Source organism: Haliotis cracherodii, unplaced genomic scaffold (assembly GCF_022045235.1).
Source record: "Haliotis cracherodii isolate W230 unplaced genomic scaffold, xgHalCrac1.p SCAF_11, whole genome shotgun sequence".
NCBI lineage: Eukaryota > Metazoa > Mollusca > Gastropoda > Lepetellida > Haliotidae > Haliotis > Haliotis cracherodii.
In genome coordinates this window covers 4,512,681-4,584,769 of record NW_027266266.1, presented here as the reverse complement: position 1 = coordinate 4,584,769, position 72,089 = coordinate 4,512,681, and the positions used below count along the sequence as shown (strand labels likewise).

The 72,089-nt window shown below is 39.7% G+C and overlaps 2 protein-coding genes and 1 pseudogene across 2 annotated transcripts; all 3 read right to left on the bottom strand.

Moving 5' to 3' along the window:
• Positions 1-6,047: 6,047 nt before the first annotated feature.
• Positions 6,048-13,328, bottom strand: LOC139455262 (sulfotransferase 1B1-like). Its single transcript, XM_071236816.1, has 6 exons — positions 13,315-13,328; positions 11,579-11,757; positions 10,727-11,050; positions 8,130-8,233; positions 6,766-6,952; positions 6,048-6,157 (listed from the first exon to the last, which is right to left on the bottom strand). Exons 1-6 carry the CDS (start codon positions 13,326-13,328, stop codon positions 6,048-6,050), a joined length of 918 nt encoding a protein of 305 aa, XP_071092917.1.
• A 16,174-nt stretch (positions 13,329-29,502) lies between these two features.
• Positions 29,503-35,508, bottom strand: LOC139455261 (uncharacterized). Its single transcript, XM_071236815.1, has 6 exons — positions 35,421-35,508; positions 34,529-34,695; positions 34,137-34,386; positions 32,495-32,670; positions 31,248-32,352; positions 29,503-31,043 (listed from the first exon to the last, which is right to left on the bottom strand). The coding sequence occupies exons 1-6, from the start codon at positions 35,470-35,472 to the stop codon at positions 30,835-30,837; spliced, it is 1,959 nt and encodes a 652-aa protein (XP_071092916.1). The 5' UTR covers positions 35,473-35,508; the 3' UTR covers positions 29,503-30,834.
• Positions 35,509-40,242: 4,734 nt separating this feature from the next.
• On the bottom strand, positions 40,243-46,533 carry LOC139456032 (uncharacterized; annotated as a pseudogene).
• Between the last annotated feature and the right edge of the window lie 25,556 nt (positions 46,534-72,089).

The window sequence follows — 72,089 nt, the reverse complement described above, 5'->3', positions numbered from 1 at the left end:
ACCCGTGATTAAATCTTACAGCCTAATGCAAAAGAAGTGGAACACTCAAGTGGGTATAAATAAATTACGTGAAATGAAACCAACTATTGGCTACACCTACTTGGGTTGTCAAGTAGGGTCATGGGAAAGTTGTAGTTCAACATTGTCTCCATTGATAACACGGATTTGCAGCAACAATTTGACAAGAACAGATAGCACGGTACGTTGGCATCCTATAAATAATAACAACCTAACCCTGTTTCACTACACAGATAAGTTTTCTGGTATGTACATCTACATTTTAGTTAATATCAACGGTGATCAAGGTAAATGATATCATGGTCGAAGTCTCTGACATAAAGAACGGAATGTAAAATCACATTTCTCAGCTTTTATCACCATAACATAATGATGGGACAAAATAAGAAAATTTATAATAATTGTCCTTATACATTGCATATAGGGACGAGGATATCAGCACAAATATTTTCAATAATTCTCACTGAGCATTGCAATACAGTTTCGCTTCTTGCTGATAAGTTCATGCCAACGCTTAATTGTTTACATTGTTTGTGAGGGAGGTGTGAGGGAGTGAGTAATTTTTACTTAATGCTGCATCTGTAATCTTGCAGCTATTCGCGGCCAGAAAATGTCTAATCGAATCATTTGTTAATAAACAAATGACTCAAACTTGGGTTACCATGGCCGTTACCATGACGCGTTTGGGCGATCGGTTTTATTGTCATCTGCTTGTTTTTTTTTATCATCAAATTTTATTTTTCCAGACAAGGTAATGTTACATTTTAGACACTTTGACAAACATTACCCAGATATTTAAATGACAACTTTTCATGCAATGTAACTTTGCGTGACGTTTCTTTTTCGGTTCAGTATATATGGCCAATGCGACACCGCTGTAATACAACTTCATCATGTTGATATAGAACAGAATGGGTGTGACCTCCAATCAGTGGCTTTATGGCATGGAGCTTATTCAAAACCTTTTTATTCCAGCTTTCTGGTCAGGGAACATTCACATATTCTCTGATGGAAGGTTTAAGATCGGAATACGGTAAGTTTGAATTTGACTAAATTAAGAACGGCTTTTGACGAAGCATCTTTTCGACAGTTGCCACTGATGCCAACATGACTGGGCAGCCAAGATATTTAACGTGATTAGGTATTAAAGGTAATACCGAAAACCTTGGTTTTTCTTATCGGAATATTATATTTAAAGACAATTCTAAGTCTTTATGTAGTTTCCGTTTGTTGCAAAAATGAACAAAACAGGTTTTAATTTTGGAAAACCTAAAACCGTTTTCTAAGGATCTTTATTGTATTTTGATGAGACAACGCTGTAACTGTCTCTCAATGGTATCCATATTTGCACCACGGCATGAAACATTTAAATCAGCAACAAAAAACGAACCATCAATATTTTCATTTAAAACTTAAACAAGACTGTTTTTTTTAAACTAAAAAGTGTCACTGATAAACTACTACACTGAGGGACCCCTATTTCCTGATCATATATCGCAGACAATGTGGAGCCTACTCGAACTTTAAGTGTTGTAGAAAGCGAGTGATAAAATCAGGCATACCTATATCGTGGAGATCATCAATAGTAATGTATTAATCTGCCTTGTTAAGCTTAGTAATGGATGGGTCCTTACAAGAAACGATAGATTCAATTACGGTCGGGAAATGATCACTCCCACAAAGGTCATCATGTTCTGACCATTAGAAATCATTGAAACATTGTTTCATAGGGGTTTTCGTGTTGGTAGAGATTGTGTTTCACCAATTTGGCTCCCCACACACCATGGGGTATCAACAAGGACGATGTTATGCACCCGTGGGCCTCCGACAGGCAACGCCAAGGTTATGAAGATGGTACACTCACGCAGAAGCATCAAGAAAATGTTCCACCGGATTGGCCCATGAGCCACCGCCTTCTGGGCATTATAACTCTAGGCAAACATAGCAATGTTCTAGTATTTCTTGATTTTATAATTTCAAATGATAGAAGTTTAAATTAAATATCTACACAAACAAGACGGTAATATGAGAGTGTTCTAATAGTCAAATAACACCTGAATTCAAATTGACCAGTAAAATAACATGAAATATAGCTCATGACTAGCAACATTGTGCAAATGAAATTAAATGCACAGGGCCTGACATGACCAACCGAATAATAGGACCGGGCCCATCCCACCACCCTACCACATTTGTCTACATTTTACACTGGACAAAAGGCAACTGGATACATATCACCTACTTGCAACTCGTAATTACGGAGGATCATCTATTCCTCATCTGTTCCTCTGTGATGAAAAAGTTGATACAGAATGTGGACTGGGACTGGGGTTTGATAGCCCATGATGTAAATTCTACTACTTGTGGCTGCCAAGACTCTTCATATTGCTACAAACCTTCGTAAGTTTTTTCAAATATTGACCAAAATATTACGAGCAGGTTCTTGAACTTTAAAACAATTATCGATTCTTTCAAAGCATATGCCAAAAACAAAATGAGCCATATGAGAAGTTGAACATGTTGAATGTCTTTCAGAGTCGTTTAAGTCAGTTCGTGATGTTGTAATTAGTAGAATGCACTAACTGAAGCGAGGAAGGGTATCCTACTGTTTAAAACGTTCGCTCATCACGTGAAGGCGAGGGTTTGATTCCCACATGTGCGCAATGTGTGAAGCCTATTCCTGTGCCCTGCCGTGATATTGCTGGAATATTGCTAAACGTGGCGTAAAAACACTCTTACTCACTCACAAACAGAGCAAAGGATAAACAGAATTGGAATCAACCCATTCTGCCCAAGCCAGCTGTTATCTGACTGCCCCTAAAAAACGTTTGTGGTTGTTCCATTTGACAAGTCCTCTGGTAACAACCATTATATGTAGGGATCACTACATTAATTAGTATACTGACTCTGAGCCAACCTTGTTTAACCTCCCCAATGCCCAGCGCCAGACAGCGTTACAATAAATACTATCTTTCAACGTCTTGTGGTATTACGCTTCCAGGAATGGAACCCCCAGCCTCCTACTCCCCGGGCGAAGGCTCTACCACTAGACCCCAGAGTCTTTTTATATCAGACATGAGGCGAGAATGATATATTCATTAAACGATGCCCAATAAAAAAGGCAAAGAAAATATTAAAGATTCAGAAAGAAATAAACCAGATAGGTAAGAAAAAACAAAGTGAAGAAAATCTTGACAAATATATGAACTATAATAAACATGATAAGAGCTTATCATTTCAATCAATTCACAGTTTATGATGCAGACTAGCTTCTCTATATTCTGAGATTAGAATTCTGCGTACTCTGATAAAAAGACCTTGCTACTTTGTCCTGAGATTCCTTGGGGTTGAAAAGGCAATCCAGTCAAAGAAAATATGCTTTTTATAAAAACGGAATCATTTCGGAGGTTCATCCTCGTCAGATATTCCTGAGTGAACCCAGTCTGGCCAATATAACATCGTACAAATAACTAATCATGTCTTACCTGATTAGTGATTCATAAAAAAATGAGAATGCTTTTTTCCCCATTGGTGTGAGCTTTGCGTGTGATTGAAAGTGGTTTAAGTATGCAGTTAGGCATGTTCAAGGAATTGATAAATGTATGTTTCAAAAGAGAGAACATTATCTTTGAACAGAACTGTACACAACGGCGCGCTGAACTTTTTTAGAATACATGAAGTTACATTCAGACTGCAAATCGCTGTGAACACGTCGGTTGGAGTCCACAATGCGGGCAGCTGTCTTTGGTTCTTCATTGATGATATCGATTCTTGTGGCTACTGACGCAGCAGGAACAAAGGTACATGATAAAGTTAAGCACACTGGCAGCCCTTTCGGTGGCAATGTCACTGTTGTACATCAAAAGCAGGCGGTTTCTTATCTCAAGTGGAGAACAGAGGACAGACAGTCTCCATTATGTAAGACACTGGGATGAACAGGTCTAATTCGTCCTGTAACTTGTACCACCTCTTCAGTCTCAATGAAGATGGCAATCCAGAGACAGTTAGCCATGTGTCTGATGCCAGATACGTAATGACGGAAGATACGTGGGGCTACATTTTCTTACAGACACATCCAGGTGATAATAAAGAGTATCCAAACTTGCAGTGACCGCATGAATAAGGTTAAGAAAATATCCTTTCCGCATTTGAGATACCATTGATAAAACATAATTAGGAAACAGCTTTAACAGTATGTTTATCAGGGATTAAAAGTTACAACTAAACAGTATGCACGAACATTCTGATTCTGTCAGTGATAAATTAATTTAAAGTCATGAGATATAACCACACCATGTTTGCTATATAATCAGGCACAAAAATTCAAATGTAACAGTCAGATATTATAAGTTGTGTTATATGACAGCTGTATCGTGGCAAACTGTAATATGTTAAATCAATCATTTTTTCGCTGCATTGGTGAGTGTTGATGTTGTTTGACAGACACTTGAAATGCAATATCAGCATTCACATCAACATACATTTTCAAATGATTTCCCTCGAGCTTAGGAATTTAATGTGATTGTGATGCAACGATAGTATTCTGCTTGCTGTCTGCTGTTATTTCAGACAACACTGTTCTTAACCTTGTTTTCTCACATTTGATAGTAACCTGTTATCACCACGTGTTATCATTGATAGTGATTCACAAACACTTGCACATGGTATAATCGAAATCGTACACTGGACTTTGCGTTAAGCAGAGATGTCTTATGATTATGGACATAATGTGGGTGCTTTACTATATTTTATAGCATGACGAAATAAAACCAATGTCACAACATTAATCACAGTCTTCGTAACTCAAGATTTCGTTCGTCATGATCGATGGATGTCAACTTATTTATTAGTTTCCTTAGAGGTACATGCATGCCATCGTCGATTTGATTGATCTAAATGTTTTGTTTGTTTGTTATTTAAAGACACACTCAGCAATATTCCAGCTATATGACAGCGGTCTGTAAATAATCGAGTTTGGACCAGACGATGACATGCATCAACCAAGTCAGCGAGCCTGACCACCCGATCCCGTTAGTCGCCTCTTACGACAAGCATAGTGTAATATTGCGTTAAAGCGTTTGGTTTATTACATTAGTAGCAGATGAGGTTCAAACTTCAAAGGGAGTCACGAGTGGCCCAGTGGAGGTTGTAGGAGTTGCGTCCTTTAGGCGTGGCAGTACTTACGATCGCCCTAAATGTTTCTGGGTTTGTCCTTACTCTGCTTGTGTGTTTCGCTGGTGTGGTTAACTTCTAAGACTGGCATCAGTTCATGCTTTCCTCCACCATCAAGCTTCCACAGTGTCATATAACTGAAAAAGCTTTTAAAGCGGCGTACAACCAAACTCACTCACACAGTAACCATATCACCCTGCAAGAAAAGACGCGTAAAACAATAAATAATCTTTTTTATTTCTCGCCTACATATGATCAACAATAACAATATAAGGAATAGGCAATTCTGAATACACTCAGTATAATACTACATAGTTCAGTCGTGGTCTGTCTTGGGATATTGGTCGCCCATTCGCCACAGGCGCCGCATTTCGCTGTGCAGAGTTTAGTAGTAACAGAATCGTGGGTTCGAATCCCAGATTTGTTGTGATTATGTTCCCTGCTTTGTGGGTACTATGCCTATACCCGAGAGTTTCAACAAACTGGTGCGTCATTTGAGCTTTTCTCAATAATTTGACACTCAGTGATACAACTTAAATACTTTTCATTACGGCGTAAAACACAATTCACTCACACATACACATCAATTTCATAATAGGATATGTTGTTTCCGCCACGCTTCGTTTTCTTTGTCAGTAATACAAATCTCATCAGTTATAACTGTTGATTGACATGGACACACACCATGGAGATTAGTATCCATAGATATGTTCTTCATTAATACTGATATTTGGATTTAGTTTCCTCGATAACATATACACATGAACAAGGGACATAGTTCTATTACATACAACTTATTACAATGGATGAAAGACATATTGCCGACCGTTTTGGTCACAACTTTAAAAATCGGTTAGCTATTCATACGTGAATGCAATGCCTGTTGCCTTAAACGTTCGGTCTATGACGTCATCAAATCTTTCGTTTTGAGCAACTGTTATCCAGTTCTTCCAATCCCCGACTTCACCTGAAACAACAGCACATGGCTGTAAGTCCGTAAGTCCTTAGGACAGTAGTTCATGAGTAAATTATGAAGTACGTAATACAAGATGGAGTCAATTAAGTAAGTAATACATGAATAAGTCCCAAAGTTAGTAGTAAGTAAGTCCTAAAAGTATAAGTACATGATTACTTCCACAAGTAAGTTAAACCGTGAGTAAGTTCTTCAGTTAAGTTATGGATGAATAAGTCTTTAAGTACGCAATACCTGATACAATTCTTAAATAGTAAGACATCAGCAAGTGCGTCATACAAAGGTATATACGTGAATATGTCAAAATAGGCCACTAGTGAGATCGGATGGTCAGACTCGGTGACTTGGTTGAAGCATGTCATCGTATCCCAACTGCATAGATCAGAGTCATTACACAATTTGAGACATATTGTAGCATGTGTGTGTGTGTGTGTCCTCACCACAAGCAATATAATACTTGGGACCTACTCTAACCTGTGTGTGTCCTTACAACAATCAATAAAATACTTGGGACCTATTCTAACCCGCGTGTGTCCCCACAACAAGCAATATAATACTTGGGACCTACTCTAACTTGGGTCTTCATATGAATTACGGTTCACCTTTACGGAACATTCCTGTGTGGCCTTCCTTCCAGGTTTCGGACCGTTCAGCATAATCCTCCTTCACCTCCGCGTCTGCAACCTTCATCTTCTTAAAGCTGCATGCCTCTGCTATTTCCTGACAGAGTTCATCAGTGACTGACTGGCCGATGAAGTCGGCAACAGCTTTGATGTTTTTAACAGGATCCTAAAATAAAAACCACCAGCGTTATACCCTCCTGCCAAATGTCGTGGCTAGCCCCTACCGTTAAAATATGCGGTACCATGTCAGGTGAAATCTTCCACATTACAAACATGCAGAAATATAGAATCATTACTATGACGCAGCATCCTTCTTGGTCTATCCAAAAGCAGGTCCAGAAAGGGGCAGCAGAAGCAACCCCTCCCCACTCCCCCCTCCCCCACCCAAACCCCCAACACAACACACACACACACACACACACACACACACACACACACACACACACACACACACACACACACACACACACACACACACACACACACACACACAAAAAAACCAAAAAAAAAACCAACAACAAACAAACAAACAAAAAAAACACACACACAAACACACACACACACAAACACACACACACAAACACACACTGGAAACAAAATGTGATCCGGTGTATTGATCACTGGACTGACATTAGTTGAGTGCGGGCGCAACATATATTGTAATCATTTTAATTATTAAAATTACACTCAAACCTACACACGCACGCACGCACTTACATACTCACGCATACACACACACACACACACACACCTTCACACTCACACATACACACACTCACACACACACACACACACACACACACACACACACACACACAAACACAAACACAAACACACACACACAAACACACACTGGAAACAAAATGTGATCCGGTGTATTGAAACTTATTCAAATAGCTCAATTGATGATACGTCTTGCAAAGATTACATTATTTCAAAAACCCAAACGTTTCCTCTTTTCCACAAACCTCTATCCGCCCTCCATCTAAACCGTCTGGCAAAGGAAAGTAAACGAGGATGTGGCTACACTTAAACAATATATGGCAATTTGATGATAATGTATTTCATACGGGTATTATAGGCCACTTCATATACTTCAAATCAATGGTTATCTCACTACTGACTTACGTGACGTCTCAAGGAACATGGGGTGAGTGAGTGAGTTTTTAAGTGTATACCTTATTCTGACCGGTAGTCTATATAGATGTATCAAGCTCAACCGTGTCAATAATTAAGATGGACTACATTTGTTTACAGACAAATCTTCTAACCCTGTAACAAGCAGACCATTACATCTTGTGGACACGGGTCATCTTGGTCTTAAACTACAAAGAAATACAAACCTCTTTCAAGTTTTCATAAAACAATGTTAAGAAAGGCAAGTCCGGGTTGTCCTGTTTCACTTGCTGCCAATCCTTCAGGTAGTCGACATAACCACCACCGGGAACTGAAATATTGGAAGTAACTGTAAACACCATAAACATATATTTATATGTAAGCATATGTCTACAGGAAGGCCAGCACCTACTGAAGTAGCGATAAAACAGAGCAATACAGAGCGTGCAAATCCCAACTCAGCATGTAAGAGAATATGAAAACAAATTTCAGGCTGCAGCACGTCAGCGAATATAAATCCACAACCAGGGAGCAGCACGTCGGAGCGTTTAAACCCACATCCAAGCAGCACGTCAGTACGTCAAATGAAGCACCGCAAGTCTGAGCGTTTAAACCCACATTCAGGGAGCAGCAGGTCAGAGAGTTTAAACCCACATTCAGGGAGCGAGGTTAGAGAGTTTAAACCCACATTCAGGTAGCAGCAGGTCAGAGAGTTTAAACCCACATTCAGGTAGCAGCAGGTCAGAGAGTTTAAACCCACATTCAGGGAGCAGCAGGTCAGAGAGTTTAAACCCACATTCAGGCAGCAACAGGTCAGAGAGTTTAAACCCACATTCAGGGAGCAGCAGGTCAGAGAGTTTAAACCCACATTCAGGGAGCAGCAGGTCAGAGAGTTTAAACCCACATTCAGGCAGCAACAGGTCAGAGAGTTTAAACCCACATTCAGGGAGCAGCAGGTCAGAGAGTTTAAACCCACATTCAGGGAGCAGCAGGTCAGAGAGTTTAAACCCACATTCAGGCAGCAACAGGTCAGAGAGTTTAAACCCACATTCAGGGAGCAGCAGGTCAGAGAGTTTAAACCCACATTCAGACAGCGCTGCAGGTCAGAGAGTTTAAACCCACATTCAGACAGCGCAGAATGTCAGAGCGTTTAAACCCACATTCAGACAGCGCAGCAGGTCAGAGAGTTGAAACCCACATTTAGGCACAGCGCATTCATACCCACATACTGACAGCGCACCATGTCAGACGATTTAAACCCACGTTTAAGCAGCGGCACGTCAAAGCGTTCACATGCATATTCAGGCTGCTCGTAAGGGCACCTTTAAATAGAATTGACATGAACACGTTATATCAACTATGATTTAATTACAGTAGAACCATTGCCATACAACTGAAAGAAAGGGGCATCAATGATACAGTTTCTCCAGTGGAGAAAAAATGAAAGTCGAAACGTAGAATCTGGATCTGATACAGCTGATTCAGTGTAGGTGGTCGTAATGGCGTTCCGTATTCATTATTTTCTTTACTGTTTTTTTCAAACCATTGGGTAGGTTTTCGAGATCATATCTGTGTACCTTATATGTCGTTGATCGACCTGGACAATAGCAACTAAAAACACCTTCTCTCAGAAAAATTGCACTTTGGCAATCCGCTACACCAGAACCCTATCTGTCAAATTATCCCGTACCTGCTTTTATTTCTCTTCTTTCCTCAAAAGATGATGTCAAATTAATACTGGCTATATATGTTAAAAATGCAATTTCCCAGGAGTACAAAACATAAGTACAAATATGTACAACTACTTATTTGTAACTCTCTTGTATATGGGCCGGAGGCCTTACATGCAATAAATATCTTTGATTTTGATACACTGCATTGATGCACCCATTGTGCACCCATTTTCCGAGGCTCGACTTAAGTTAGTCTGTCTCACAGACCTGAACCATGTTATTTTCTCTTCCATCCAGCACTTACTGTACTGCTATAGCCCTGAGTGACGCAAGTCTAGATTTTCCACAGGTTTTTTTCATTACTGAAATGTGTTGTGAACATGTGTGAGTGAGTGAGTTAATGCCGCTTTTAACATTATTCCACGGCGTGTCAGCTTAATGTGGGAGGAAAGCCCGAGGTGATGCCACTTCGGTGAAACCTACGAGCACGGGTATGGTGCTGACAAACCTAGAAACATAACTGGGTCGAACCGGGATTCGAACCCACAATCATAGGTTTCTGGCGTGCCCAAGGGACGCAACTCTGCACAGCGAATCGCGGCGCCTTAGACGACTGGGCCACCCGTGCCCCCTGTGAACATGGGGGTGCGCAGGACCGTGACACGACAATGAAAGTCTTGGCGTGAACAGTGTGGGTGAGTGAGGGAGTGAGTTGGGTTTTAACACCGCTTTGAACAGCATTCCAGTTATAACGTGTCACCTCAGTTTGGGAGGAAAGCCCAAAGAGATTCAAGTCTAACACTTTTGCCGTCTTGGTGAAACCCGCGAGCACGGGTATGGTTCTGACAAACGTTGAAACATAATCGGGTCAACCGGGACTCGAACCCACGATCATATATTTCTGGCGTACCCAAGGGACGCAACTCTGCACAGCGAATTGGCTTGTCTTGGCGACTGGACCACTGGGAACTATATTGGGCTTAATTGCTAAAGTAAACACAATATATCAGTTGTTGACTCTTTACAAATGATATGAACGAAGTTAGATTATTATAAGCAGATACATGTATTGTAAAACCCATATTAAACTATCAGCCTTTCTTTTTATCATGAGGCTTGATGTTACGTGATAGCATCTACGTATCACTTACCTTTTCCTTCTAGAAACAGATCCAGAAATTCTGAATACGTTCTGTCAAACGTTGTAAACTTTTTTGAACCCTTGACATGGTTATATAGAGATACGCTGACATCTTTGGGATTTCGCATGATGAAGATTGTTTTAATTCGCTTCTCCGCCATTTCCTCCGGCAGATGACGGAAATAAAGATGCGAATTTAGAACCCGCGGGGAGGGCAGCTTATCAGCCCGCTCGGACTTCGGCAGCTCCAACATGGCGAACCCCTTCGCCTTCTTGTTGTACTCAGAGTTACCGGCCCTGATCATATTGACGATTTCCCACAACCAATGGGTACCTGGAGAGATACGGATAAAGATAATACACAGCATTGTGTGAGTGAGTTGGGTTTAACGCCTCTTTGAAAGGTATTTCTGTGTCAGCCAGCATGATGTGGTGACACGTGGCCCTTTGAACTGAGGTCATAAATTGGGTGAGATGAAGCAACGTTGGTTGCGGAGAGTAGATGGATGAGTGACCATGTTCGTCAGGTTGACGGGAGAGATTATAGGTGGTTTAGGTGGTTTGCTCTATACTGAACCACTTGCTTAATGCGGATTCAACAACATTTACTCACACGCTAGAAATCACATTTTTCATTACGGGGGCGGTGAGGCAGCCTTGTGGTTAAAGCGTTGGCTCGTCACGCCAAAGACCCGGGTTCGATTCCCAAGATGGGCACAATGTGTGAAGCTCATTTTCCTGTGTCTCCCGCCGTGATATTACTGGAATATTGCTTAAAGCGGCGTACAACTGTACCCACTCACTCACCCAGTATTCATTCTGAAATCATTTATTGAGTAAATCTTCTATCTCGAGTTCTTACCACATTTGGGATATGCCGCTATCATGACGTCATCGTCCCTCAGCTCGAGCTTCTGAACTTTTCGGATCATTTCCTTATCATCCTCAGGGTTGGTGAGAACTGCCCGGAGGATGCCGTCATGTTTGTAGAAGGACCACCCGTGACCATTTTCATTCCGGTAGTCTAGAATCTCGGGAGTTCTATGAAGAATGAATTAGTGAGTGAGTTTGAACACTCTATGAGTTATATCACGGTTTTATTAAATAACGGACACTTACTTGCGGCGCCATGGACAACTGAGTGCCAGGGCTACCAACTCTAATAAGTTTGTGTTTCAAAACAGTGTAATGTGTGTCCATTATATAACACCAAGAATAATAAATAGACCTTTGAAATGACATCGCGTCAGCAACAAATGACTGTTCCCTTTAACACGTATCACGTACTTGCTTGAACTGACAGTGATACAGTGAAGATGACTGTAACTGTATTTTTCCATGCTTGTACTTTCACTCGACAACTTATCCACAACAGAACTTCTGATATACCGCGATATACTGACGATAGTGTCTACAATACGCAATCTGTGGATATTCCCAGTACGTCCACAGTCGCAAAAAATCCAATGGGGATCGGGTGGTCATACTTAGTCGATTGTCATTCGTCCCCCCTCGTCTTTTTCCGGAACATGCAAGAATACTCACCTCCCCGTCGATCAGTGTTCTGTGCAATATATATAATATACAATATGTATATATATTGAGAGGTTAAGGGGTAGGGGTCGCCAACTTTTATCGCAACTGTAAGGAGGTGGGAGGATTGATTAACAAATTACACAGTTCTTTTTTATTAAAGAAACTGTTATGCATTTGAACATTATTTATTGAATGGTCATTTATTATAGGGTAGGAGGTGGATGGAGTGTGGTTATTGATAAATGTTGCATGTACATTTGTATTGGGGGGAAGGGGCATGAGAAAATGTTACAAAAAATGGGAGAAGTCAGAATCTAATACATTCCTTTGACCATCCTCACCACACAAACACACCTCTATAATAAGTGACCAGTCCCTTATTTCAAGACTCGTGAAGATCCGGGGTAGAACAGGTCTTCAGCAACCCATGCTTGCCGTAAAAGGCGACTATGCTTGTCGTAAGAGGTGACAAATGGGATCGGGTGGTCAGGCTCGGTGACTTGGTTGACGCATGTCATCGTATCCTAATCGCGTGGATCCATTTTCATGATGTCAATCACTGGATTGTCTGGTCCAGACTCGATTATTTACAGACCGGCGTCATATAGCTGGAATATTGCTGAGTGCGGCGTTAACTAACAAACAATCAATGAATCAATTTCAAAATATATCGAGTTTTACGCAATACACACGATTATCCTTATGAACTCATATTGCCAGGAGAAGGTTGACCGATCACTCTGTTTTCCAGCGTCTTAAATTATTCAAAGAGTAGTTGTGGTGGTAATTCGACTGATGGCGTACTTGGCCATGAGGAGATCTATCAGCGCCCATAGTGAGCGAGTGTTAATGTAATGATTACCTCCGTTTGCCGATTAACACGTGCACCCAAATCCCGTACCTATATTGTATTTGACGGATTATACCGAGAGGAGCCGAATGCATGCTATCAGTATGTAGGGGCGTCGTCAACCGACCATCTCTTCAACATATTTATCCCGTGATTTTAACTGTTAAAATCACTGAATTAACGCTGAAACTTATTTGAGAACATATACTTACTGTTGACTTTCCATGTTAATCAGTACGCTCGAAAAATGACTACCTTGTTTACACAACTTCCTTCAGCGCGTGACTTTGCATATATCCTTGTTTTTTTCCCTAGCCCTGCGTTACTTCGCTATTACATAAGGCACGTGACTAGACAATGCAGATAACGGTATGCTTCCAGAGTAAACACGTATGCCAAAATCACTTCAGTCTACAACAGCGATAACAAAGTTAATAGTGCAGTGGGCACCTAATCTCCTGCCTGTTATCCCGGAGTTGACTGGCCCTACAACAGACACAAGAGTCAGAAGAGGATTATATTAACAACACTGATATCTTGAATTTAACTCAGTTATAATGCGTATATTTTCTATGAGCAAACAGCCGCGCAATGAGTAAATATATAATTTAAAATTTAAAATCATTTACAAACTCGATAAATATGACATTAATTTTCCCCAAATAATCATCTAAGTAAACGTTTTTTAGAAAATTTAGAAAGGAATTGTAATAGTATTACGGGATCACGATGCATGTTGAGTTTACCGCTGTTTTCATGATTCTGTCCGTTTAATCCAATTGACGATGTAGGGATATAGACTGTTTTTGTTTATACATGTAATTTATGAAATAGAAATTTTCTAATATTTAGAAATTAAGAACTTGCGTATCCTTTCATCGACGAACAAATAATGGTGATCAAGTGAAAACATGACAACAGTATAGAGAAAATATCGAACCGCATGCCTTAAATCCACGATGGTCGTTACGGGTTGTCATGTGCCTAGATATTGGACCCATACCATTTCAACTTGCTGTATTGTTAAGTTGAGGTTCAAAAACTACTTAACATTTTGAAATTTTTCCAAAGCTGAGTATTTATGCATATCATACATAATATCTAAACACTTATTGCGAGTTTTCTTTACGGGTGTCATTCTGCTATTCGTCTCACGAATGGATTCGACAGCAACAGATCTAGAACGGCTAGCGGCACACTCTGTCGAATGGATTCGACAGCGGCAGAACGGCTAGCGGCACACTCTGTCGAATGGATTCGACAGCAGCAGAACGGCTAGCGGCACACTCTGTCGAATGGATTCGACAGCGGCAGAACGGCTAGCGGCACACTCTGTCGAATGGATTCGACAGCAGCAGAACGGCTAGCGGCACACTCTGTCGAATGGATTCGACAGCAGCAGAACGGCTAGCGGCACACTCTGTCGAATGGGTTTGGCAGCAACATTCTGCCTGAGCAATTTCGGCTGATTTGCCCTTCTATTGAGTAGGATATTTTGGGCTGCCCTGTTTAGACACGTTCGAAACTGACCATCTTTCAGAAATATTTGGTTTGGGCTTCGCTAGTGCGTCTCATGGCTTAAGGAGATCTACGACAGATAGCAGGTCTAACAAAAATTCTTGTTTTAAGAGCGGCAAGTGTTGTTGTTGCTCTATGCCGGAGTCACTTATCCACCGATACAGGGAAAGATTAGTTTACTTTGCCCGAAAAGGCCGAAAATCATCAAAATTTAGCGATACCCGATGAGACGCCGGACGATCATCTGTGAGCATTGGCCATGTTTTTGACATCGGGAAGACCTCGGAGTTATTTTCTTGCGGCAACCGGTGGTCCACACCCCCATCGGTAATCTGCGTGATCCTGGCAGCGCTGGTACAAGAACGCGGTTACAAAAACGGCGAACACGAACTATGATCGGCCGGGCATTGAGCGGTCTCCTTTTATAGCGAGCATGAAACGGACGGTGTTCACGATTTGGTTTACATCGGACGGGCACCGTCCTGGCATCGGGAGATTACCGGCCGATTCCCGCCAGATGACTTGGTAAACACTGGACGGTATAAGCCTACCATTTCTTCCAAAATGCTTCGGGTATCTACCGACCATCTTTGGTTTCATGACTACTTCATCGATGTGCCACAGATGTGGGCAAAAGTCTGTGGCATGACGATGACCCCACATCGCCCGGCGACCGTTGTGTATGTGACTGAGGCATTAAGTGTTTAAGAAGCCGCCACCTGACGTAGCAATTTTGGCTGACCAGTCCCTCTTTGGGACTCATGTGTATGAGGATGGTATACATATCTATACTCAGTTTAAGTATTGATAAGGTTTCTGGTTTTTTTTGTACTGATAAAAGGTCTTTTTTCATATTGATATGATTTCATTTTGGAATTAATAGAATTTCTTTGGTCACTCTGTTGATATACGTTCGAGTAGCTGACCATCTTCAGAAATAGAGTTAGTTTGGCCTTCGCTATTGCATCTCTTGGCTTTATGAAATCTACGACAGATTTCGGATTTAACTTCAATACTTGATTAAATCGAGCCCGGGCTGGGGCATGGTCTTGACATTCCAGTAAAATGTGATCAATCCATTCAGTCTGATTGCAAGATGGGCATACCTTGTCATAGTGCATTTTGTGACCCAGTTTGAGGCAATTTCAACTCTCTTTTCTTTTAAGTATGAGTATGTTTTTTTCTCCAGATTTTGGGTTGAAATTAGTATAGTCCTCGACCGACCTTACTCGCGTCTTATTGGGCTTGCCATTTGTGGGCCATGGAGGCTCTGACTTTGCTTTTTATCTCTCGTTTGCTGAAGGGAATAGGTTGTGTATCCGCGTTGTCAAGAGCTACATGTATGCTTATTTCACTGCATACATTCAAACTCAATATACAAGCCCTTCCTGCGGAGTCAGACTTCGACAATCATCCTCCTTATCCATTCAGTAATAGAACTGTTATATCATTTACAACGTATAAACTTCATTATCCGACCTGACTTTCACTGATATGATATTCGATGTAGTTTGGCCAAGTCGTTTAACTAAAGCTTCGGGTATATAGATGGTTTGATTTCGTTCAATAACCTTGAAATAGCCAATTTCCGTACACTGATTGACCCACCTGAACTTAATTAGGAAACCAGAGAGACTGCCTTGTCTGTTTCATATTTAGATCTATGCATAAAGATTCAGAGTGATAACAAACGAGCCACTAAACTGTATGACAAGAGGGGTGACTTCAACTTTCCAATGGTCAACTTTCCCTTTTTGTCGAGCAATATTCCAGCAGTTCCAGCCTTTGGTGTCTGTATTTCACATTTCAGGTACAATCGAGCATTCTCCTTCTACAAAGAATTCTGAGAATATCAAACAACTCAAATGTTGTGTGAACAAGTTTGCAACATTTAAGGCCTCAGTAAAGCTTTCAAAATGTTCAATGACGAAAATGTTGCTCGATGCAATTCACTATTATTGACTTGTACAATATGGTACCTAGTTTTTTCAACATTTGACTTGCCTTTGTATGTGTTTGTGACTGGTGCCGCCGGTGGGGCAGGATACACTGACCTTTTCGCGAACACCTTATGTGATCACGATTTGATCATGATTTATAAACGCATGCTAATGAAACTGTCGGAATCGCACAACGGACTCGGCTTTAGCAGCGATTTGTAATGGAAAGGGCTTGTCACTTTAAAACAAATGCGATTCACTCCATTGCGCGATCATTACTGTGAAGATATTTCTTAGAATGTTTGAATTGCAAATGATACACGAAAACTATGTTAACCGAAATATGAACGTGAAGGAATTTAGAAATATTTCCTTTGGAATCGTCATATGATACTAACAAGTCTTTTAAAAACGTTATAGCAATGATTCTTATATCATAGTTTAATTGTATATTTGAACTCGCGTGGTTCTATTTATATTGATATTTCTATAGCTATTTTTCAATAGGTAATGTATTTATTTACTATTCTATTAAATAGTCACACCCGAGGTTAATCATCACTGCTATTGAACAAATATGCACTTATTTAAAATTGATGTTATAAAGCCAAACATATAAACATGCATTTATGTTATTTTCATTCATCTCAATAACTTTTGTCCCATCCTATTATATTTCTGTTACGATAAGATTCAGATCTCAATGTCAGTGTCGAATTTGTTTATGGTTCTGTACTGCTGGACGATACAGAAATGTGTGTCAACCAAGCGAAGTGCCATATCAAATCGGCCCAGACTGTTTTCCTCGTCGGCTGGCCTGAAAAGTGAAACATAAAGCTTTCTGTTTGCTGCTCGGGATCAGTCACTTCCCACTCGAAACCGTCAATGTGTGATTTTGCATCAAAATGTAAATATGACATTATATTATGTAATGGATTTAATGAGACTGTCCAACACATTGTCAGTGGATGTCCAGCTTTGGCACAGACAAAGTATCTTAAGCGACATGATGGTGTGGCTCGATCATTTTATTATCATCTTCGCCATGCTTGTGGTTTTGACAGAGGTCCATGGAAACTTATAAATACACAATCCTTTGGAATAGCCCTATATACAGCTTCAGACGTATCCAAGCCAACACAAATTATCTTGTCCTTTTTTATATATCCAACGAAATCATTTATGTCATTGAATTATTTTCTGTCCCTTTTGACACTGATGTGATTGACAAGATACAGGAAAAACATTGCAAATATGCGGACCTCCCTTTCGAAATGTCACGTTTGCATCCCAAGTACCAAGTTGTTCGACAATCTAATGTTCTCGGTGCCTTAGGTTTGGTACCTCCCAATCTGTTGACTGACATTGGGAGAGTACCCGGATTTGTTGTCAGGAATACAGCCTTCTGGGTAATTCAGACAGCTGCAGTGTAAGGGTGTCTTCACATTGTCCGAAAAGGTCCCAAACCGTCTTGGCTGCATTTTTATTATTCTGTAAAAAATAATAATGATATATTCACTTATATAGCCTATATTTCAGACAGTTAAATATGCTCTGCGCGCTTGTTGGTCTAGTCGGAGTCAAGTAACAGTCTCAGGGAAAGCATATATCTAAAAAAGAATGTTTTTAATATTAAAAGATGATAAGTTTGGGGATTGTTTTATTTCCAGTGGTAGATCATTTAACAATGTAGCTGCTGCCTGTTTAAAGGATCTTTTTACATAAGTCATTACCGTTTGTGTTGTTGAGATGACATTTTGTCTTTGGATCCGTCTTCTACAAATTTTCAATCGATTTTATGACTTTAAGTTTAAATTTGATTTTCTATTCTGTGCAGGTTTATGTTGTCTCTGCCACTGATTATTAATATCAAATATTAAGATTTTGCGAAGATAAAACCACAGATATGACGCCGAAATAATAAACCTATAACTCAACTTGCAAAAACGGTTCTCTTAAATACCCCAGTTAAGGAAGATTATAGAGTATTAAGAATAAAAACATTTCTGGTAGCAATAAAACATCTTTCTAGGTGACTTATTTTGAAATAACACTTTTGTCCTTTTGAACTTCCTGCCACGAAAACAGGCTTGGTCAGAGCAGTGGGAACTAACACGTGTCATGAGCAGGGACGCACTGACAGCACTGACGTGATTTGACTGCACAACAATAGGGCTGTGTTGTTCCTCGTTCTCACTCCACTTTCCTCCCCGGAGCTATTAGTGAGAAGTTTTGACTGGAGTTCCATCTGTCACACTGTGTGTGTCTATAACCTACCACCCACCCACACACCAACCCAACCACCTACCAACCTACCTACCTACCGTAAATCATAAATGCGAGCATGACATTTATGCGAAAGATCGGAGTATCTGGACATATTTATGGTGGCTGTTTTCTGCCTTTTCGCATCTTCGAATCATCGCATGACTCATACGAGGGCTACAGTACGAAGACACGAAGCGGTGATGCGATGATGCGATTGTCTTCCATTGCTAAATAATTATTCGAAATACACGTGTGGTAATATTCTGCTATTCACATTTTGATGCAAAATCACACATTGACGGTTTCGAGTTGGAAGTGACTGGTCCTAGTCTGCAGTTTGCAGATCTGTGTTTCTAGTTGAATATATTGGTGCATAGTTTCACTCTTACGCAATACTCGTAATGTTAACTTGGTCTTGACTTATTGTTTTCTATTGCCAAACATGAAACAATGTAAGGATAAGACATATGGATGAACAACTTCTTTATTACTCTTGTATTATAATGAGGAGCTACGCTTCTGCGCAGGTTGGTGGTGATCACAGCGGGTGCATATTGTTGACGGGGAGATTTCTTGGTTTTCTCGGTGATGCTCTGTATTGTCTGTAGTCATAGCTGTTCTGGGTAGTGGTTGTACTGTGTGAAGACTTGTTAAAGATGGTTCAGTGGTAAGATGCTGCTTGGTAGAAACTATGTTGTGAGATCGTCTTGCTGGGGTTGAGATGATTCCTTTCTTGACTTGAGATGCATGGATGGAGGTATAGTAAAGCTATTGATCTGTTTGGTTTGATTTGCGATAAACAGTGGTCAGGAGTTATTGTCTCTCTGTACAAGTACGTCAAGGAAGGGTAGTTGACTATTAGATTCTTCTCCTCAATTGTAAACAGCATGCATGGGCTTTGGGAGTTCAGGTGGTCCAGAAGGTTTTGGGGTCATTGTTGCGATGTAGGATGAGTGAGTGAGTGAGTATGGTTTTACGCCGCTTTTAGCAATATTCCAGCAATATCACGGCGGGGGACACCAGAAATGGGCTCCACACATTGTACCCATGTCGGGTATCGAACCCGGGTCTTTGGCGTGACGAGCGAACGCTTTAACCACTAGGCTACCCGACCGCCCCACGATGTAGGATGACAAAGGTGTCATCTACTTTGCGGAACCAGCAGAGAGGGGTCATGGTGGACGTTTCTAGGGCACTTTCCAGGTGGTACATAAAGATCCCGACGATTAAGGGTGCTAGTTGGGATACTTTGGGTGAGCCGGGGGTTTGCTAAACGATGTTGTACTGATGCAGGAGTGTATAAACTTGATTTATTACCCATATGGGCTCAAATATGCAGTGTAATAACTTTTTGATATTTGCACAGTGTGCAATTAGTGATTCTCGAAGCTGATTGGTCAGTGGAACAAAGATCAATTTTCATTGGACAACGGAACTATTTTTTTCTCATTCCATTCAGTCACAAATCCCCGCTTTCCCTTCAGATGTTTTACGTGCTACAATCTCACTGAATCGAGATTTTTAAGACAAGACACATAGTTTCATATTAACAACATGATTTCACATTATCATTTTTAAAATTTATTTCACATGATTTTCATTTTACAGTAAAAACCAAAACTACGTCCCCGTTTGTAAACAAACATGGCTGGCCATTTGAGACCTGTCAAAGTAAATGACCTCGTTAAAGCGGACGGAGATCTGACTGACATGAAAAGTTATTCGTATAATTCAACCTCTGAACACATTTAATGTCTTTGTTGTCAAAACTGCATATGGCCAGACTGAAGTTCCAAGATTCAGATTGTGATGTTGCCAGAAACTGTCTCTAGGGCGCCAAGATCATCACCACCAAGTCCTGGTTTGCGTCTGTGTTAGAGGGCTTGCTGTGTGATGAATTTTTCGACCACCCGAATCCAAAAACCGGACTTTGTATAGACAGGTTTGCCTTTGTGAACGATCATGACATCGATAACTGCCAATCAAATGCAAATGAAAACACAATGAAAAAGTCTAAACTTGACAAGTTGACATGAACTTAGTTCACAAATGTATAAAGGTAAGAAAAGCACGAAAAATATGACTTCTCACACTTTCAACAATGGCCTGAGAATAAAAACAAATTCATTTTGCAACGACATTTAGACTCTCCGAAAGACATACACTATTTCGTACAATTTTGTAACGTTGTGTGAAGAAATGAGGACGTGACACTTTTTTATACAATGTATACGTTTTTCGTAACCGCGACGTCTGCAAAGTACGGCGCTTAGCGGTATGCAGGCTGACTGACGTCCGCTGACCATAATTATGACTATGAGGGTTAATGACACAGGAAAGGTGCAACATTATTATTTGCAAATTTATCATTTCGGCATGCACATCAGACAGTTCAAAAATTCGAACTGTCTACTTTGAAGGAGATCAAGGGTAGCATAGAGTGTTACCTTAGCGACATGATTACCAGCATCTGGTTGCGAAATCGATGCACTTTGCTGAACTCGGAGAGATTTTGTAATCAAAACAAAAATAATTTAAAATACAAGGAAAAGAAAACTTAACCCTTATCCCGTGTCCGATATTGAACTAAATAAACTCCGTGAATGCGGACAGTTTAGCACCCAGTCTCCAGATACCGTGTTTGTCTATCAACAGGTATTCGACCAGTATGAATCACATAAAAATATGAACAAACTCCCGTCAACTGACTGTCCACTCCGCGTTTGACAAATCCTCCTCAAATCCCACATGCACATGTTTCCCATCAGTGACACTTGTCTCAAATCACACACGATATTCATTAAACTTGTTGTCCGGATTAAACTGTAACGCTGGTTCTCTTGTCATTCCTGGTTTCGGCTGTCTCATATCTGGGTCAAGTCGGGTCATTCATTCCGACACTGTGACAGCAATCGTACTTTTCAAAGTTTACTTTCTTTTCGTCACTTTTCTCTAACAAACAAGACTTCTGTACATTCCGTCTATATTGTTGTTTTAGGTTTTGGCATTTTTGTCAAATGACACATAAAAAAATTGACAGGTTTTCCGTGATTCCTCTTCTCAATCTGAAATGCATGTTTCTGCCGATGCACGGCGGGGGCTGTCTGTCAGTAACGAGATCTTGTCAAAACAAGCTTTGATTAAAAACCCTGATGAACCTTTTTGGAAACCTGTCTTCCTAACAATGCTAGATAGTGTACGCTGTGTAAATCGGACAGAAATATAACTGCAATAATGTGATCTTTACAGTTTTTTTAACAAGACTATTTTATTTTCACACGTAACAACACGTTAATTGAGTAATGCGGTTGGAGTGAGTGGACGGTGTTTTTTTCACAAGCGGATTGATACAAAACAGCTAATTCTTGATTGGCGACAGTTGATTGTTTTTTTTCTTGAAACATGTCTTTAATATGAATATGGGTAATAAATAGAATAACCCACTCGGTACGAGTGATTACGGAAAATATGTCACTCGTGAAATTAATGTTTTAAGTTCCTCGCTAAAGCTCGGAACTTAAAACATTAATTTCACTCGTGACATATTTTCCGTAATCACTCGTACCTCGTGGGTTATTCTATAAATATATATCCGTGGCATCGTCCCGGACTACATTGGTGAACAGGTCGACGCCTATCATAGCTGACAAAGGTGCCTGGTTGGGGGATCTTCTTGCAGAATTCAGACTATTCTGCAACAAGAGACTTGGCAGTCTTTCCAAGTGGTGCGAAGAGGCGGGCTGGGTACTTGACCGCATTGTAATGGACAGTGTCTCTGGAGCAGACTATGTGACGGGCTTTGACAGGGTCTTATACGGCTATTGACTTCCCGCGACGCCAGATTGTCAGCATCCTGAACAAAGCCACATCCCAGAAATCCAACCTCACGCATCATGAAAGGAAATCCTGAATAACTTAAAATGCGACAACACTATCATCATCACCCCAGCAGACCAAGACAAGGCATCTGTCATTATGGATACCATTCACCTCAAAGCCTTAACCGGCACCATCCTTACAAACAGTCAAACAATGTTAGCAGTTGCGTTCCTTATCCGAACAAGGGTCCTATAGCTACTCAATTCGCCAGGAACGTTACACGCGAGGTCACCTGTTCAATTAAAGGAACAACATAACAAAACAAAAGTTAACATCACATTGAAACCAGCAATAAAGCAATTGGAAAAAGGTAAAGAAGTCATCATTTAAGAAGTTACGTGTAAGTTTTATGTTTTAATTGGTTGTATTATCATTGTATCGTGTGTAACATCGACAGAAACTTTAGATAGGTACCACATTTGGAAGCAGCCTAGACACAATTTCTTCACAACATGGCGTCGATTCACGTTTAAATGTCGTGGACACACTTTTGAAATCTCCTTTTGTGACAAATATGAAACGGTTGGTGTTATTCATTCACACTCTCAGTTGACTTGATCAATCACACGTGGCTCTCAGTTAATTCATATGGAAAAAGGCAACAGTTATTTGTCGGAACGGGCATTACAACAACTTTGGTAGACAAGAAATCGCGGCATAGCCATGATGCAAAGATGCTCTGTCAATCATTTCGATCTTAAACTTACTGCCGCTAAAGGTAATTTCTACCACATAAATATTAACAATCATTGCTGTCTTTTCACATCTTAGATTTGAATATTTTCTGTCAAGCATCATCATAAATATAGAGTGAGCGAGTGATTATGGTTTTACGTTTTTCAGCACTATTCCAGCAATATAACGTCGGGGGACACCAGAAATGGGCTTCACACATTGTACCCATGTCGGGAATCGAACCCGGGTCTTCGGCCTGACGAGCGAACGCTTTAACCACTGGGCTACCCCACCGCTCGTAATACACAAGAAACAGGAAAAGCATATTTTCATTTTTGGGTAGGTGGCCATGATGCCATGATGCCTTACACAGCTGTTGTGTAACAGATACCATCTCACTGATTGTATATTTATCCTGCAATTGGAATTATTATGGGAAAGACTACCGTGTACTTGTACCACAAAGAAACATCTTTTTCAGTTATTCACCGCTTAATAAGTCGCCTAATCATAATATGCACAGTCTCTCTTTGGTATTCCACATAATACACTCCTCACAAAATGTAAGCACAAACTCCATTTTCAAAGCAAATTCCAACTCTTAAATAATGCAACAACAAACTGACATATTGAAAGTCTACCCATAAGCTGAAGTACATGTTTACCTTTCAAAGAGTGTGTGAGTGAGTGAGTTGGGTTTAACGCCCCTTTTAACAGTATCCCTGGAGTTCATAATAACGAAGGGGGCACGGGTGGCCCAGTCATCTAAGGCGCTGCGATTCGCTGTGCAGAGTTGCGTCCCTTGGTCACGCCAGGAACCTGTCATTGTGGGTTCGAATCCCGGTTCGCCCCGGCTATGTTTCTAGGTTTGTCAGCACCATACCCGTGCTCGTGGGTTTCACTGAAGTGGTAAACGTCTGAGACCTGGATCACATTTCCTCCCACATTAAGCTGACACGCCGTGATATAACTGAAATAATGTTAAAAGCGGCGTTAAACCCAACTCACTCACTCACTCATAATAATGAATTGATAATATTGGTTCCTGGAGTTCATTATGATGTATGTTTGGCTAACATATAACTATTTTGATGAATTTAAGCTCCTTATTCATTTCCTTTAATGATATACTTTAAGTGATTATACTGTATCCCTGCAGCTGGGATGGACACCTCGCGCTTCACGCTTCTGTGGACTTTGCTGGACCTGGCTCGGCATCCTGACATCCAGGACAAGCTTCACACGGAGGTTGACCGTGCCCTGGGTAAGTTCATACCCTGATGTTACAATACGGTATGGTGACGACAAATGATATGTTCATACCCTGATACTGTAATACGGTGGTATTATGATATGGTGTATTCTACCACGACATTGGTGAATGCTTGATTCTGATTGCTTAAAGGGAGGTTTCCCTTTTGCTACGGAAACCCCTTTCTAATATATTAAGCATTGTCACAAAAATATGCATATGAATACATCGATAGCCTTTATATCGATTCATAAAAATGGCTGTCGATCGATCACCCCCTTATGAACTGTAAAACATATCGATATTTCCTCTATTACACGCTTGGTCTCTAATACAAGCCAGGTTTCTGATGCATGCCACGCCAATGGCTTTCGCGAAATTAACTGACGGCCTAGCGTTTAATAGAGAAAATACGGTAGTTCGATATCGGATGTTTTTGGCGACGATATGTTGTTCTAGGCCGTACTCCTGAATGTTTCGGTGATGAGATTACAAGGCTTTACGAAGGCACATCTTTTGCATACAAATGAAAGTTTGGATCGTCATTGAAACATTGACAATGAAAGTAAAATATAAGTGATGCAGGTCTCAGATGTTTACCACTTTGATGCAACCCACGAGCACGGGTATGGTGCTGACAAGCTAAAATCATAATCGTGGTGAACCGGGATTCGAACCCACATGCATAGGTTCCTGGCGTGCCCAAGGGACGCAACTCTGCATTGCGAATTGCGGGACCTCAGACGACTGGGCCATCCGTGCTCTTGTTAAGGCCGCATGATGGTCGGGAGAGTACATAAAAAAAATTAAGTTCTGTCACTTACACGAACCACTTGGACGTAAAAAGGTCATCGTCGACGTAGTTGTGGTGATGCGAAGGCATCTCATACGTTCTCCCTGTCTGACCACGTCGGCCACGTTTTGTACCTATATGTACGAAAGATCTAGTGACGTGTTACGTATTCATGGTTACAACTGGGGATTAAGCAAGGGTCCTGTCCGGGGGATGTCGTTTAAAGCACGAGCAAGTCTTGGCTTGAGTATATATTTAGTTTATTCTCACGAGTAACATAGAATTATGAATGTCCAGGCTCCAGTCATTACCCCAGTGTATCAGACAGGAGTAGTCTCCCTTACACTGACGCTATCTTCACGAGAGCATGAGGTTACACACCGTGGTACCAACCGTTCCCCACAAAACACCGTGTGACACGAAAGTCGGTAAGTCACGTATGTCCACTGGTCGATAGGCTGAGTAGGTATTTTTAGAATCTAGATGATTATTTTCTAACTCTTCAATTGAACAAAGAAGGACATTGACAATTTATTAACATTTTTAATTAACATTAAAAGTATTATTAATAGTGTTTGACATGTTACAATAGTTTACCACATGCGGATAAGACATTAATCTATAAAAAATACCCATTAACGTTGTGTTTGTTAGTTTGCTATTGTTTTAGCAATGGATGAACGACTGGCTTTATATATTCCCGCTATATCTAACATGCAGCGACATGCCACACGAGTGAGAATATAGTGACGTCATAGTTTAAAAAAAACGATATGGCGCCGCTCTCATTCACGTTTTACCGCGAGCCATACGCGACGTGTCATTAACTTGGAATTATTTCACTTTTCGTTTTGCTATATTACATTATACATATTATTATATTTGACAGTTGGATTTTTAATTAGTTCATGAATCACGACAGTTCGAGTTGCACAGTAAAAACAAAATCATACCAACAGACATCTTAAAGAGATCCCGTCAACAACAGACAACTGTCTGATCGTGTAATATTCTATGCTTGGGAGGGGGTGGTGTTGGTGGGTGGGGGGATAGTAGTGGGTGAGTGTAAATTAAAATAGTCATTATTGCCATTTTTTTAAGACAGGACAAGTTATAAATTACTAATGTGAAATTGTCGGTTATCAGTGCATATGAACGTATTCCAGACATGACCTTTTCAGGTGGTTATGACGTTCCCAGAGGAACCACCGTCCTTATCCCGCATGTGTACAATCCAGACCGGTACCTTGACCATGATGGCAAGATGGCTGCCAAACCAGAGAGCTGGCTTCCGTTCTCGGGCTGGAAGGAGGGTGTGTCTCGGAGAGAGCGTGGCCAAGCTGGAAATGCATCTTCTGCTGGCTGGAATCATGAGGCATTTCAAAGTGTCCCTCCCACCTGGAGCCAAGCTGAACCTTGGGCCACGTGGAGGATCTTTCTCAAACGTACCGCAAGATTATGAACTCAGTTTTGAATCGAGACTTTAGCTCAGATTTTGTACTGGTATAAAAAAAGAAGAAGAATCTATTGTACATATGATTAGCAAATAGTTTGTTTCTGGGGTGGTATGGCTGTTCTTAATATACTGTTCAAGGCATAATGTGAGTTTATGTCCCCGCCCAATCAAGTCTCGCCTGAATAAATTAGTGAAGGCAGTTTTGTGTAAGCAATATTCAAGCTACATCAAATTAGGCTGATATAACTGATTCTTGGCCAGACAGACCATCAGATCCTCATTAGATGGTTCATAGGTGGTCCCGTGATCCTGGGTACTTATTCTGTCCAGGAAAAGACATGAGGCTACAGTTGAGGTGAAATAAAAGTAACACACAAACGATAATTAGGGTCCATATTATCAAAAGTACGGAAATCAAACCTGTAAAATAGATGATCTCGCGACTATTTATTTGCAGATATTTGATTATTTTAATTATAGATATTCTACGACATTCTAGGAACCAGCTTGTCTAATTTTGTCTAACTTGTAATGTATTCAAGATGTATAGCTGATAACTCATGTAGAATCTGATGGATTGGAACATTCGAATAGATGAAAATAGATATCCAAATGCCTTTAATATCATGTTAAAAGTCCACGATGATAATCGAAATAACGAATGTGTCTCACATGTAGGATTGCTGCTCTTCATGACAAGAGTTCCATATGCATGGCTAGTTCAGCATTGTAGAAATATTGATCACTTCATACATACTTAAAATACAATTTCAGTGGTCTATTCCTATAACAGCAATCACTAAGTCGCCTTTAACGCCCTATGGAATCTGTTTCGGCAGACTGATTCTCTGGTCTGGCGTTGACGTTTTGAACAGACATAAACATACATCAAATGGTTGAGACATTGCTGTCACATTACTGATCATTTAAAGTCAGTATTAGAACCTGAACAACGTGGACATAACCTGTTCAGTTACTTTGTGAATGTTGTATCTTAAATGCTTTAACAATTTATAATATGCTCGTTTTATAGGTTGTGTGGAGAAAACAATTACCTCATAATATTATTTAATTTTACCATTTTCCTTCAAGATCCAAATGCCAAGCTTTGATTAATGCAAAATGTGTAAATGTTTTAAAGGGAATCTTCGTTTTCTGTACTCTACTCTTTTTATAATACTTTGAATTTCAGCTAATTGTAAATTTATTTTACCACATGAAACACGAATGGTTCGAGGTAATATTAACGTAAATATTTTGATACCATACTATATACGGCAGCATATTGATGAAAACAGCTTCCATACATGTGAATGCAAAACGTTAACGCCAGGGAATAATCAGTGTCGAATATCCGGCGAAAGAGATTCCATGGGGCATAAAAGGCAAAATGGTGATGAATAAAATACAAGTGGATCACTGAAAATCACCAGGTGTACGCGAAAAGGGTACGCATGGCCTACTCTACCGGTTGCATCCGCCACTCAAACAACTTTCAAATTCAATTTAGCGGAGTTAAATGTTCAGCTGACCTAGCCCCGCATTGAAGAAACAGTATGGTTTCTTCTGATTGAGGACTGTTAAACTTTGGTTTTCAAAGTATTACAGTTTGGATGCTGGAAGTGACATATTCCTCTGTAAAAAGGAATCCTTCAAGCTATGAATAAATGTGACAAAACCCTTTGCATAATCATAAGAAATCCCCGTAAAAAGCCGACTTCATGGTATACGATTCCGACGATATCATAAGCACGTGTTTATGAATCACTAGCAAATGAGCTATCCTGCCTCCCTGGTGACATCCGTCTCAAACACATACACACGCAAAGGCAAGTCAATTTCTTTGCAACACAATCTCACTGGATAACATGAATAAATAATTAAATCAAGACAAGTCAAATAGATAAGTGTTGTTTTTTTAATTATTTGATTGACTGAGACAGGGAATCCTTATGACGCATTACTTTTCAGCTGTCAGTGAACGATATACAATTGCGAGGCGTGTAAGGAAGTATTACATCACATTCTACATGTGCTGTGTCATTAGTGGCCGACCGTTTAATAATCTGTTCCGATGGGTTGCTGAGATAGAATATATTTTTAGTCAACGCTTCAAAGTATTCTTCAAACATTTTTCCCCCAGCATTTTCGGGAACAGATAATATGTCCCAACCTCCTTGATACACACCATTTCATGGGGAAGAGAAGACACTACAAAGACTTAATATAGATTCTGTTATTTCTCAAAATGATTTGGATGAATGGAAAGTATAAAAGAAGATACCTTAGTGGCCATAACATGTCCTATTGAACTACGAGGTGGGGGGGTCAACTCGCTTAGCAGAGGTGCCACATGCGCTTCCTAACTGTGTTTTGGGGTGCCAAGTACCCTACATCAGTTACCCAAGCGTATTGTCATTCCGTGTCGCCATGGTTGGTTTAAGACATTACTCTGCCACGCACCAAGGTCGTGAAGGTTTCGCAGTCAAGGACCATTGCTCCACATTACCCACAAAAACATTCATGTACCGACGCAGACACATACAAGTATTAACACAACACAAGGTTTGATACATGTTCTTTACTCACTATCTCTCCATACAAAACTACTTGGATAGTACCAGACAGGACAGGCTCGTCACAGAGTGGGTAGCTGTAACGAGTCGAAAAGCTGACTTTAAAACCCGCATCGCTCTTTTAAAGTGTTCAAGCCTCACCCGCATTTGTGACATGCCCTGATACATCGTTTTGATTCGCTAAGAAACATATCTGACGCTGACGTCATGTTTGTATTGGGATCGGTAAAATACTGAGACCAACTGCCCGGTCAGTCTCGCGTTATATGATTCGCAATCTGTTCTCGGTGTTCTCTCTTTCATGATTAATTTTTCATGTCTCTCTTGGCATATAAAATACAACAGATCCGAAGAAAGCACAAGAGTAGCCTCCATTGTAACTGTTGAATTTGTTGTAATTTTCTTAGGTTTTGGGAATGCATTTTTACCTTATAACATTCTCCGACTTTGGACAAGAACTGCCCACAGCTCTGAATGAACTAAAGACTAGATCAGGTCAGATATGTTATAAAATACAACTATAATATACACAATAGTAGCAATACAGGATCGAGTATCCCATATAGGACATGTAATCAAATTTCAAAGATTCATTATTACCCGTAGAAAAGGGCGATGGTGTCTGCATCTCGCGCTGTTGAATGTGTACAAGGCCAAAACAGAACAGGTAGTATCCGAACACACGGCCTTGTCGCATCCTTTGGAATTGTCCTGGGCTGGGGCGTCGACGTAAGAGGTGAAATGTTCTGCACATTGCGGGGCTGTTCACTGGTCATTGTCTGCCCATGTACATACACCGTGTGCCGATGTACATGTATTCACAGCTTGGGGGAGGGTTCACAGAATCTGTAGTGCTTTTGCGAAACCTAAACCTCAACACTGCTATTTTGTTAAGAGAAAGCAGCAAGATTATCTACAAGCGAGGTTGGGAAATGTTGATAAAACAATTCATCAACTAATGAGCCAAATATGTGAAAGCTATTTGAATTAAATAGACTATGCTCTTGTGAACACACTAAGAGTATTTCAGTCAGTTATTAATCAATTGCAACTTTTACCTTTGTCATACAACTCCAGCGAACTATTCGATCATTATTATGAGGAGTCCAACCCAAAAGGGCAATCGGCAATATTTCAACCGTATCGTGACTATCAAGGGTTAAATATACTGAACAACAAAAGTTCCTGTGACATTGAATAAGATTTAATGCAAAGTTATGTTTTTTACCAAATCTGAAACAATTTCTATTTGCAACAGATAAAAGACTCCTGTAAGTGTTCAAATGGTTTAATTTGCCATGCTGACTTTGCGTGATTTCATAAAAAAAACCATGAACATGCCAAAATGTCAATTTACAAATCGAAAGCCAGTGTGTCAACCTATGGCTGAGATGCACGTAAGCTCAACCTTTTTCATAGAGTAAGTATCTGTGCTGCTCTTGTTGCGTATTTTTTTGCGATAATAACAACAGCAACCCATAGGTAAAATAATAATAATAATAATAACAAAAATCAAACCAAGAATTCCGATCATTATGAGGTGGCTGTTATCAGTTGTGTCTGTTGCTGCAACAGTTGCCGATTCTGTAACAAAAATATTAGTATTAAAACAATACACACTCTAAACTGGATTCAGGCAGTGTACCTATTACAAATGTACATTGTGTCTTATATATAAAACGTCTTTGCAAGGTCTTTTCTTTGATCTGTCTAATACAAACGAAAAAATAAATAATATTTTTCGACATTTACCTCTTCATGATTAGCCTTAACGTCATGATATCTTACCATTGCATGTGCCGTTATTTGATCCATCCAGTGCCAGTTTCCAGTAGAACTGGTCTTTGCGAAGGAAGAGTGGCAAATTCAGTCGTTTATCAATAGCATTATAAACACTTGTCTTCTTAGTGTGGATGTTCAAATATTTTCCTGTTTGCACTTCTTTGAAACTGTATGTTGTATCGATATCTGCTTCAGCTGCCGTTATCAGAAATGTGAGCGCGTCATGTTTGGAGGGTTCACAAATAAGAAATTCCTTCCTGTCTATTTTATCGCTCTTTGTCCATAACGTTGGGACTCTTTGTTCATACGACAAAAAGGGTCTATCGAAACTCAGGTAGCATCCACACTTTTGTCTTAGGTAAAAGCCAGGTCTTCCATCAGACGATGCATTCTCCCAAGAAAATACCTCACTACAATCTTTCCGTGGACATCGCAGTCCTGCATCCAGCGGTTTATTAATTCTGTCAGTATCAAAAGTACCATCAGTCACAATCGATCCTTTCTGATTGGTGAACAAAACTGTACCGGAGTTAGGATGGATAATGTTTATATTACGCAGCTGTGAGAAATACTGAGGCGTGCATCTCTTAAACCTTCCCTCTTGATCTTTTAAGCGACCTTCCAGTTTGTCCCTCTCTACAGCACACGTTGGGCTGTTCGCAGAACATGTTAAGTTGTACAGCTGAAAAGAGCTAACCTGCAGTTTCATTAACTCCTCTTTGTAGCTGCTGATATCAGACAAGCTTTGTTTCAGATTATAACGTTGTGATGTGGCTGCTTGAAGCTCCCTGAGAACATGTCCAACATAATCACATGCTAGGCCAGAGGTGCGTCCTGCAGATACTACGCTGGCCCCCTCTATCACCAAATGCAGTTCTGTTAACAAGTTGGGTATCTTCATTAAATCCATCTTCAAGGCCTCTTTTTCATTCTCCAGTGTTTGGTTACAGTTGTTTGTTGTATTTGCCAGCAAGCAAGTTTTATATGACTTGATGAATGTGTCCAAATGTTCATAAATAGCAAGGAGATCTCGTTCAACCCTTTCTGCATCGCGTATGGTTTGCAATTCCTTTAACTCTTTAATTTTTATCAGCAAATCCTTATTTTGTACCTGAAATGAAAGTGACGTCAAACATTTAATTTAAAAAAAAGATCGTGACAATGTTTGTCCAAAAAGAACGCAACATATATGTGAATTGTGTTTCACTGTAAGGAACGTTGCTTTTAGAGAAGAAATAAGATGAGTAAGTTACTTGGATCGAACTGAGAATCTTCAATATGGAGTCAAGTTTCTCAGTATTCCCGGTTTCTGTGATGTGATCCACCAGAGCGTCGATACCAAATGACATCAACTCCTTTATGGCAAATTTGGCGATCGCTGTAACGATTGGGACGATTCGTTTTCTGCGCACAGTCCGGCGTTCTCCAGCTAAAACGTTTAATTTATGTGTTCAAGGGCTAAATTCTGGAAAAGCTGGTTAGTTTTGAGAGTTATCAAATCATGTCATTTGATGAATAACGATATAGTACGGGACATTATAGGTGGTATTTGATTGAATTATCCTGTGAATTTGACTTGCTCACTACAACGCTCCACTTGGTTTTGCACGTGTTTGTGTCGGTTGCCACCCTAAACGTATTGTCGCTAATATACCTAAACGTATTGGCTGTGTTTGTGACTGCATTCCTAACATTGTGTGCATTGTACATCTGGCATAATTAAAGACACTTTCGTGTATGGCATGGGTGCATGAGTGGCCCAGCCGTCTCAGACGCCGCAATTCGCTGCACCAAAGCGATAAACGTCTGAGACCTGCATTGCATCATTTCGGGATTTCCTCCCGCGGATTAAGCTGACACGCCGTGACACTGTAATATTGTCAAAAACATGTGTCATTCATGAAAGCTTGTTACACACATTTGGTAAACTACATAACATTAAGTTGAATAACACTTCATATGCCCTACTTCTTATGAAGCCCCTCCTTCCAGAGCCATTGGGACTAATCAAAGTAATAACAAGACGATGTTGTGTTGTTAAAATAAATCAATCGACAAAAATCAGAAACTGATAAGTTCCTGAATTTGAAATTTGCAAACAAGAGAACTGATGCTTTAAACTTGTGTAACATACTCAGGCAACAATCAGCTTCCTTAAATGGCTCACAACATTTCAACCTTCAGAATAGCCAATTCCCTTCCACTGATTAGTGAGTGAGTGAGTTCGGTTTAACGCCGCTTTTAACATTATTCCAGTTATATCACGGCGTGTCAGCTTAATGTGGGATGAAAAGCCCGAAGTCGAACCCACAATGATAGGTTTCCAGCGTGCCCAAAGGGACGCAACTCTGCACAGCGAATCAGGGCCCCTAGAAGCCTCGGCCACCCGTGCCCCACTTCCACTGACCAGCACACATAAGCTAGAAATAAGAGACCAGTGAAACCGCCTCATCTGTTTCATATATAGGTCTGTACGTTTAGGTAACTGTAGTTGGGTCCAACTTGACGCCCGAAAGCAGTTATGACAATAATACATATATTCAACTAAATACATCATTATACAATTAAGTATTGAATGCTGTATTCGTGTTTGATTTCAAAATAAATGCAAAGTTTGCTGGCTTCCTTTTTGAATGCGATTTTCTTTTTTATAATTAAGTGTTTTATTCAAACCGTATCCTTTAACCTAAAACAACATTTCACATTTTAAAACATTATAGTTTGAACATGGATAGAAGTAGTTGAGCGGATCTGTGGGAGGGTATACGCAGAAACAAGAAGAGTTATCTGAAATATGTCATTGAAATGTGAGGACATTCATATCTCCATATCCGAGTCAAACGCGAGTGTGTGTTGTGTTACAAACTCTTGAAGCACAATCTAAATCATAATTACCTTTCTGCGATACTTCTCTGACCCCCTCTATCACCAAATGCAGTTCTGTTAACAACTTGGGTATCTTCATTAAATCCATCTTCAAGGCCTCTTTTTCATTCTCCAGTGTTTGGTCACAGTTGTTGGTTGTATTTGCCAGCAAGCAAGTTTTATATGACTTGATGAATGTGTCCAAATGTTCATTAAAAGCAAGCAGATCTCGTTCAAACCCTTCTGCATCGCGTATGGTTTGCAATTCCTTATTTTGTACCTGAAAAGAATGTGAAGTCAAACATTTAATTTTAAAAAAAGATCTGGACAATGTTTGGCTAAAAAGAATGCAACATATATGTGAATTGTGTTTCACTGTAAGGAACGTTGTTTTTATAGAAGAAATAAGATGAGTAAGTTACTTGGATCGAACTGAGAATCTTCAAAACGGAGTCAAGTTTCTCAGTATTCCCGGTTTCTGTGATGGGATCCACCAGAGCGTCGATACCAAATGACATCAACTCCTCTATGGCAAATTTGTCGATCGATGTAACGATTCGTTTTCTGCGCACAATCCGGCATTCTCCAGCTAAAACGTAAACTTTATGTATTCAAGGGCTAAATTCTGGAAAAGCTGGTTAGTTTTGAGACTCAAATCATTTTATATGATGAATAACGATATAGTATGGGACATTATAGGTGGTATTTGATTGAATTATCCTGTGAATTTGACTTGCTCACTAGAACGCTCCACTTGGTTTTGCACGTGTTTGTGTCGGTTGCCACCCTAAACGTATTGTCGCTAATATACCTAAACGTATTGGCTGTGTTTGTGACTGCATTCATAACATTGTGTGCATTGTACATCTGTCATAATTAAAGACACTTTCATCTATAGCATGAGGGCATGAGTGCAATTCGCTGCACCAAAGCGATAAACGTCTTTTCGGGATTTCCTCCCGCGGATTAAGCTGACACGCCGTGACACAGTAATATTGTTCCAAAATACAAGTGGCAAAACGTTTTCAATATTCATAGATATAATTAACAATAAAGCGACAAATCCCTTTCCGTAAAGATCATCAATCAACTGCCAAAAGCAGAGTCGGGTGTACGATTCCGACTATATCATGAACATGTGTTTATGAATCACTATCAAATAGTGATGATACCAGGTGTTTGCGAAAAGGTGAGCGTAACCTGCTCCAACGGTGGCACCTGTCACTAACACATGCAAAGATAAGTCAAATGTTCACCTATAAAAACACGGAAACAAATGGTACAAGTAGCAACGAACATCGAAAGAGAGCTTACTTTGGAGTGTTAACATGACGAGGATGTACACATATACTGCTGGCAAATTCATGGTTTAACAAATCAGCGGCTCGAAACACAGTCTCGGTGATCAAAACCAACGATCTGATATGACTCCGTACTTAGACGCGCAGTTGCAAATCTGTAGATATGGGTTACGCAATACCCTTCCCAATAATAATCGTCCTAAAAAAAGACGACTAACCGCACTCGTGACGGCACGTGATATAACAACAATAAATGTAAAAAGGAACAATACGGTTGCATGTGTGATGTATTCCTCTGTCAGTCAGTTCACTTATGTGTACACGTGGCAATGATCTGGCACTATAAATACGAACACAAGCTATCTTGAACATGTACACATAAGTACTTATAACATTTATTAAGTTACCTAGAGGCATGAAACTTTATGTTTAAAGATTGTACTTCATTGGACGTATGTTTTTCTTCTAAAACGGTAGTGATGTCAATAGACCGGAATTGCTTATAACTTTGTTATTAAGTTACTTACAGCTACGAGATATAGGACTTTGGTGTGGGTTACAGGTCGGATTTATGTTCAAATGAGGGCGGTCCAATACTGAGACATTAATTGTAAAACAGTGTAGTTTCTATCTACTCAGAGATATTCTTCATGTTGATTGAGTATGATTTACGCTGCTTTTATCAATATTCCAGCAATATAACGGCGGAAGACAGCAGAAATGGGCTTCACACACTATACCCATGTCGGGAGTCGAATCTGGGTCTTCGGCGTGACGGGCGAACGCTTTAACCACTAGGCTACTCGACCACCCATTAATTGTATTGAACATTACATGATGCACAGTTACCTTTTCCGCTAGGATATATTTGGGATGCATTTGTAACATATCTCACCATCACACAGGATGGCAAAAACATGTGTCATTCATGAAAGCTTGTTACACACATTTGGTAAACTACATAACATTAAGTTGAATAACACTTCATATGCCCTACTTCTCATGAAGCCCCTCCTTCCAGAGCCATTGGGACTACACAAAGTAACAAGACGATGTTGTGTTGTTAAAATAAATCAATCGACAGTAATCAGAAACTGATAAGTTCCTGAATTTGAAATTTGCAAACAAGAGAACTGATGCTTTAAACTTGTGTAACATACTCAGGCAACAATCAGTTTTTTTAAATGGCTCACAACATTTCAACCTTCAGAATAGCCAATTCCCTTCCACTGATTAGTGAGTGAGTGAGTTCGGTTTAACGCCGCTTTTAACATTATTCCAGTTATATCACGGCGTGTCAGCTTAATGTGGGAGGAAAGCCCGAAGTCGAACCCACAATGATAGGTTTCCTGCGTGCCCAAGGGACGCAACTCTGCACAGCGAATCACGGCGCTTTAGACGACTGGGCCACCCGTGCCCCACTTCCACTGACCAGCACACATAAGCTAGAAATAAGAGACCAGTGAAACCGCCTCATCTGTTTCATATATAGGTCTGTACGTTTAGGTAACTGTAGTTGGGTCCAACTTGACGCCCGAAAGCAGTTATGACAATAGATATATACAACTAAATACATCATTATACAATTAAGTATTGAATGCTGTATACGATGCGATTTTCTTTTTTATTTTAATTTAGTGTTTTATTCAAATCGTATCCTTTAACCTAAAACAACATTTCACATCTTCAAACATTATAGTTTGAATATAGATAGAAGTAGTTGAGCGGATCTGTGGTAGGATATACGCAGAAACAAGAAGAGTTATCTGAAATATGTCGTTCAAATGTGAGGATATTCATATCTCCACATCCGAGTCAAACGCGAGTGTGTGTTGTGTTACAAACTCTTGAAGCACAATCTAAAACATAATTACATTTCTGCGATACTTCTCTGCAATAATTGCTTAAAACCTCAGCAAAAAAGGTTTCAGCATTTGATATGTGGCATTGCTTGTCGTTTGCTGTCGTTTTATGGTATCAGGTAAAAATGGATTTTCATAAAACTAGTTGTAGCATCTTACTGTCTGAATATCGCTTCTGTTTCTTAAATTGTAAGTACTGAAAGTGGGACTCTTTATGGAATATAAGTAATTTGGTATTAAGTTGTAAATCATCGTGTAAATTATATTAAATTTAAATGCTGTCGTCTTCGAGGGAATGAGTGAAGGCTAGTTTCTCTCTGTCTCTCAATTCATGGCTAGTACCTCTAATGGTGCCACAAATGTTTCTAACTGTACATTTTCGAGGATTATGACTTCGAGGTACAGTCTTGCTGTAAAGTCAACGCTAACTGTTAATGTCTATGAACTTCAGCAATATCATTTCATTTTTAAACTAGGTTCTGTGCATAGATTTCCTTTTCTTGAGAATATTACTTCATCTTTTTTTCTGGCTTATGATTAACTTTCCCCAATTTGATTTTGTTTCTAAATCATTATTTGTATTAGTATCTGTGAAATGTAAGTCATCTGTACTGATGTCAGTTTTCACCTTCAAAGATTCGAATACTACTTACAATACAAACCATCAATAATGTCATCATTTCTCCCGAGGAACTCCCGCCGATACATGCTTAAGGTCTAAAGTATAACCATCAATAACGTATTGGGCTTCCCACATTGTACCCATGGGGGGAATCGAGTCCAGGTATCGGCGTGACGAACGAACGCTTTAGCCGCTTTGTTCCTCAAGCATGTTAATCACATGCAGTCAGATTTCGATCAGTGCATGTCAGCGCGATACCGAAAACTACACCAAGTAAATTGGCTGTCCAATAGAACCAAGCTCAGCATTTCTCTCTTGGCGAACCCGGCGTTCTAACGGAATCACAAACCCATTCGTTCTACCCTGACTATTGACATCAACAATGATACCTTATCACGCACTTATGACTTCACACGATAACGTGTCGACAACAATTCCCTGCTGTACAACTGAAACGCGGGGTTTTTTCTTCTTCAGATCCTGATTTATGTCAGATTAACCTATTGGGTAACCCGCGCCCTCTCTCGGCACTTTCATGAGGCCGCACATAATGACACGTTTGCATTTACTGACGACTCAAGCTCAGTAAAGCCACAAACTCAATACTCTTGCAATTGCTCATGTATTCAAAAGCTATGAATAATGCCAAAAAACATTTTCATGACATTTGAAAAACGCTATGATGGTTGATTTAACCACTTTTCACATCAAGCAACAGTGTTTTAGAGGTACTTGGTGACTATTTCCACGAGATATCCTACCTGTACCCCACAGACACATCATAACACAGCACGAGTTTCTTTACTCATACGTCGGCGACTATTGACAAGGTTAGCCTGACCCTGTTCGAGAGCTGGTCACAAACCAACGTTGCCTTTGTGAAATGTAACCTGATGATTGCACAACACACAGACATTAAACATACCGCTTGATAGCTCATGCATGTAGGTAACTGTAAATGTATATTTCATAGCTCAATCGATATTGCATTGTACTGTAGTAGTTTCACAGTGTTCGTTATTTCAGAAATATAATATAGGATTCATTCTCTTTAGCAATGATAAGTGTACAAGAGCAGTCGTGATTGTATTCTCATCATTCAACAGACTTCGATATTATTAATTTTATATTTCCACAATTACACCTGATTGCAATGTCTCTTGTCTATCTACTACCGTTCAGTCAAATCCTACTATTTCAGAAAGTTTATAGAATTACTCTTTTTATAATTACAATGAATCCGATAATTCCTTTCCACGAGTGACTCGTATGATTCGTTTAGAGCTCAGGCAGTTTGATATTGTCAAGAGTTTTTTTACTGCCAAGCGTAAACACCGGGAAACAGGCCACATGACCGTAACGTTAAACGCTTAGTCTGATTGATCGTGGTCACACTGGGACACGGGTGGCCCAGCCATCTAAGGCGCCCCAATTCTCTGTGCAGAGTCGCGCTCCTTGGACACGTCAGAAACTTATGGTCGTTGGTTTGAATCCCGATTTGTCCCGATTACCTGATTATGTTTCTAAACGTCTGTGGCCTGCATCACTTCGGGCTTTCCTCCCGCATGAAGCTGACACGCCGTGATACAACTGGAATACTGTTAAAAGCGGCGTGAAACCCATTTCATTCACTCACTCCAGGTCATACATTAAAGGAGACATGTTTTTAAGCATTTCGTCCACGAACAATGAACAAAACTCATCACTGCAGCTTTTAGAACATTAACCTTTATGAAAACACAGATACAATATGTTTTTTATGTTCAAGTATATATACACATTGATAGTCATATTCAGCGAATTGATACCGAAAAACGCCAGACATGCAATGCACTTATTGTATTTACTACGCAGATCGTCAAATGACACTACAATGAAAAAGCTAAATGAGAGAAGAACCAGCTTTAGAACATGTAAACAACTACGTGACCTACTTTGATGATATACGTGAGCGTGTGTACACTATTCCGACAAAGGACCCTCGGGTCTTATCAGGGTGATGAATCAGATAGAGAGTAGCACAGTTACTTGATGCACTTCCAAACACGATGCTACACATACCCCAAAGGCAACGGAAACACGTTCCGAAATTATAGCAACAGCATGTTGTTAGTTAATGATGTTCTGGATAAACGTAATGTCGTCTTAAAGAAAAGTCGTCAATCCTGCTTGTTTCAATGAGGAAGAGTATCAATACCTTTTGCAATTAAAGGCAATATGTTAAAAGAATGTTTGTGCTTTTTTGCTCGAATTAAAGGATCTGGAACAAAGTCTGCCCAATTAGTATTTTTTCCCAATGTATTAATCAAAACTAGAATTGCTAAATATTTAAATATATCTTCATCATAATGTCAAGTTGCGTTTGGGGTGGGTAAGTCGCGACGACAGCAACAGAAACCGCAACACGCTATAGTCAAAAGAAAAAACACCCTGACGGCAATTCCGATGAAAAGTCCGAGGTAGCATCAATCAGATGTGTGTGTTGCTGCACCAGTTGATGATTCTGAAACAATAAGACAATGCAAAAGTGATTATTTTAACACAGACGCTTCATCAGTCAGTTAAGCATTTGGTCTTTTTGACAATGCTTCAGAAATGCATACTGATAAATGTAGTCGATGAGTGAGTGAGCAATATACCAGCACTATCCCGGCGTGTGGCACATTGTACCTATTACACATGTAGATATTATATTATATCATATTGTTTTATCTGTCTTATAAACATGTTAAACCAAAATGATCATTTCAATAATTACCACTTCATGATTTCTCTTTGTACCGATCTGAACTTCAGGATATCTTACCATCACATGGTCTGTTATTTGATCCTTTCAGTGTCTGATTCCACTAGGATTGGTCTTCGTCAAGGAAGAGTACCAATGTCAGTCTTTTGTCAATTTCGTCATTAACACTTGTGTACTCAGTGTGAATGTTCAAATATTTTCCAGTTTCTACTTCTTTGAAGCTGGGTGTTGTATCGATGTTTGCTTCGGCAGCTGCTATCAGAAATGTGACCGCATCTTCTTTGGTGGGTTTACAAATAAGAAACTCTTTCCTGTCTATTTTATCATTGTCTGTTCAAAACGTTGAAACCACTTTTTGTACATCACAAAAGGTCTATCGAAACTAAAATAGCATCCACTCTTCTGTCTCAGATAAAAGCCAGTTTTTTCATCTGGCAATGCATCCTCCGAAGAAAAAGAATTCACTAGAATATCTCCGTGGATATCTCAGTCCTGCATCTTGTGGTTTATCGATGCTGTCCCAGTCAAATGTAACACCAATCACAATCGACCCTTTCTGATAGGTAAACACACCGTGCCGGATATAGGATGGATAATGTTTATGTAATGTACCTTGTCAGCATGTGAAAAATACTGAGGCGTGCATCTCTTAAACCTTCCCTCTTGATCTTCTAAGCGATCTTCCAGTTTCTTCCTCTCTACAGCACACGTTGGGCTGTTCGCGGAACATGTTAAGTTGTACAGCTGAAAACAGCTAACCTGCAGTTTCATCAACTCCTCTTTGTAGCTGCTGATATCAGACAAGCTTTGTTTAAGATTATAACTTTGTGATGTGGCTGATTGAAGCTCCCTGAGAACATGTCTAACATAATCGCATGCTGGGCCAGAGGTGCGTCCTGTAGATACTACGCTGACCCCTTCTATGATCAAATGCAGTTCTGTTAATAAGTTGGATATCCTCATTAAATCCATCTTCAGGGCCTCTTTTTAATTTTCCAGGTTTCCGTTACAGCTGTTGGTTGTATTTGTCAGCAAGCAAGTTTTATAAGACTTGATGAATGTTTCAAAATGTTCATTAATAACAAGGAGACTTCGTTCAACCCGTTCTGCATCGTGTACAGTTTGCAATTCCTTTAGCTCTTTAAGCTTTATGCGGAAATCTGTATGCTCATCCTGACAATTCAAACATTTAATTGAGAATTTTTTTAAAACAAATTGTGACAATGTTTGGTAAAAAAACCCGCTATGTACATGTCCATTCTATTTCACTGTAAGGAAACCTGTTTTATGAATGATGTGTATAGAAGACATATTATTAGTCAGTTACTTGGATCGAACTCAGAATCTGCAAAATGGAGTCACATTTTTCAGTATTCCCGGTTTCTGTGAAGTGATCCACCAGAGAGTCGATACCAAAGGACGTCAACTCCTGGATGGCAAATTTGGCGATTAATGTTACGTTTGGGACAAGTCGTTTTCTGCGCAATTTTTCCCAGCTGAAACGTAGAATGTATGTGTTAAGGCTGCACTCAGTAAAACCTGTTTTATTTTTAGACTGTATGAAATCATGTCATTCGTTGAATTACTATAAATTGTCGCTAGTTATTTCCGATTAAATTATCCTATTACCTTATCTTTGTTCTATGGATCGCATTACTTGCCTTTGTATGTGTTTGCAACGGGTGCCACCAGTAAGACAGGATACGCTCCCCTTTGCGAAAACCTGGTATTCACCTATTAACTTTCTAAGATCGTTTTTAGTATATTTATTCAAATCCTATGTTGATACGACTACACTTTTGACATAGTGTGCATCACATTTAAGCATCATTGAAGACACTCTGGTGTATGACCTGGCACGAATGGCTGGTGAGCAGAGATGCGTCCCTTGGGCACAACAGCGCGCAGGTCACAAATCAAGTGAAGTTAAGCAACGTCGGTCCGTGTTTACTTGGATGGGTGACCGCCTTTTGGCAACTTGGCTCCTGCGAGTTAAAAGGACTACGGTCCTACCCCACACTGAAGCACAGGTCACACGTGTGGCGTTTCCTTGGGCATGTGACTTTGTTAGAAATGTGATTCAGTTCATCCTGCAGTGAATGGGTACCTGGTAGGATGAGAAGGCAATGTGGTTGTTAACCTAGCATCGAACAGGCAGCTTGGGTTGTATACTAAACATTCAGCAAAGAGGGTTCGGGTGATCCTGGCACAGTCAGGCTGGTTAGGTTCATCATCAGCTCAGGGCCCTTGCCCCCACTACACGCAGCCAGACAGCGAATGGGACGTCTCCTAGGAAGCGCTGCCTAGTCAAACCCACCCAAACTTCTGCTGCAGATTGAGAGGAACCAAACCTAAGGCACCGAGAACAATGGGGAGTCGGACAACTAGGTACATGTACTTGAGATGCAAGCGTGACATTTCGAAAGCGAGGTCCACATATTTGCAATGTTTTTCCTCAATCTTGTCAATCACATTAGTGTCAAAGGGGAAAGAAAATTGAATGATTATGATTTCGTTGGATTTATCAAAAAGGACAAGATCAGGTTTGTTGGCCTGGATTCGTCTGTGGCTGTAAATGGGCCTATTCCAAAGTATTTTGTATTCATCATTTTCAATGACGCCCTCTACATATACCGGGTCGTACCATGGATGGACCTCTGTGTCAAAACCACAAGCATGGCAAAGACGGTAATAAAATGATCGAGCTGCACCATCTTGTCGTTTAAGATTGTGTGTTTGTGCCAAAGCTGGGCATCCACTGACAAGGTGTTGGACAGTCTCATTAAACTCATTACACAATCTACATTTCATATTTACATTTTGATGCAAAATCACACATTGACGGTTTCGAGTGGGAAGTGACTGGTCCTGAGCAGCAAACAGAAAGCCTTCAGTTTCACTTTTCAGGCCAGACGACTTCATACAAGCGAAGGACTCTGCAGGGTTGCTGGTCCTCTCAACACATCGCACATAAACTCGATGCAGTGGTCGTTCAGATAGCCTCTCCTTGAAAAACTGAGTCTGGGCCGACTTGATATGGCACTTCGCTTGGTTGACACTAATTTCTGTAACGTCCAGCGCCGTACAGCACCAACAAAATCAAGACCGACTTTTAGATTATGCCCCACATCCTTGGCTCGTTTAAGAAAACTGTGGAATGCCTTCTTTTCATCATGAGTCTTGACATGCTTCACAAGTCGATCATCAGACAAATATATGTGTGGAAAATTGCACATAACTATTTTATCATGAAGAGCCCCAACGTTAATCAAACCACTTCCTCCCATAATGATTGGTAAATATAAGCGATTGAGGGAAGAGCGACACAGCAGCTCGATGATAGCGTGTATAACACAATATATTCGTATAGAAAAACAATCACACCCCTCTATATACATAGAGACTCTATGTATATAGAGGGTGTGATTTTTTTATCTATACGAATATATTTTGTTATACACGTTATCATCGAGTTCCTGTGATGAGCGAGGGTGGTGGGATCTGTTGTCTGACATGATTCTTCGTGTGAGGGTGTCAATACCCTGAATTTCTTGTTTCGTCAAATCAACAACACCGAAAGAATATGAAAGCACGGGTACAGCATAAGTATTTGTGGATTTTACTTTTTTGCGAACGTTCAACTCTGAACTTCAGATTTTCTTAAGGCTACATTTGTACTCTGCCCCAAGTTGTTTCCCTGATATGGGCCTTCTGGAGATTGTCCCTAAGCTACATCCCTAAGTACGCGTAGGCCTGACCTTCCACAAGATGGTCAAAATCTCCTCCTCCAAGTAAACTGACTGATCCTCAATATAAGTTCAAGGTCATCTATGTAAAGGATGTGAGTAAGGAGTGTTGGGTATCTGTGCTGAGGAGGTCCAGGATGATAACCTTCCTCTTTTCTAAGCAAAAAGCTTAAAGGATTTAATGACAAACAGAAAAGCAAAGGATTGAAAGCATCGCCCTGAAATATTCCTCTTCTAATAGAAATGGGTTCCGAAGTCACCACCTGCCCCTGCGAATACATCTCAAGTTGAGTTGACCAGCAATTCATTAAAGACTTGAGTAATACAAGTAGTCGCTCGGGGAGGTCAATACATTCCAAAATTCATTCGTGAGGTACAGAATCATAATCTGTAATCTATTCAACACATTGAGAGGTTATGGTGGTAATTTGGTTATAAGTACGTATCATGTGTAACAAAGAGTAAGAGGGATAAGAGTGAAGCGGATCTTCGCAAGGATATACACAGAAACAAGAAGTGTTATCTGAAATATGTCATTCAAATGTATTGACATTCAGATCGCTACATCCGAGGCAAAGCGGGAGTGTGCACGGGAGTAGTTGTTACCTGTGCATTACTGTATTTTCCCAGTGAGTACCCTGATGATATAGCCGAAATCTAGACTTGTTCGCGACCTGTGCTCGCCATTCGTAAGCGCATTTTTATTGAAAGTAGAAGGACGTATGGTCACACTGATCAACAAAAATGAAATACAGTTTTGGAAATGTAGGTATATTTGTGGGGAGCATCGGTAATGGTGATGCAGTTTTGATAAGTCACTTGCTTGGTAATTGTGCGATCTTCGTGTACACTATTTTGACTTGCAACACAAAGTAAATATTTCTTCTGAACATTGCTTATTTTACCTTGTGTATATGTTTACATTCAAAATGTAAACAGATTTCACTAAGGAAATTTATTAAACGCCTAAATATTCAATTTATTTTACAAATTAACTGAAAAATATGTCCATCTTTATTAATATGATAACGAATTCCAAATATTTGTTTATGTTTAATATCATCACCAAGTACAGTTCTGTATTGTTTGGCTTCTTTTCTTAGCATTATTAATATATTGTGATGTGTTTAAGCTCTTTTGGTCGTCTTTATCATTTTTAGTCAGTCGGTTAAATAAATGAATGGATTATTCAGTCAATTTGTAAAATGACTGAAATATTTAGATATTTAATAAATTGCCCGAGTGAATCATATTTTACACATTGACTGTAACATATACACGCTTACAAAAGAAAATACTTGTGAAAACAACGTCTATCGCGCATCGAAAAACTTCCCAACCAAACGGAAAGGAACAAGAATGATTCTGTTCAAAGCTGCAGCGAATGAATGAAAACAAAATGCAAATATCATTATTACAACCTACCAAAGTTATAATGTATCCGGGAATATCAACATAAAGGAACAATATCCATTGCGTCTGCAGCTGTACAAAAATACTTATTTGCTGTAACGCGTCTGTAAATCATAAACAGCCCGTCGAATACAACCTATCGTTCTTGCCACTTCAGCTACGGACGTTCCCGTCTGCAACATGCCGATGGCACGTTCACGTTGCACATTTGAAAGGCGTGGCATGACAAATGGCCGTAAAGACTTTTGTTTTCTTGTGTTTGTCTTTTTTTGTTAATGACTGCTAACAAGTATGGCTGAAAACACGTGCGGTATTATTGCCACGTGACCAGTTGCACGTGAAAACACACTTTTGCCACTATAGTGCTGTGCATGTGATTTTGTTCGATTCACCTGCACAAAAACGGGTGTTATCTGAAGACATTACGTGGCCATTACTGTTTCAATACACAATAAGGGCCCACAATGATAACTGGTCAAAATGGTAAAATTTTAGGATTGTGAAGTTTTTAATTTGGTTTAGTATATATTAAATACCTGCTTTAGATTTTTTCAGAATTTGTTTTATGTTTCAGAAAAGTGGATCAAGGCAAAACCAAAGAAAGAAGATTCTGACAATCTATAATTTAGAAAGTTGTAAAAGTTTTCTAAAAATATTAAAATCTTCACAGAAATGAGTCTTCAAGTTCTTTTTTAATTAAATGTTGAAGACATGGCATGGATTACCATGTCGGCCATTGGTATTGTGTTTTCTGAAGTACATGCCTGAAGGATGTACTGTTCCTGACTATTTGTATCTTGTTAACAGTGACCGGATGTTGTACGTTTTAACCATTGGCAGCAAAACACTCAGCTTAAACGTTTCCGGAACCATACAAATACACTTGAATAAAACGTCTCCAAAAGCATTTTGGAATATTTTACCGAAACATTTTTGAAACGTTATAACCGAATGTTTCCAGAAAATGTTTCTAAAACCATACAAAAACCACGTGAAGAAAACAATTTTTAAAACATTTCCAGAACGTTTCGTAAAATGTTTTACAGATGTGTTTATAACAGTTTCGTGTTAGCTGGGCTGATTGGTTACCCATGATGCATAAAGATTTCGACAAAGGGCGCATGTTAATTCATTTCTTCAACCTAAACAAACAGACAAAAAGAACGGCGGAAGCTCATCGGATGTCGTCATTTGGAAATACCCCTGATGGTTATAGTTTAATAATTTTAAAAAAGGCATCCCTGCAGTGAAAGCATTTTCGGATTTCGGATTGCGTGGATAATAGATTACTACTCCCTTGTTGCCATCCACGTTTTCTGGTATACTCTACATTTGAGTATTTGTCGTCATTCACTTGCTGCTCAGTTAATGAATTTATTACAGGTATAATTGGTGATAAAGGTTCCCATTTGGCATTCCTTGTCACTAACATTATGGCGTGAAGTGCCGATGTAAAAACATACTTTGTTCAAAGGGTTAACCGATAATACGTTGATTGATTGCTCATTGTTATCTAACTCAATGCATTTTTTAAGAACCGTGGACATTATGAAAAAAGTTGCCACGCAGGCTTCTATTTTCACAATGACCTTTGAGACTTGATATCGATATGAAACATCTGAAACAAACTAAGTGATCACTTGAGAAACGAACACGGGTTATAATATGCCGACACGATATACATATATATATATATATATATATATATATATAGTATATATATATATATATATATATATATATATATATATATATATATATATATATATATATATATATATATATTTACAGTTTAAAATACTTAATTGTTACAGAGACATGTGACATCGAATAAGTTTCTTTGTTCAGCTGCAGACGTGTTGTATATTGTTCCTTTATGTGGATATTCAGGGATACATTCCTCGAATAAGGAAGCTGCCTAAAAATTATACATATAAATTTGCATTTTGTATTCCTTAATTTGCAGTGGCATTGATCAAGTTCATTGTTGTTCCTCTTCGTCTTGGTTGGCTAGTTCATCGATGAGCGATTCGCTTTGTTTTCACAAGTCTTTCCTTTGTAAGCGTGTATATATTACAGGTAATATATAAAATGTCTAAATATTTCATTCATTTTGATTGAAATTGCTGTCCATTTATTGAAATGATTGAGACTGCCAAAAAGGGCTTTAGAGCACCACAATAGATTATTTATGCTAGGATTAGAAGCCAAACAATTTAGAAATGTACTTTTAATCCTAACATTTTCCGTCTCTTGAAACATAAAAAAATGTTTGGAATTCGTTTTCATAACAGTATAGAGTGATATATCTTTCAGTCAATTTGTGAAATAACTGAATATAATAAGTGAATATATATATATACATGTATATAGGTGAACATTTTGCACATTTTGACTGTAAAAATATTAACACGATATGCTCACGTGAAATATTTACTTCGTGTTGCAAGTCAAAATAGTGTCAACGAAAATCGCATAATTTCCAAGCAAGTGACTTATCAAAACTTCGTCACCATTACCGATGCTACCCAAAGAGATACCTACATTTCCTTATTATTTCCAAAAATGTATTTCATTTTATTGACCAATGTGACCATACGCCCTTACACTATCAATAAAAGGGACAAAGGCGGTTTCGAATGGCGTAGCATACACTACTGCCTAAAAGTTCATTCCCCTAACACGCGTTGAGAACGCGTGTAACACGCATGTGACACGGGTGCTCAACGGGTTGCACACGGGATGAGCTCCCGTTGGACACGGGTGTAACATGGGACCGGGTATCAAATGAATAGTGAGATAAAACAAAACAGTGAGATGTGAAATTTGAGCTAATGACCGGCCATTGAGCTGTGTTCACCAGACCGTAAATACAAGGTCGGCCCATCTTAATTTGTTTTCGGTTGCTAGACTTTTATGGCATGAACCATTCAACTAGGGTCCAGTCTAGCCATTGTGGCTAGCCGACAGTAGAACAGTAGTGAATTTAGTTGCGAGTTTATTGCTAGGGGAACCCCCGTGTTGACACGATTGTGGCGGGTTGGTAAATGTTCGCCATTAATAAAATGATTGTTTGTGGATTGCGAACATATTTATTTGCCCACACGAGTCATTCCATTTGATTGCAAATATAACGTTTTTCGTTCGCCAAATTTATGCTTTAGACAGTACAATTATGATATAGCCGTCACCACTACTAATGTCTCATTATTTCACGTAGGAATATGTCCCATTTCCCCACACCCCACTTTCTGTGTTGTATTTTGAAAGAATAAATAAAAGAAGGTTTTGTGTGGGACACTTTTATACTAATTATAAGAGGATGTTGTAAATGAATATGAACAGCCATACTGTCTGACAGTTGATAGAATTTGAGATCTTCACAATCACCGGGTGTGACCATGTAGACAGAATCTCGTTAGGGTTTGTGATTTTTACATTTGCCCAATGACCATAGTGAGTATTGCTGGGGATGCCAAACGTAACAGTTTATTATTAGAGGTTGTGAGTACATATACCACGTAGATAGGATATCTTTAGGATTTTAATCCTTCTTTGAGAGGCATTTAGAAGTTGGAGTACTACGTTAGGATAAGATTTATGGGTGACTTTAATCCTTTCTTTCTCTGTGGGTAATCCTTTCACGTTGATTGGAGGAAGTCACTCAACCAGGTCATGACAGGTCGTGAGTTTACTCACTAACTACTGTGAGCGTTTTTGGCATGACATCTTTTCTTGTATAAACATAGAAACGATGCTCACTCACTCACTGTTAATCTTCTGCAGTTTGCTGGCAAAGTGGAGATTAACCTCAGTTTCAAAGACGATCGAACTTAGTTCGAATCCTTGTTTATATGTGACATCTCCCAAATGGGGACATTTTCATAAACTTGGCAAGTGATGATGAATTTAAATATTAATATTATTATAGTTTATGAAATTGTTAATAAAACTTTAATAAAATTGTGCTTCACTCTCACGAAAATAAAATATATTGTCTGTGAGTAAATTTATATGTCACGTTACATCGGCATTTTTCAGTGATATTGGGACTACATGAAACATGGCTGAAATTATTATAGTTTATGAAATTGTTAATAAAACTTTAATAAAATTGTGCTTCACTCTCACGAAAATAAAATATATTGTCTGTGAGTAAATTTATATGTCACGTTACATCGGCATTTTTCAGTGATATTGGGACTACATGAAACATGGCTGGTTTTACATTTCTGATACAGGTGCTTGACTGACTGAGTAGTTCATGATCAATTAGATATGTTTAAATCAGTCAAGTTTGCAACAATAGATGAATAAGTTGATACATTTGGACCGCAGTTACCGATTAACAACTTAAGACATAGAGACAGGGAGGAGATATATAACCAAACATATGATCCTGTTGAGACAGTTGACAGTTAGAACAACTAATTTGAACATTCCCCAGTTATATCATAAAAAAACATCATAACTCATAACAGTCCGAGAGACAGCTTCCAGACATATACTAGTATTGAAGAAACAATCGCTTTTGACAGTTTAAAAATAAACTCACCTTAAGGTGCTTGGTAAGTCAAAACTGATCTCCCTGAATATGTTTTTTTAGGTTTGACAGCAACTATATATGCTTGTGTATTTCAGAGATAGACATGATTGGTTAGCTAGATGTTATTACAATAAGCGAAAATGTCTTAAAAGTCCACAGTTTGTTTAATAGTACAAAAAGTGTGTTATAGATCTATCAACGTTTTCTTTTATTGAACACAATATTTGCACTATATTGCTGTAAGCTGTAAATAATCTAGCCTCCCCATGTACGTAACTTACATATATTTATGTATGACCAGAACAGCAAATAAAGTTCTGGTAGATAGGTACCTCGGAGATTTAACGTGCGCTTTCCGACTAAAGCCTAACTCGCACACGGGGAAGCACTTATACTATTAGGGTAAAAAAAGCGCAATGATTAAATAAAGAAGTGCAAACCCCCCCCCCCCCCCCCCCCACCCCCAATTGTATTGTACACATTGTTAAGGAATTTAGATAGGCCTTTTAGATTTCTTACACTGTTAGTGGTCATAATTTTCTTAAATGTTTGGAAACTTAAGATATTGCTTATTTAAGAGTTCATATCTCCGTTGGTGAAAAGCTTCACATCGGAATAAATAATGCAATTCATCTCCCACAGCGATAGAATCACAGAGTGGACACTGGCTGTCTTCCCTGGGAATGTTCAGCTATCGACCAGTTTCAACTGGTAATCCTTGGTTAGAAAGTTCTGACTTTTAGAATTGGGAGAAATATTGATTTTGAGACCAGTAGATATTTCGCAAATGAAGGTTGATTCTTCAGGTAATACGACCTTTGGATTTCCGCTTGGGCTTACTAGCTGCCGTGAGTCAATTTGTCGTTAACGCAACCGAGCGTGACAAGAGGCTGGGCTACCAGTCTGCAAGGACAGCTAAATAAACTTACGCATTTTTGAAAACTGATTGGTTACCCGTGATCTATGAAGATTTCAACAAAGGGCGCATGGTAATTAATTTCTTCAGCCTAAACAAACAGACAAATAACGGCGAAAGCTCATCGGATGTCGTTATTTGGAAATACCCCTGATTGTTACAGTTTGATAATAAAAAAAGTATCCCTGAGTGAAAGCATTTGCGGATTTCGGATTGCGTGGATGATACAATTACTACTCCCTTGTTGTCATCCACATTTTCTGGTATAACCCACACTTCTGTATTTGTCGTAATTCACTTGCTGCTCAGTTAATGAATTTATAACATGTATACTTAGTTGTAGCACCACTCAGATTACCCGATAAAGGTTCATATTTGGTCTTTCTTGTACCTGGGGTAATTATTTAATCTAAATCCAGGTTTGAAGTGAGGTGGAATGTGAGTTATGCACGTGGCAGCACAGCAAGAGATTTTTGATCAGTTACTTTACTTTTTTTGTAAATCAACTGATCATTCCCAGACATCAAAGGATCAACAGGAAATACGTTGATTGATTAATTACTGTTATCTTGCACAGTGGATATGTCAAAAGTAAGTGTTTACATATGAAGGTAGGTTTACTAAACCTAGGGAATACACTCACATCATGGCGTGAAGTACAGATGTAAAAACAACATACTTTGTTCAAAGGGTAACCGATAATACACTGACTGGTTGTTCATTGTTATCTAACTCAATGTATGTTTTTAAGAACCGTGGACATTATAAAAATAGTTGTCACGTGGGCTTTCTCAGCTAACTTGGCACCTATGTGAAACAATTGAAACAAAATAAGTGATCAGTTAAGAAACAAACACGGGTTATAATATTCGATACATTTGAATAACGTTTAAAATCGATATATTTAAATACCTTAATATATTTCAAATATATTCCAAATATTGTTTCCAAATAATTATTATTAAAGTATTTGATTCTCACATAGACATTTGACATCGAATAAGTATTTTTGTACAGCTGCAGACGCAATGGATATTGTTCCTTTATGTTGATATTCCCGGATACATTATAACTTTGGTAGGTTGTAATAATGATATTTGCATTTTGTTTTCATTCATTCGCTGCAGCTTTGAACAGAATCATTCTTGTTCCTTTCCGTTTGGTTGGGAAGTTTTTCGATGCGCGATAGACGTTGTTTTCACAAGTATTTTCTTTTGTAAGCGTGTATATGTTACAGTCAATGTGTAAAATATGATTCACTCGGGCAATTTATTAAATATCTAAATATTTCAGTCATTTTACAAATTGACTGAATAATCCATTCATTTATTTAACCGACTGACTAAAAATGATAAAGACGACCAAAAGAGCTTAAACACATCACAATATATTAATAATGCTAAGAAAAGAAGCCAAACAATACAGAACTGTACTTGGTGATGATATTAAACATAAACAAATATTTGGAATTCGTTATCATATTAATAAAGATGGACATATTTTTCAGTTAATTTGTAAAATAAATTGAATATTTAGGCGTTTAATAAATTTCCTTAGTGAAATCTGTTTACATTTTGAATGTAAACATATACACAAGGTAAAATAAGCAATGTTCAGAAGAAATATTTACTTTGTGTTGCAAGTCAAAATAGTGTACACGAAGATCGCACAATTACCAAGCAAGTGACTTATCAAAACTGCATCACCATTACCGATGCTCCCCACAAATATACCTACATTTCCAAAACTGTATTTCATTTTTGTTGATCAGTGTGACCATACGTCCTTCTACTTTCAATAAAAATGCGCTTACGAATGGCGAGCACAGGTCGCGAACAAGTCTAGATTTCTGCTATATCATCAGGGTACTCACTGGGAAAATACAGTAATGCACAGGTAACAACTACTCCCGTGCACACTCCCGCTTTGCCTCGGATGTAGCGATCTGAATGTCAATACATTTGAACGACATATTTCAGATAACACTTCTTGTTTCTGTGTATATCCTTGCGAAGATCCGCTTCACTCTTATCCCTCTTACTCTTTGTTACACATGATACGTACTTATAACCAAATTACCACCATAACCTCTCAATGTGTTGAATAGATTACAGATTATGATTCTGTACCTCACGAATGAATTTTGGAATGTATTGACCTCCCCGAGCGACTACTTGTATTACTCAAGTCTTTAATGAATTGCTGGTCAACTCAACTTGAGATGTATTCGCAGGGGCAGGTGGTGACTTCGGAACCCATTTCTATTAGAAGAGGAATATTTCAGGGCGATGCTTTCAATCCTTTGCTTTTCTGTTTGTCATTAAATCCTTTAAGCTTTTTGCTTAGAAAAGAGGAAGGTTATCATCCTGGACCTCCTCAGCACAGATACCCAACACTCCTTACTCACATCCTTTACATAGATGACCTTGAACTTATATTGAGGATCAGTCAGTTTACTTGGAGGAGGAGATTTTGACCATCTTGTGGAAGGTCAGGCCTACGCGTACTTAGGGATGTAGCTTAGGGACAATCTCCAGAAGGCCCATATCAGGGAAACAACTTGGGGCAGAGTACAAATGTAGCCTTAAGAAAATCTGAAGTTCAGAGTTGAACGTTCGCAAAAAAGTAAATTCCACAAATACTTATGCTGTACCCGTGCTTTCATATTCTTTCGGTGTTGTTGATTTGACGAAACAAGAAATTCAGGGTATTGACACCCTCACACGAAGAATCATGTCAGACAACAGATCCCACCACCCTCGCTCATCACAGGAACTCGATGATAACGTGTATAACAAAATATATTCGTATAGATAAAAAAATCACACCCGCAATCCACAAACAATCATTTTATTAATGGCGAACATTTACCAACCCGCCACAATCGTGTCAACACGGGGGTTCCCCTAGCAATAAACTCGCAACTAAATTCACTACTGTTCTACTGTCGGCTAGCCACAATGGCTAGACTGGACCCTAGTTGAATGGTTCATGCCATAAAAGTCTAGCAACCGAAAACAAATTAAGATGGGCCGACCTTGTATTTACGGTCTGGTGAACACAGCTCAATGGCCGGTCATTAGCTCAAATTTCACATCTCACTGTTTTGTTTTATCTCACTATTCATTTGATACCCGGTCCCATGTTACACCCGTGTCCAACGGGTGCTCATCCCCGTGTGCAACCCGTTGAGCACCCGTGTCACATGCGTGTTACACGCGTTCTCAACGCGTGTTAGGGGAATGAACTTTTAGGCAGTAGTGTATGCTACGCCATTCGAAACCGCCTTTGTCCCTTTTATTGATAGTGTAAGGGCGTATGGTCACATTGGTCAATAAAATGAAATACATTTTTGGAAATAATAAGGAAATGTAGGTATCTCTTTGGGTAGCATCGGTAATGGTGACGAAGTTTTGATAAGTCACTTGCTTGGAAATTATGCGATTTTCGTTGACACTATTTTGACTTGCAACACGAAGTAAATATTTCACGTGAGCATATCGTGTTAATATTTTTACAGTCAAAATGTGCAAAATGTTCACCTATATACATGTATATATATATATTCACTTATTATATTCAGTTATTTCACAAATTGACTGAAAGATATATCACTCTATACTGTTATGAAAACGAATTCCAAACATTTTTTTATGTTTCAAGAGACGGAAAATGTTAGGATTAAAAGTACATTTCTAAATTGTTTGGCTTCTAATCCTAGCATAAATAATCTATTGTGGTGCTCTAAAGCCCTTTTTGGCAGTCTCAATCATTTCAATAAATGGACAGCAATTTCAATCAAAATGAATGAAATATTTAGACATTTTATATATTACCTGTAATATATACACGCTTACAAAGGAAAGACTTGTGAAAACAAAGCGAATCGCTCATCGATGAACTAGCCAACCAAGACGAAGAGGAACAACAATGAACTTGATCAATGCCACTGCAAATTAAGGAATACAAAATGCAAATTTATATGTATAATTTTAGGCAGCTTCCTTATTCGAGGAATGTATCCCTGAATATCCACATAAAGGAACAATATACAACACGTCTGCAGCTGAACAAAGAAACTTATTCGATGTCACATGTCTCTGTAACAATTAAGTATTTTAAACTGTAAATATATATATATATATATATATATATATATGTATATCGTGTCGGCATATTATAACCCGTGTTCGTTTCTCAAGTGATCACTTAGTTTGTTTCAGATGTTTCATATCGATATCAAGTCTCAAAGGTCATTGTGAAAATAGAAGCCTGCGTGGCAACTTTTTTCATAATGTCCACGGTTCTTAAAAAATGCATTGAGTTAGATAACAATGAGCAATCAATCAACGTATTATCGGTTAACCCTTTGAACAAAGTATGTTTTTACATCGGCACTTCACGCCATAATGTTAGTGACAAGGAATGCCAAATGGGAACCTTTATCACCAATTATACCTGTAATAAATTCATTAACTGAGCAGCAAGTGAATGACGACAAATACTCAAATGTAGAGTATACCAGAAAACGTGGATGGCAACAAGGGAGTAGTAATCTATTATCCACGCAATCCGAAATCCGAAAATGCTTTCACTGCAGGGATGCCTTTTTTAAAATTATTAAACTATAACCATCAGGGGTATTTCCAAATGACGACATCTGATGAGCTTCCGCCGTTCTTTTTGTCTGTTTGTTTAGGTTGAAGAAATGAATTAACATGCGCCCTTTGTCGAAATCTTTATGCATCATGGGTAACCAATCAGCCCAGCTAACACGAAACTGTTATAAACACATCTGTAAAACATTTTACGAAACGTTCTGGAAATGTTTTAAAAATTGTTTTCTTCACGTGGTTTTTGTATGGTTTTAGAAACATTTTCTGGAAACATTCGGTTATAACGTTTCAAAAATGTTTCGGTAAAATATTCCAAAATGCTTTTGGAGACTTTTTATTCAAGTGTATTTGTATGGTTCCGGAAACGTTTAAGCTGAGTGTTTTGCTGCCAATGGTTAAAACGTACAACATCCGGTCACTGTTAACAAGATACAAATAGTCAGGAACAGTACATCCTTCAGGCATGTACTTCAGAAAACACAATACCAATGGCCGACATGGTAATCCATGCCATGTCTTCAACATTTAATTAAAAAAAAACTTGAAGACTCAATTCTGTGAAGATTTTAATATTTTTAGAAAACTTTTACAACTTTCTAAATTATAGATTGTCAGAATCTTCTTTCTTTGGTTTTGCCTTGATCCACTTTTCTGAAACATAAAACAAATTCTGAAAAAATCTAAAGCAGGTATTTAATATATACTAAACCAAATTAAAAACTTCACAATCCTAAAATTTTACCATTTTGACCAGTTATCATTGTGGGCCCTTATTGTGTATTGAAACAGTAATGGCCACGTAATGTCTTCAGATAACACCCGTTTTTGTGCAGGTGAATCGAACAAAATCACATGCACAGCACTATAGTGGCAAAAGTGTGTTTTCACGTGCAACTGGTCACGTGGCAATAATACCGCACGTGTTTTCAGCCATACTTGTTAGCAGTCATTAACAAAAAAAGACAAACACAAGAAAACAAAAGTCTTTACGGCCATTTGTCATGCCACGCCTTTCAAATGTGCAACGTGAACGTGCCATCGGCATGTTGCAGACGGGAACGTCCGTAGCTGAAGTGGCAAGAACGATAGGTTGTATTCGACGGGCTGTTTATGATTTACAGACGCGTTACAGCAAACGGGTACCACCGCTGATCGCCCTCGGCCAGGTCGACCACGTGTGACGTCACATGCAGAGGCTCACCAGATTGTCTTACGTCACCTCCATAACCGATTACGGCTACATCAACCAGAAATGAACTTGTAACCGGGCGTGGTGTCATGTGTCCAGCCACTGGGCTGCTAGTCAAAACATGAGGCAGTTCTTGAAGATGATGATGATATTTATTCTTTTGTAGTAGATGGTGGGAGGGAAGCTGTAAACAAGAGTCCTCCCTCCATAAAGAGTTCATGCAGAATATGTTATAATTAAATTAAGCCAAAAGGAAACGGATTAATTTATAGGGATATGTTGGGGAGCACATGGTTGAAGACCATGTGCTCAATTAATGTAACACAAAATGTGTGAGCTGGCAAACATTTAGATATAACAAATTAAATAATAATGCAATTAAATATATTTTACTTTAATGAAAAGCTGTGATACCCTTTCTATGAATACAATTGTTTCTAAAGCAGGATGGAAAGAGATAAGAATATTGAAATGTTTCTCACCTGTAAACAAGAGTCCTCCCTCCATAAAGAGTTCATGCAGAATGCATGAGGAGGGCAGGTGAGAAAGGAAGTTAAAGAAGTGGACCAAAGGGCCAATCAAAAGAAAGGTAGCATCTGACAAATATTAAAGGAAGTCAAGATGCTTCAGTCACATAAAGTGGTGGACATATCTAAAAATAGATAGGGGGAAGTCCAGGTGAAGCTGGAGAAATTACAGAGGCTGCAAAAAGGGTATCAGGTTGGTGTTAGTTGGCTGACATTCAACTCCAGACAAGGACAACATATAATGAACATATAATGAACACAGAATGAAGTGATGGTGATAATAGATGAACATGTATGTATATATGTATAGAATGAATCTAAGGGGGGTTATAAGTGGGTGGTACTTATGTGGCTATAACTCATTCAGAGTTAGCACCACCACCCGGCTACATACACCCCCACTTTGGGAAATGGCGACCTCGCCATTAAATAGCGGCAATGTATAATTACATCCTCACACCCAGACACTTTGTTTTACAACAAACTGCCCATCTGTCATCCACTTTGGCTTTGTTCGGGTTCGTCCAACTCGCCGAGGTGGTGGCTGTGGAGTTGACGGTCCTGAGCCAGGGATAGAACTGGTTGGTGCAGTTGGTGCTGGTGTGGATGGTGAAACTACTGGTGACACACTTGCAAATGGCGGGCTGATTGGTGGCAGTGCTGACACTGGGGATGATACCGACACTGGAGAAGGAGAACTCTCAATATCCATGTTGGTTGTTGAGATCTCCAGTGTTGTGTCAGTACTTGTGTCCTTAAGCTCGCCAGAAGATGGTGTTGAAGTAGTAGTAGTAGTCGTCGTCGTCGATGTCGATGGTGTGCGCCATGGCCTGGGTATGGGCTGACCATTCGTACCAAAGGGAAGGAGTAGATTACGGTGGAGTACACGACATTCTCTGGTTCCTTCCTTATGAACTTTAAATACAGGAATGTCGGCATGAGGTTGAGAATCAACCACGTAATACTCCTCTTCCCACCGGTTAGCCAGTTTTTGCTTCCCACGTATGTTGACATTACGCACCAATACAGCGTCACCAACCTTGATTGTGGCTCCGCGTGCCTTAAGATTATAGGCTTTGCGTTGTTTAGCCCGAGCCCTTTCCAGGTTTGCAGCTGCAAGCTCATATGCAGTGTGTAATTTGCGCTCTAGATCAGCAGCAAACTCCGTATAAGCTGGTGATGAAATATTGGCCAGTGATGTACCAAAAGCAGCGTCAACAGGCAGCCTAGGTTGTCTGCCAAACATGAGGAAGTAGGGAGTGAACCCCGTTGACTCATGGAGGGAACAGTTATAGGCATGAACTAAGTGAGAAAGGTGATCTTTCCACTTTGCCTTTTGCTGCTCCTCCAGAGTGCCGAGCATCCCTAAGAGCGTCCGATTAAACCGCTCACATAGACCATTACCCATTGGATGATACGGAGTGGTCCGCGTTTTGAGAATACCCAATATGCTGCACAGCTGTTTGATGATATCACTCTCAAAGTTCCGGCCTTGATCAGAGTGCAACCTCTCTGGAATGCCATAGTGAACAATGAAGTGATCAAACAGTACTTTGGCTGTAGTATGTGCCGTTTGGTTGCGAGTGGGAATGGCAACAGCATATTTGGTGAAATGGTCCGTAATGACCAGGATATTCTCATAACCACCAGAGGAGGGCTCCAAGCTGAGATAGTCCATGCACACCAACTCCATAGGTTGAGTGGTTTGGATGCCAACTAATGGTGCACGCTCAGTTTGGTTAGGAGCTTTACGAAGTATACACCTCTGGCAGCAGCGAATCCTTTTCTCCACATCCGTGATCATTCCCGGCCAGTAAAACCATGTCCGGAGAAGAGCCACGGTCCTGTCCCTACCAAGATGTCCCATGCCGTCATGTAGATGGGTAATGACCTCATCTCTTTTAGACTGAGGAACAATCAATTGATAGTAGGGTACTACACCATCTGAAAGTTGTTGCCTGTGGAGAAGGCCATCTTTGACAGTGAGTGAGTCCCACTGCCTGAGAATGGATGCAGTGTCCCGGTCCATGGATTTAAGAGCCTCCTTGGTTGGACGTGTATCATTACGGATGAGGTCCAAAATCGAACAGATTGAGGAATCAGCTTGCTGATAAGTTCTCATCCGTTGGCTAGCGACAACATCAGAAGGTTCCATACCATCGACCGCCAACATACAATTCATCACCTCCTGATTGAGTGAGAGTGTCTCCACGGCACATGATGAGATGAGTTGCCCATTACAGAGAGCAGACACACTTTGAATGTCCATGGACTCACGCGGCAACCTGGACAAAGCATCTGCATCAACATTCTTTGCACCAGGAACATACTCAAGGGAGAAGTCATAAGTAGCAAGTTCTGCGAGCCAGCGATGCCCAGTTGCATCCAACTTAGCGGAAGTTAGGACATAAGTGAGGGGATTATTGTCAGTCTTTACAGTGAATGAGTTGCCATACAAGTAGTCATGAAACTTCTTGGTGACAGCCCATTTTAGAGCCAAAAACTCTAACTTATTAGCAGGGTAATTGCGCTTGGCTTTGCTGAGACTGCGACTTGCATAGGCAATCACTCGCCTTTGATTGTCTTGGGATTGGTACAGTACTGCACCTAAGCCATCCCCACTTGCATCGATGTGCAATTCAAAGGGCAGAGTGAAATCAGCAAAAGCCAAAACGGGAGCACAAGAAAGCCTGCTAATAAGCTCCCTGAAAGCTGACTGTTGAGCATCCCCCCATACAAATGGTTGGTTTGACTTGATCTTGCGCTTGGATCTCCCGCCATGACCAGCAAGGAAACTGGTTAGTGGCTTGGCAACTTTAGCGTAGTCTGGAACAAAACGTCTAAAGTAGCCGGAGAATCCAAGAAAACGACGAACATCTTCGACATTACGTGGAATTGGCCAGGTCTTCAATACTTCAATCTGCTCAGGGTCTGTTTTGATACCCTCCTCGGAGATTATGTGACCTAGGTACTTAACGGAGGTCTGCAAGAATTGGCATTCTGACGGCTTTAGCTTGAGCCCGTTCTTGCGCAATCTTTGAAAGATTGCTCGTAATCTCTCAAGATGCTCATCAAAGGTCTTAGAAAACACAATGATGTCATCGAGATAAATAAGGCATTGGAGAAGATGAATGTCGCCCATACACCTCTCCATCAGGCGTTGGAAAGTAGCTGGAGCATTTGTCAGTCCAAAGGGCACTCGTAAAACCCAAGTGGGCCAACAGTAAAGGCAGTACGGGCCTTGTGCTCCTCATCCACTTCGACTTGCCAATATCCACTCTTAAGGTCAGGACAAGAGGAGTATTTTGCGCCGTGTAAAGCATCAAGAGTTTCCTCTATCCTTGGTAGAGCATATGAATCTCGAATTGTGCGACTGTTCAATTTTCTAAAGTCAATACAGAAGCGCAGACTTGAGTCATGTTTGCGAACCAGGACAACAGGCGAGGCATATGGACTAGCAGATGGACGGATAACTTTAGCATCTAACATCTGCTTTATATGGTCCTTGACCTCTTGATACATAGAGGGCGGAATACGTCTATGTCTTTCCTTAAATGGAGTCTCATCTGTGAGTTCTATTTCGAAGGGTGACCAAGTCAGTATGTCCCATGTCCATATCAGACTTGCTAAACACATCGTCAAACTCATTCAGTAGAGAGCGCAATTGAGTTATTTCATCTGGAGTGTGATTATCACCCAGAGAGTCCAGTTCAAATAACTCTTTTGGTAGTTTGGTAGGTACAGAGCCAGTATTACTGACGCCATCCTCACGGGATAAGCCGTCCAACACAGCAACTTGTTCCAAATGACAAAGTACTGTTTTGGCTGGAATTGTAACAGCCTTGGTGGACGGGTTAGCGACCTCAACCTTGACCCGTGTTGTTGAGTGGGAAGACTGAAACCCAACAACACCAGTAACGAGGGTAAGTGAACCAGGAAGAACGGACTGTGTGGCACAAAACTCCATACCAATCTGTGGAGCACTACCCCTGCAAATACCTGTTATAATCTGGTTGCAAGACGGGGGTATGGTTATAGATTTAGTTGTCCGCACATTCTCAGTTCGGTTCAGGTCATTCCAACGCCTACTGAGCCACTGAATAGCCATGGTCCAAGGAGAAGAACTCCCAGATACCCTGTCACCAGGGTTGCTTTCACAAGCAGCACGCAGGACATTGGTCCCCAGGATAAGTGGTACCTTAGAGGTGAAGTCGGTAGTGGGCACCACAAGAATGAGTGCGGGTACCTCCACTACTTGACCCATGAAGTCAGGGGGTATAGCAATCGTAGCCTCAACATACCCCAAATAGAGTAGCTTGGCTCCCCCAGCTCCATGCACCTCTAGTAATGAGCTGATTTGGTGGAGTGGCAAGTGAGGGAGGTAGGTTCTGTAAAAGTTTTCAGAGATAGTGGTGACCATTGAACCAGTATCTATCAAAACTTCACAGAAATGCTCCTCTACCTTCACATGCGCAATGTTTGGGTGCCCAACTAAATTGGAAGGCACCTTTCGTTGAGAGCTTTGGTTAGAGTCCTCAGACCGCTCCATAACTGGGACTCTTAGAAGTTTAAAGCAGGGCAATGCTGGTGACCCCTTTTAAGCCCTGGCCTTCCACAATCAAAACAGAAAACTGATGATTGTTGTGGAGGGGGTTTATCACCGACCTGCTTTACTAAAGGTTTATTTGTCTGGGCACCTCTGAAGGGAGCTTGGCCTTGACTCCTGGTGGGTGGTTTGTAAGAGGAGGCTTGAGCAGACCTGAGCTCAAGAGAGTGAACTTTGTCCCCGATAGACTTTAGACTCTTATCAAGGTCTTTAAGCCTAGAGAGCACATCCTCCATCTCCCGACCACATGGTACAGGAGTGGTAATGGGACACTGATGTGCCTCCTTAGGGGTAAGCAGTTCCTCCTCCACCCGACGTACAGCAAGCAGCAGTTGGCTGTACTCGAGACCAGAGTCAAAGTGATGACGAGTTGCCTGCTTCAAAGCATCCTGGGACAACCCCATCCAGAAACGGCTTCGAAGCAAGGTCATGGCAGCATTTGGTGGGAGCATTCCTGAGACTTCGATCTTTGAGATCAAGTCACGAAGTCTACAACTCCAAGCTGCAGCAGACTCGTTTATTTCCTGGCGAGCTGTGTAAAAGCGCTCCATGAGCGTCTCGCCAGGCATCACATTGCCAAAGACAATGTCCAACTGCTCTAAGGCAGAATCAAAGGTTGCCTCAGCAGGGAAACCACTGAGAAGATCTGCAGCAGAACCCTTGGCTGCTCTCCGCATGGCATTGAATATGGCGGTGTCAGAGTGAGCATTTTCACATCGACACCCCAATATTTCAAGGCGCCACTGACTATATTTCACATCACCCTTTGCCCTATCCCCTGAAAATGTTGACAACCGGGGACTTGGTGCATTGATTATTGGCATGTACGAGGTTTGTGATATGGGCATAGTGGAATGCGGATTTGCCAGGAACTGACTAGGCTGAGCAGTTGGAGTGTACCCAGGGTATAGAATGGGCATGGGTACATGTCTGTTGGGCCAAGCCTCATTTGGTGCCCCAGTCGGACGTGTAATGACACGCGACTGCTGTGAGTAAGGGGTTGATGAACCCTGGGGTTGGTTATAGCTAAAGAGTGACCCGTAGGGCCTAGGCAAAGATTTTGGCAATTCTATCCTAGGGCTATGGTCTTGTGGGGGTATTGTCCGCTGGGAAGGCTCCATGGGTGACCATATATCAGGCAACAAAGGAGACCCCAGAGGTGAATGTGTTAGCAGTGACGGTAGCCCAGGTGTATATGGTTGGGGAACAACCCTTTGGCTATCCACAGGAGGTGGAGGCACATGCGACCGAAACAACGTATCTCCAGACCCAACATCAGCTACATAAGTGGTCTGAGGTGGATGTGGATTAGTGTCATCTGCTAGACGGTAGAGTAAACTAGTACGGACTAAGGGATCAAGCTGATGGATGAAATCCACAACCTGATCAACCTGTGATCTAACATCACTGTCCGACTGAGCCATGATGTGTATGATAATACAAGTATGACAAACCTCCAAAAAGGCAACAAGGATCCTATACGTTGGGACCCATTAACAATATTATGAACCGAGGCGATCGCAAAGTGCAAAAACTCCTAAGTATTAGGAAACCAAGTGCAGGGCTCCTACAAAAGCAAGGATACAAGATGGACTATGGTGTGATATGGGTAGACTTACAACTGCGGGGAACTAACTACTACCCCAGGTAAGCAGCAAAGTTCAATAGCAATGCAAGTAGCCAAACAACAATCAGGATGTAGTCACCTGAAGGACAACTTATGCATGTACTGAGGTCAGGTAAAGTGAAACACTAGCCAGATGATCCCAATGGAAATGATATAATCCAGCAAGCAAAGGCTACGGGGTGAGACTAACCTGGCAACAACTACAAAGTCATCCCAGATACAAGCAGTAACTGCAAGTACTACAGACCAGACAACCACTGGAAATAAGTCAAGATGCAGCAACAACTGAGTTGTACATACAGAAAGTAAATGTAACAGTAGATACTGACTGAACTCCACTGTCACATATGTAACTTACATATGAGGGGAAACTATACAAATATCTCCCATCACAGATATACTGTTACTTGAGATAATAGATATGCAATTGAGGGAAATACTGAGGACCTAATCACTGATGGTGTTCAAATATTTCAAACAGAAGATCTAATATGACTGATAATAGTGATGAAGCCTATAATGGGATATGGTATATGATGAAATGAAGAAACAACACAAGACAAGACAAAATACTTATGGTAAACATGTTAGTGGTTTGCTGAAGAGAGATATGTCCACACGGAAGGAAAGACAGCAGGAACAGCATGGAAAAAGAAGTACTGAGGATAGAGTCTGACACAGGTAAAGTAAGAAGGGTATCAATGCAAATATCAAAAGTATTGACAGAAAATATATCAAGTAAAAAAAATAAACTTTGGATTTTGAAATTGAACTGTTTAAGTTAAATGTTAAATAATTTCAAATATAAATTTGGAATCAAAGTCGAATAATTACCAGCTACACTTAATATTAACCTGAAATTTTGATCAGTGGTGAAATTTTGAATAGATATGAACTCCAATTAATTTTTCGGAATAAACTTGTCAGCGAGATGAAAAATGAATCTATACTTGGATATATAGATTTTTAATAAACACTGTAGACCTAGAAATGTGGTAGAAATAGAATTTGTACTATAATATAATCAATACTCTGTAAAAGTCAATAGGATTATAAATTTCAAACAAATATAAACATGATAAACATATAATATATATCACAGGATAAATAGAAATATACAAGGTGAATCACAAATGTCTCGATAGTCAGGCTCAAAAGTCAATGTCCTGAATTTGTGAAACACAAAAAATCAAAAGTTCAAAGGTCCATACACTTCATGAAACAATGATGAATGAACTATTCATTCACATAAGTGTATCAGATGTCCTTGGAAACTGCATGAACTCTTCTATGTTGAATTCCATCTAATGAATGATGAACTGCCTCTTCTCACTGTACAAGTGATGATGTTGATGAAACTAGCAGCCCCACGTTGGGCGCCATTTTGTAGCCGGGCGTGGTGTCATGTGTCCAGCCACTGGGCTGCTAGTCAAAACATGAGGCAGTTCTTGAAGATGATGATGATATTTATTCTTTTGTAGTAGATGGTGGGAGGGAAGCTGTAAACAAGAGTCCTCCCTCCATAAAGAGTTCATGCAGAATATGTTATAATTTAATTTAAGCCAAAAGGAAACAGATTAATTTATAGGGATATGTTGGGGAGCACATGGTTGAAGACCATGTGCTCAATTAATGTAACACAAAATGTGTGAGCTGGCAAACATTTAGATATAACAAATTAAATAATAATGCAATTAAATATATTTTACTTTAATGAAAAGCTGTGATACCCTTTCTATGAATATAATTGTTTCTAAAGCAGGATGGAAAGAGATAAGAATATTGAAATGTTTCTCACCTGTAAACAAGAGTCCTCCCTCCATAAAGAGTTCATGCAGAATGCATGAGGAGGGCAGGTGAGAAAGGAAGTTAAAGAAGTGGACCAAAGGGCCAATCAAAAGAAAGGTAGCATCTGACAAATATTAAAGGAAGTCAAGATGCTTCAGTCACATAAAGTGGTGGACATATCTAAAAATAGATAGGGGGAAGTCCAGGTGAAGCTGGAGAAATTACAGAGGCTGCAAAAAGGGTATCAGGTTGGTGTTAGTTGGCTGACATTCAACTGCAGACAAGGACAACATATAATGAACATATAATGAACACAGAATGAAGTGATGGTGATAATAGATGAACATGTATGTATATATGTATGGAATGAATCTAAGGGGGGTTATAAGTGGGTGGTACTTATGTGGCTATAACTCATTCAGAGTTAGCACCACCACCCGGCTACAAACTGTTAAGGGGTAGACTGAGTGCGCAAACTGTTCGAAACCGTCTGAGAACTGCTCACCTTCGAGCACGACGGCCATACTGCGGGCCGATTCTGACTCAATTACACAGACGTCAACGTCAATTGTTGACACAGCGACACTTACAATGGACTCAGAAAAAATGGAATCAAGTCGTCTTCAGTGATGAATCCCGATTTAATCTTAGATTTGCTGATGGTAGGGCGAGGGTGTGGGGGCGCCGTCATGAACCTTACGCCCAGTGTACACAGGAAGTTGACTGATTTCGAGGCGGAAGTGTCATGGTGTGGGTGCTTTCTGTGGCAATGCACGTTCCAAGCTTCTTGTCATCCGTGGCAACTTCAACGCTGCTGCTTACCGGGACCAGGTACTGGCACCAGAACTTCTGCCTTTTATGGCAGCACATGGACCCGGTTTGATCTTCCAACATGACAATGCCAGACCCCACACAGCCATTTTGACAATGAATTTCCTTCAGAATGCGGGAGTCAACGTCATGGTCGGGCCGTCAAGGTCTCCCGACCTCAATCCCATCGAACACGTCTGGGATACTCTTGGCAGAAGTCTGCGCCCAATCATTTGTTCACAAGCATCACAAGGTCCATGCGGAGGCGCTGTGTGGCAGTTGTCAACGCACATGGTGGCCATACACACAACTTGTGTGCCATCAGATTCTCATGCTTGGGACTTATGATTTAAACTGTTGATGTTATTACCGAATACCGTAGGTGCTTGGATCAAATTATGGTTACCAACATTAATTAAAATCCTTCTTTGGACATTAATGATTAAAAAATACCTTCTCTGATTCATTTGTCAGTTGTATATTATATATGGGATTACTTTTAAAAATGTGCAATTTTTTAATTTGACTCAGTATGTATGTGTGTGTGTGTGTGTGTGTGTGTGTGTGTGTGTGTGTGTGTGTGTGTGTGTGTGTGTGTGTGTGTGTGTGTGTGTGTGTGTGTGTGTGTGTGTGTGCATAACAGCATCATACATCACATTGAACACCCCAACCCACTTAACGGTCAGTGGATGAGTGCAGATACAAATCCAATTCTTAGCGTTAATTTAAAGCTACAAAACCACCAAAAGATACTTGATCATGTAGCGCATGGTATTTAACAACTGTGCATCATTTACAGCCCCTGGTGTATTTGGTGTAGTCCTCAATACACATAACATTTCCGTGTGTATTTCCTGGAATGCTGTTGTATCCTTTATCCCCTGGCTGCAGGGAAAACAAAAATGTTTCACATTATGACAAAGTTATAACTTGAAATATATTCAATGAGCATTATATTGTTAATCCAAAAATGAAATATATTATGTAGGTTCATAACATTATTTTATTTCTGGAAACCCATTTGTCCAGGAATGGTCCATGGTGTGGCCAGTTTCGGTCAAAGGTATTTCCTAAATTCATCTTTGCTGATTTTGACAGTGGGACCATCAGTGGTCCACACCAAGGAAGAAAAAATTAAAACATAATGTTTTGAAATCTCGAAATTTGAACTATGTCGCCTGTGGGCCTGCCCATATACATACAGTCTGACATGGGCTATGCATACTAAAGTGCCCGCTTGCAAACGTCCTTCGTGAATGTTTTGAAGGTCTTCATTGATTATATGAATTTAATTACGATTTCCCGGTTGTGGTATGATCACATTCTCTTCTTTAGTCCCGTCACATCAATCTTTAACTGTTGTACGTGTGGGTGACAGATGCAGTTGGTAAGACATAAAACGTGTTCTCTACAGTATTCAAGTATCAAGAGGTGTGCAAGTCCATGCGCAGAGCTCTACATTTTTTTCATGGTTGTTTACACCAGGGCGTTTATGCATTGGGAACTTCATTTCAATGCCACAATTAATAATCCGACTATTACTAACAATAGATTGCAGCGACAGATCGTGTTTGAAAAGAACTGTGACATTAACATAGCGAGACCATGAGAAACTTAAGTACAACAGCTTCCCAATATATTTCTACACAACATGATATGCCACAGGCTGACCTCTGGAATACGCTATAAATACACATTACGGTCTGCATTCAACGCAGGTAAAACTCATCCATTGCTGATGTGAATTTGATGATTGTTCAAGTACATAAGGGAATATAATTTCCACATATGCACATTGAATTTTTCACTTCGATCATTGCGTAATGTGTTGGTTGGTGTCTGGTGCAGTTGTAAGGCTTTCAGGAATGTTATTGTCTAACCCCCTCAGCCACCGAGGCTTCCACTAACTTGAAAATCCGACAACTGGTAGTGTAGGGGCGCGTTGTAAGCCACGAAACGCTCAGAGAAAGCAAATTAATCGCTGCATCAGTTCGAAGCTCACGTGCACTCTTCCAAAATGGCGACGCAACTACCGTTTAGTTGCCTTGACATAGAAGAACGTAATAAAATAGGCTTGATTGCCTCCAAGTTTATTTATGCTGTCTTTACAGACGGTAGCCCAGCCTCTTGTCACGCTCATTTGCGTTAGCGAGCAAATAGACTCTAGTGAGCCCCAGCGGCCAGTGTCAGACAGACGAGAAGAAGCCAGAGATTAGTGCCCCTTTAAGTTTTGCCCACATGTTGTAATTGCTGGTGAATGCAAATATAATGTTTTCGTTCGCCAAATTTATGCTTTAGATAGTACAATAATGATATAGCAGCCACCACCACTCATGTCTTATTATTTCACCTGGGAATATGTCCCATTGCCCCACACTACACTTTCTGTTTCGAATTTTGTAAGAATTAATAAGAGAAGGTTTTGTGTGGAACTCTAACATTTATCACGAATTATAAGAGGAGATTGGAAATGAATATGAACAGACATGTTGTCTGACTTTTGATAAGATTTGAGATCTTCACAATCACCGGAACAGAATCTCGTTAGGTTTTGTGATTTTTACATTTGCCCGATGACCATAGTGAGTGTTGCTGGGGATACCAAAGGTAAGAGTTTATTATTAGAGGACACTGGTTGTGAGTAGTCATACCGTGTAGATAGGATATCTTTAGGATTTTAATTCTTTCTCTCTCTGTGGGTAATCTTTTCACGTTGGTGGAAGGAAGTCACTCAACCAGGTCACGATTGGGAAAAGATCGCTGGAGGTGTTGATTGTGGCTAGACATGCAGCACACAGCATTCCAGTAAGTGCTGGCACCTTGTCTTTGTTTCACGCCGTATTTAAAACCTTGATATACAAGGCTATGGCCACCATGCCGTTCACATGTGCATTTGTCTATTTATAATGAAGTTGTTTGGAGTTCACAGTATTTATATACTATCTCAATGATTACTTGTTAACTGATCACTGCAAGTGCCTTAATTTTTTAAATTGCAGTGAACTAAGTTTATTCACATGTTAGCTCTCATAGGTTGTGATGGATACTTCTAAAATCCTCAGTTGAGTTTACTCACTAACTACTGTGAGCGGTTTTTGCATGACTTCTGTGCTTGTATAAATTTAGTAACTTCTAAAAGTGGCGTAAAACCATACTCACTCACATAAATTGTTAATCCTCTGCTGTGTGTTGGCAAAGTGGGGATAAACCTCTGTGACAAAGACGATCAAACTTAGAATCTTTGTTTATTTGTGACACCTTCCAACTGGTGACATTTCAGTAAACTAGACAAGTGATGATGAATTTTAATATTCATATTATTATAATTCTATTAAATTGTAAATAAAGCTAAAATAAAATAAAGCTTCACTTTCGCGAGAAGTGTATTTTCTGTGAGTAAGTTTACATGTCATGTCACACCAGCACCTTTTCAGTTATATTAAGACGAAATAGTAGCCAGCTTTTGGGACTACATGTGGCATTGCTGCTTTTACATTTCTGATACAGGTGCTTGACTGCCTCTGTAGTTCATGATCCTTTTTTTGTGTAAACAAATCAGTCAAGTTTGTAACAATAGATGAATAAGTTGATTAATTTGGACCGCAGATACCGATTAACAACTTAAGACATAGAGACAGGGAAGTGAGATATATCCAAAGTGATGGGACGCTCTTTTGAGACGATGGACAGTTAGAACGTTGGAGTATATGACAGTAACTAACTTGAACATTTCCCACTAATATTATAAAATACATAGATACCCTTAACAGTCCAAGAGACAGCTTCCAGCTATAGTGTATCTATCGATTTTGACATGCTTTAGAATAAACTCACTTTGTGTCACTTGGCAAGTTTTAGGTTTGACAGCAAAAATGCTGGTGGATTTCAGAGAGAGATTTGATTTGTTACCTATACATTATTACAATAAGCGAAAATGTCTTCAAAGTTCACAGTTTGTTCAATAGTACCAAAATAAGTTTGTTAAAAATCCATCAACATTTTCTTTTATTGAACACAATATTTGCTCTGTATTGCTTCAAATAATCTAGCCTGGTTCCCATGTAACTTAAACATATCTATGTATGATCTTCATATGCCACGGTCTGTAGCCAGAAAAGCAAAAATCTATGTCTTATGACCTGTATTGTCCCTTCTGACGCTATCATTTTGTTGAATTTCTACACACCAAGCGTGAATAAGCGTTATACTTCTGTTGATAAACCACACTTACAAATTAAGCAAAAAACAGTATATAGTTAGCATGGGCACATGTCTAGCTTGTATATATTTATATATTTTGTCAATATGAAGCATTCTATATAATTGTGAATACACTGGGCTACACATACATAACAAAACCCCATGACCGATGAAATGCTACAAGAAAGAATCTCGTTTACTCCCAGGTTATCCTCATCACCGTTTACTTCTACTATATGCATAGTTGGGGTCAAGATGAAAGTCGCCGCCCAGCATTAATTAGACAGGGTTGTCTGTTTCGCTTTTAACCATCCACCCCACCCAGTCGGTAGGAGTTATCTTATTGATGCGCAAATAATTGTGTCCAGTCTACCCCAAGGTTTGAAGCAGTGTCAGTGTCAAATTATTTTGTGATAGTAGTGAAAAAGTACGTTGTATACCGTATATGTTTTGTTACTAACTATCCTCTTTTTTGCCAAAAGAACATAACAAACCCCATGTCTGATGAATTGGTGCCTTGATATGCAACAAGAAAGAAAACGGATATTACCAACAGTGAGTCAGCTAACTGGAAGATCCACTAACTGCTACATTCCTTACATAGGCTCAAACGGTCCTGTTTGTGTGCACTCGACATAACATTCAAAGACTAATAAAGTCTATTTTAAGCTGTACAGGCTATGGAACCGAAAGATAATATGTCCAGAAAGCATACATGAATGTTGTGTATAAGAGGGTGTCTATGCTGGAACGTTAGATCACGAGGGCGAAACATTAAAGTAGATTGGACACTGATTGTGTAACACCAACCATGCGGTCACATAAAGCATTATGAGAACTGGTGACCCAATATGCAAGTATTACACGCATTCACACACGGAAGCAAATTATAGTTGATATGGTATAGTTTTAATTAATCTGAACACATGTATAGCAACAGTAAGCAAATTAACAAGTCCATGGAAAATGCTTTGTTGCACGTTAATATCTGTTGTTTTCACTTTGTCATAATATATCATAACTGAGTAAGAGAAGGTTTATGACTCCTTTACCGAACAGAGAGTTTTTTTTATGATAAAAAACATTGACTATTAAATTCTTCTCTCATTTTCCATTGAAGTTCACTTCAAGTTTCTTCTCTTTCAACTGTTAATATAATGAGCCTGTTGAATGTTACCCTGTGAGATCTGTCACATCTATCACGGATTTGACGCTATTTTCAGGTTCAGCCATTTCCAATTTCCTCCACTAGTAATTGGAAACTATTTCCCTTCTCCCTCAATCCCATCTTTCATGCACGCAAAATGTAAAACATATACTTAGTGAGATCTTTATATAATTCATACAATAAACTAATGTTCATACATTAAGATATTGATATTGATGGGTGTAGGGAACAGTTCCTTTGCATATTTATGATTTAACACACACTGTTATGTACAATTTGACAGATTATAATAATATGAAT

Coding starts and splice junctions, on each gene's coding strand:
- LOC139455262 (XM_071236816.1), bottom strand. Junction 11,051..11,578: donor AGCGGCATATCCCAAATGTG/GTAAGAACTCGA, acceptor GTATCTCTCCAG/GTACCCATTGGTTGTGGGAA. Junction 6,953..8,129: donor TTTATGAAAACTTGAAAGAG/GTTTGTATTTCT, acceptor TTTTTATTTTAG/GATCCTGTTAAAAACATCAA.
- LOC139455261 (XM_071236815.1), bottom strand. CDS start 35,472: ATGAATTTGCCAGCAGTATATGTGTACATCCTCGTCATGTTAACACTC. Junction 32,353..32,494: donor AGATTCTCAGTTCGATCCAA/GTAACTTACTCA, acceptor CTTTCATTTCAG/GTACAAAATAAGGATTTGCT. Junction 31,044..31,247: donor AAATAACGGCACATGCAATG/GTAAGATATCAT, acceptor TTTTTGTTACAG/AATCGGCAACTGTTGCAGCA.